This window comes from Rattus norvegicus, chromosome 14 (assembly GCF_036323735.1).
Source record: "Rattus norvegicus strain BN/NHsdMcwi chromosome 14, GRCr8, whole genome shotgun sequence".
Lineage (NCBI taxonomy): Eukaryota > Metazoa > Chordata > Mammalia > Rodentia > Muridae > Rattus > Rattus norvegicus.
In genome coordinates this window covers 302491-374579 of record NC_086032.1, presented here as the reverse complement: position 1 = coordinate 374579, position 72089 = coordinate 302491, and the positions used below count along the sequence as shown (strand labels likewise).

General features: G+C 37.9%; 2 pseudogenes; both read left to right on the top strand.

The window, feature by feature from the left end:
- Vom2r-ps114 (vomeronasal 2 receptor, pseudogene 114) lies at positions 17133 to 24700 on the top strand (annotated as a pseudogene).
- Positions 47216 to 61542, top strand: Vom2r-ps113 (vomeronasal 2 receptor, pseudogene 113; annotated as a pseudogene).

The window sequence follows — 72089 nt, the reverse complement described above, 5'->3', positions numbered from 1 at the left end:
TCCTGTACCTTTCTACTCCTAGGTTCCTGTGTTTAGAGGGCTCTAGGTTGGTTCCCCTTGGGCCAGGATTGTGGGCAGAAGTGGTGGTCTCCCTTGAGCTCTCAGGATTGTCCACACTTCTGAGAGTCCAACTTTCTCCCCCATGGGGTTTGGGTAGAAAGAGCTGTGGGACTGTCAGCTCCAGAGCAGGCAGAAACTGAAAGGCAACTAAAAGTGTTTTATTGGAATTCTTTTTTCCCCTAGCAACAAAAAGAGAAATAAAGGGTCTTATGTAGTCAGAGCTCCCTCAAAATTACCTTCAACTCCTGATTTTTTTTTGCTTTTATCTCCCATGTGCTAGGATTATAATTGTATATCACCTTAACAGTTATTAATGTAGTCATAATTAGTTATGCCTTAAATTTATTGTTTAAAATCTGTTTACAGGCTTCTACCATCACTCCACTTCCCAACTTCATCCACCTTGATGAGTCTGAACCATGAAGGTAGTCTTTCCAACTCTCATCCAATTTTCCTTTGGGTGAGTACTCTGGGACAATCAAGGTATTCTGAGCAGACTGCTATCCCAGTAGGACCACAATTATCCCCCACCTCTTTACTCAACTTCACTAGATCTGTATTTCCTGAACCATACAGCTAAGTTTCCTTTCTCCTACCCATGCTTGATTCTTGCTGTGTCCTCTGGAGGAAGTCAAGCTACTCTGAGCAGTCTGTTACCCTAGGAAGATATCCATTCTTCTGACAACTTTATGACCACTTTCATTGGATCCATAGCTCCTGAACCATGTTCTCACCTGGGCAGTTTCTTTGCTCACATTCCCAGATATCTGACCCTGTGGTTAGCTGTCACAAATGCCTGTAACCTTTTAAAATCAAAATCCTATAGGCTTGTAATTTATCAGTTAGATTTATATCACTAAATCTCACCCCACAATATGTCTACACAATGAACTCAGAGCCAGTTCATATTGATGTAAACTCCCCAACTAGAAAAGAAAAATTGTCCTATAAGACTCCACCTTTTATAAAATATTCATAGCTACCTGTGGATATTTAAAGCCACGCAGAATATGCAACATTTTTCTCTTCCTCCATCTTCCTTCCTTCTCCTTGTCTTTCCTATCATTCCTGCCTTTAAAACTCTCAGCCAGCCTTCATTTTCCATTGCCTAATCAGAGACCCCAGATTTGTCTTGCACCTGCCCTCACCTGCTTATAGAAAACAATCTACATTTTCCCCTTTTTGTTCAAATAAAAGATTCTTTTCTCTCAGGTATAAATTGAAAACAACTATTACCATTCTGGAACTTATAAAGGATAGGATACATCTAACACCCAGTGCATCATTTTGTCAGTTATACAAAGCACTCTGCCATCTATCCTAACTTTAAAAGGCTTATAATTCCATATCTGTTATGTCCAGATTTAGCTTGTATACAATCTAAAAACTATTTTCTCTAATATATTCTCTCAATGTTAAATAGCCTTGGTTGGCTGTGAGACTATAACTAGTCTTTCAACCTTGTTAGAAATCCAAGAGTGACTAATATTATCTGAAAATATAGGAAAACTAACACAGCTTTGAGAACAGAGACAAACTGTAGAGATAACTACCTACCTATTAAGCCCAAGTATGTCAGAAAGTTGCAGTATCAGTCTTCAGCCTTCTGCCCCAGGATCATCTGACAGACCTTAGTGAAACATGAATTATTAAGGATAAGCTTATTCTGTCTCAGCAGAACTAAGCTGTCATACCCTGTAATTTGCATCCTCTCAAGAACAGTGGTGATCTATATAAGAAGTAACAATTTGTGCCCAGTTGGTACCTAGCCACAGAGTACAATCTCACCTGGAGGTAGAGACACTCAGTTTTTTCTTTGAATCCACAAATGGGGACCTGTTACAAGCAGGTATGTCTCAATAGCTAATTAATAAATAATGAATAAATAACATTAAATGCCACATTTTGTGGATTTCTGACATTTTTGAAAACCATCTATCTATATAAAGCAATCTGGATGGTTGTCTGTTAACTACTCTCAGCTATTTCTAAATAAAATATCTTGCAAGTTTCACAGCAATTTACTTAGGGCCAAGAATTTGCTATCTGGCCCTTGGCTCATATGCTTAGTCATTTCAGATCAGCTTATAATGGCATTTATAGAAGGATTGGATGCATGCCTGTACTTTAAACATTTTTGTAACAATAGAGGAGATTTATACCAAAGAAAACCCTGATTCTGCATTAAAACAAATTCTGTACCAATGTGAGATTATGGATACACAAACAATTCTAATTAAATTCACTCTGCCAAATTCTGAACATTTCTAAATTATCCAGAAAGATAACCTTAGAATAATTACCTCTAGCCCCCAAGACCAGGGAACTGGGATGATCACTCTTCATAACTTCTTCCTGTTGAATATGGACATTGAGATATCTTGAATGGGGGTGTAGGGAAAAAGGAGGGAGTTGGTTGGCTTTAAAAAGGCGACAACATCGATTGTTATAGTTTCTGTTGTTTGTGTCCTGACTGGATCTGGCTGAAAGTCCAATAGATCAGGAGTTAAACAGTTAAGTATAGCATGTTTGCTAATGTCTCCAAAGCTGTACATTCTGTAATCTACAAATTTCAAAACAAAATCTTAGTATCATCAAGATATCTTTTTCTTTTCCTTTTTTTTCTTTTTTTTTCAGAGCTGAGGACTGAACCCAGGGCCTTGCACTTGCTAGGCAAGCGCTCTACCACTGAGCTAAATCCCCAACCCCAAGATATCTTTGTCATTTGATTCTCCGGAATCTAGTTCTTCAGGAGGTCTCCTTTTGTCGTATCTGATCCATACATCCCTAAAAGGTGTCCAGAGTCCAATCACCTTTTCTAAAATCGCAAAGACAAAACCTTTCTCCCAAATCAGCATATCCTTCATTCAGCAACCAGGAAAGCTTGTATTTTGCCTTCCAGAGGAATAATAGAACCACCAGTGAACTCATAATCCTGCTCATTTTGATAATAAAAAAAGGCAAAACAAATAAAGTACTATTTTCTCTGCCTGGAGTCACATACTTATATTTTATTAATACAAATCATAACATTTATCTGTTGTGCTCTCTCTGCCTTGAGCCACAGACATTAATTAATTTATATGTTTATATCTATGTGTTGTGCTCTCTACCTGCAGCCACAGATGTCTATTAATATCTTTTATAATATCTATCTGTTGTGCTCTCTACTTGCCACCAGACTTCTATTATATTCATACCTATTATATCATATATCTGCTATGCTCTCTGCCTTGTGCCACAGACATCTGTCAATGCCTGTTCATAGCAGGCAATTATCACGGCTCTCTACTTAGGAGTCAGTAACTTTCCCTATCCTTGTTCTGAACAGTGATCAAAATTCACCACAGGATTCAGAAAAAATCTGTTTGTAAATCTATCCTGAAAGCAAATAAACCAGCCTTTGAATTAAATCATACCTTAATCAACATCTGCTAAGAAAGCAAGCTCTCTTTGACTCAGAGTAGCCTGCATTCATAGCATGGGCTCTCAGAGCTTGTGCCCCTTTTCTTTCTTTCAAGGTTCCCAGACCTGAGCCATCACATGACCCAACTCTGCTCAGATTCCACTTCACTCTCTATCTCATAGGCCAATAATCCCGAATTTCCAGTGGATATCTGCTTCACATACAGGAATGCCACGTTTAGCAGGAAATATTAAATAAAAATCCCACACGACCATCCACAAGGCACCAGTTGACAGAATGGTCTGTTTTCAGCCTAGCAGATGTGCTGACCTGTTTTTATGCCTGTAGTCTCTCTGCTTACATTCCCAACCATCTGTCCCCTGTGGTTAGCTGTTGCAAATCCCTATAATCCTGTAAAATCAAAATTCTAGAGGCTTGTAATTTATCAGTCAGATATATATCATTAAATCTCACCCCCAAAATGTCCACACAATGAAATTAGAGAGAGTTGATATAATATACTCCCCATCTCATAATACAAATTCTCCTGTAATTATCCATTTTTATAGGATATTCATAGATAACTGTGGCTATTTAAAGCCATGCAGAATGTGGATCATTTTTCTCTTCCTCTATCTTCCTTCCTTCCCCTTGTCTCTCCTATCTCTCCCATCTCTAGAACTCTCAGCCTCCTTCTTTTTTCCAATACCCAATCACAGGCTCTGCCCTTATGTTTCATACAGCAATCTACACATTCAGTGACCAAGTGCATTGTGCAGACTAAAGGTCCTTGAAAGAACATAATCAACAAAAGCCAGGGCATTATGAAACTTTTGAACATAGCAACACTTTTACAGCAGTCCAAGATATTCTAACACAACTGAAGCTCAAGAGAATGACCATAAACCCAATCTTATAAAGATGATAGAGGCAGTCTCTGGGAATACTTTGTCTGGCCTCAGTTGGAGAGGATACACTGAATCCTGTTGGGAATGGATGCCCCAGTAAAGGAGAGGATGGTGGGCACACTCTCTGAAGGAAAAGGGAGAGGGAATGGGAAGAAGAACTGTGGGACCAGGAAAAGTAATGAGGCAACATGTGGAATGTAAATGAATAAAATATAATAAAAGTTAAAAAGTGTACATTTACACAATGAACTATTACAGAGCCTTTATACATAAAATTATTAAATTTACAAATAAATAATTAAAACTAAACAAAAAGATGATAGAGTTATTTAAAGAAGAAAGAAAGAAATTCCTGAAAGAAACAAGGTAAATACAATTTAATTCATACACCTCTTTAAAGAAAAAAATATATGGTTCAGGAAATACAATTAAAAATGAAAATAAATAAAATTATGCAAGACCTGAAAGTGGAAATAAAACTAATAAATAAAATATAAACTGAGGGAGTCCTGGAGATGGAAAACCTAGGAAAGAGAGCAGGAATAAAAGAAGAAAACACCACCACAGAATACAGGCAGTGGAAAAGAGTCTTAGGTATGGAAGATACAATAAAATAAGTTGAAACATCAGTCAAAAATGTTAAATCTAAAAATTGCCTGAAACAAAACTTCCAGAAGATCTGGGATATCACCAAAAGTCCTAACCTTAGAATAATAGGGGTATAAGAAGGTAGAGTCCCAGCTCCAAGACAAGATAACATTTTTAACAAAATTTAAAAAAAGACCTTTCCCAACCAAAACTAAGAGATGTCTGGAAACATAGCAGAAACATAAAGAACACCAATTAGACTAGACCAGATCAGAAAATCCTCCAACCACATAATAAACAAAATAGAAGATCTACAAAACAAAGAGAGAATACTAAAAGCAAAAGGGGAAGAAAGGCAGGTAACACACAGTGGCAGACCTATCAGAATTATACCATACCTCCCCCCCCCAAAAAAAGCTAGAAATGCATGGACAGTTATTTTGCATTCTCTAATAAACAAAGATGTCAACCTAGACTACTATAGGCAAAAACTCTCAATGGATAGGGGGACACAAGATACTTTAAGACAAATAAAATTCAAACAATATCTATCCACACATCCAACCATACTGAAAATACTAGAATAAAAATTCTAACCCCACAAAGGTAAATGTATCCAAAAAACCAGAGGAAATAAGAAATTCTATACTCACAAAAAAGGGAAGCATGCACGCACACACACACACACACACACCACCATCACCACCACCACCACCACCACCACCACCACCAACAACAACAACAACAACAACAATACAAATAAAGGAAATAGCAATAACTGGTAATTAATATCTCTCAACATCAGTAGAGGTAATTCTCCATAAAAAGATACAGGCTAACCGATTGGTTGAAAAGGAAAGATCCATCAGTTTTCTGCATACCAGAAATCTACCAACAATAAAAATAGACACTACCTGAAAATAAAGGACTTGAAGAAAATTTTCCAAGCAAATGAACACAAAAAGTAAGCTGGATTAGCAATTTATTTTTACTGGATATTATATATTTTATTTACATTTCAAATGTTATATACATTTTCCTAGTTTCCCCTGCAGAACTCCCCCCGCCTCATCCCATTCTCCTTCTCTAACTCCTTCATTGGGGACCCCATGCTCAGTCCAATGATTGGCTGCAAGCATCCATCTCTGCATTCTTCAGAGTCTGGCACAGCCTCTCGGGAGACAGCAATATCAGGTATCAGGTGGCTGTGAACAAATATTTCTTGGAGTCTGACATAGCTTCTGGGTATATTGTCTGTATATGGGATGGATCCCCAGGTGGGGCAGTCTCTGTATGGTCTTTCCTTTTGTCTCTGTTCCACACTTTTTCTTTGTATTAACAGTATTAGCTAGCCACAATCCCCACAGTTCCTATAGACTAAGCCCCCAACCAAAGAGTTGACATGGAAGGACCCATGGCTCTATCTGTATATGAAGCAAAGGATGGCCTTGTTGGACATCAGTGGGAAGAGAGACCCTTGGTCATGTGAATGCTTGATGCCCCAGTGTAGGAGAATTTCAGGGCAGGGAGGCAGAAGTGCCTTCATTTTCATTAAATTCTATAAAGTCTTTAAATTCTTTATTTTTTCCTTGATCAAGTTGTCATTGAGTCGATATCATTGTTCAGCTTCCATGTATGTGTATGTGGCTTTCTTTCGTTTTTGTTGTTATTGAAGACCAGCCTTAGTTCATGGTGATCTTATAGGATGCATGGGATTATTTCAATCTTCTTGTATCTGTTGAGGCCTGATAAATCTCCTAGGCCTGTGTCTAAGAGTTGAGATTGACTCAAGCTAGGAGTCTTAGAACTCTATTCACTGTTGAGGGTGCTATTATCTCAAATTCTTCTAGGAGACCTAAATATTGAGATATATCCTCCACATTTTAGAGTTGGTTCTTCAGACAAACAGGACCCTAGCACAATTTCCCAAATAGTTCTTCACAATAGCTATAACAGTCTGAGAGGTAGTGATTTGAGTGTGGAGTTTCCAGGTTCCTGTGTCTTATTATAATGACTTATAGAGAGATAAAAGGAGGTTATTTTTAGAAGAAAGGAAAGGTTTCTTAAAATATACATATATGGGCAAACTTCTTGGTGTGGTAAACCTGGCCTGCAACACAGCCAAAGGAACTTGTGGTTTGAGAGGCAACATTGTAGGGGATCATACAGAGCACTCACTCCTCCCAATTTCTTGTAATGAAGCTTTTTCCAAGATGCTACCAGGATCAATGAATGCAAGTTGAGCTAAAGGTATTAAATTTTTCTACTGGCCACTTTTCACATGTGAATTTCTGGGATTCCCTGTTTCTGCTCCATTCCATTGACCACTGCAACAATGGGCCCTTTCTAGAACATTGCCTTCACCATTTTTCTTCTTTTTACATATTTTCTGCTTCCTCTTCAGCCACATTCTCTGGGCTTTAGAGGGTATGGTATTATTGTCTTCCTGAGGGCTAAGCCTCCAATAGCTGTTTAGTATCTTAAGAAAGTGTCAATTCTCTAGTCACTGTAATTCAGTGCAAAAAAAAAAAAAAAAAAGAGGTGTTTCTGACCAAAACTGAGTAGCATTTATCTCTGGGTTCTTATGCAGAAATTTTGGAAGTAGTTTAATGCTTTGTGTTTGGAGTTTTCAGTATATAACTTTAAGGCTCAACAGGCAGTTTTATCCACAGGTATATTGCCTTCTGCCTCATCTATGATGTGAATGGCACTATCCGTCTCAATCCAACGAAGTCATTACACATGTCAATGAACATTGATAACTGCTGGATTTGTGTTCTTCTTGCCAGGATCATAATAGGGAACTTATGAATCTGCCTGTATAAGGGAGAGAACATTACAGTCCCTTCCTCATGAAAATAAAGCTCTGAAATTCATTCACAAATCCCATTCTTGACATGTTATTATATATTGAAAAGTGATCAGGCAGGGACTCAAATCAAAAATTCAATGCCGGGGTTGGGGATTTGGCTTAGTGGTAGAGCGCTTGCCTAGCAAGCGCAAGGCCCTGGGTTCGGTCCCCAGCTCCGAAAAAAACAAAAACAAAAAACAAAAAACAAAAAAAAATTCAATGCCAAAGCGAGAATAACACCTATTTTTCCTGTTCCATGGAGGAAATGTCATAATTCTTTTAGATGAATATCCAAATCCTGTGCTCCTTTCTAGCCTGTGCCAACCTTTTATCCAAAATTTTCATGTGCCAAGATGAAACCACCCACAAAGTCTATGGAAAACCTGCTCACATATTTGTAAAGACATCAGACTGAAGGAGTGGGGTATAACCCTTAAAAGTTTTTACAGGTATTCGGGATCCTGGTGCATTTAACAGATGATATCTTTTATATCTTGGGGTTGTTAGCAACATTAATAAAAGAATTTTAAAAATGAACTCAAACAAAATATCAAGAAAAATATTAGCTATAAAAAGAAAAACTTGGAGAGGCAAGCTGTAATCTCAATAGATGTGTGGAGAAGGGGGAAACACATGAGTTAAGCAAGAATAACAGCCAGACACATGGCAGAAAAACAGCTACGTGACAGGAAAAGGCATTAGAGAAAAGTGTGAAGCACAAAATCTTGGGGGAAAGAGCATGATGGTGAAAAAGAAAAGAAAAAAGCTTTTCTGTATAATTCAGAATATTGGTTATATGTTCAAAAAAGCATAGCAGTACTCTCTTACAGACTGCACTAGAGAGTGGAAAATGGGGAAATGAAAACCCCAGTATATCATAGAAGAATAAATATTGTTTATCTCTTTAGCATAGATCATGGTAGGCCCCTGTTTTTAGGGTTGGTCCTACTATTTTGAGGTGATCCCTCAGCCAGAGGACTGCCTCTCAGAAGTAGAATGTTATACTTCCACATAGTCTATTGTCTTGACCAGGCATGTTTGCTTAATGAGACTTTGTTGCTACTCTAACATGGGGATATGTGCTGTGATATGGAAGAATTGGTGTACATATATATATATATATATATATATATATATATATATATATATGTGTGTGTGTGTGTGTTTAACTTTTATTAATTTTATTCTTTGACAATTTTATATACTAAATGTGTTCTTCTTACTCTCGTTCTCAGCTCATATTTTTCTGTCTCTCTCCCTTAACTGTCAACTCCCATCTTCTTTTTAAGTCTCTTATTACAATCAGGTCTTGTTTTTCCTTAGTAATCATGGTCTAAAGGTGTCCAATGGAGCCTAGTTGGCTACAGGTGGGTACACATAGACAATGAAAGCTAGCCCTCTGCAAGCCGCCAGTAACCAACAGATGAGCACAGTAGAACAAGATCTGTGAATACATCACTGATTAATTTTTGTCATATGACAGACCTGTTTGCAGCCTTACTACAATGAACAATAGCTTCTATGACATCCTTCAGGCAATGGTTGTTTCATTTTTATAACTACTTCCCAACATCTTCTTCTTAAATAATTGTTTGTCATGAACAACTAGTGCTTCCTTTTCTCAGCATTAACTGGGTGAGCTCTAAAGAAAGCCAAACTATTCATAGTCAGTGGCTTTTCCTTGTTAGTCATTACTGTCCATACAGTTCTCAGGCACTTTCAACCCTTCAACATTGACGCATATGTTGCTATCTACAAACTTAATTCTCAAGACCTATGCAATCAATATAAAATAAAAAATTTGCACTAATATAAATTTGCCACATGATGTGGGGCCTCATTCATAGATAACTTTGATTGCATGTTGCAAGAGCTATCCCTGTCACTATCACTTATATTGTCATTCTGTTTCATGATATCTTAAAATTATCCTATTGAGTTCCTCTAATTACATCATAATGTTAACTTCCCAATTTCAAATTCAGTCACATTATCTGGTTCTAGGTCTAAAAACTCAGAATGTTTTTTGGGATGACACATTTTAAACCATGAAAAATTCAATTGTTTAAATTATGGAAGGAGGGCCTGAGTGGATGAGATCATAATTTTATGAGCTCTGGAGCCAAGTGACAATGCCTGTTCCCTGACATTCTGTCTGGCTTGTATATTGACATTCTCTTGAAATGATCAAGTCACAGACACATATAGTCTTAGTGTTTTAATACTTACAATTTATATTTTAGGTAATAGAACAATTTATGCTGTGTTTCTGACATTTTTCTTTACAATAATATTATGTTTTGGCATCACTGCAAATGGCTCTCCTACAATTAGTAGATAAACACAGGCTTAAAAGCAGATCGGTCCAGAAGTGTTAATCCCTTAAGGTCTTATCATCTGTTTTCTTTCAGTTAATTATAACTTATGACACCTGAGTATGGAGATGATGACTCTTAGTAATATTTTCTTAACTTGTGTTTCTCAGATGTATAGCCCCGAGGCAAAAATAAAAAGTTCACATTTTTCACTTTGAGAGGAGTGACATAGGCTGAAAGAAATTGTGTGAGTTTAGAATGATCATCATATCACTGAAAAATAGTAGAAACTTGCATATACACTAAGGAATGGTGAGATTTCACTTATGCTAAACAGCTCAGGCTATCTCTACCCACATTCATGCTCTAAGAGACTTATTCTCTCCCAAGTGGATCTTTAATGATTCTGACTACCTTGCACAAAGATAGGGATGAAGTGGTTATTGTTTTTTTCACACATTTTCTTTGCTCTTAGAGTGCACTAGCTACAGTGAATTTCCATACACTTTCTTATATCATTTTAAGATTGACAGCTGCCAGAAAATGACACAGTAGTATTCTTCATATTTCATGTTATCCCACATTTTCTCTTCATGGGAAGTTAGTGATTTGTTTTGAAACTTAATATTGAATATAATCTCCATTAAATTGGGAATATATGATTCTATTGACATTTATCTTAGTTCATATTTCATTTCTGAAATTTATACCTCCTTACACCAGACATCTATTGTTCAGCCAGCTTGTTGTGGATTCCCAATTCCCACACACTGCATGAAGATGATTGGATGGTTGTGGCTGGTGAGGGAGCCTCACATCCAAGGCGTAGAGTTCAGTGATGATGGTTAGCATCCTATACTTTAGTGAACTATAATTCAATGTAAAAGACAAATGGAAAATACTCAGACAATAAAAACCCACTTTCTTGGAATAACATTTTATAACATCAGTTTATGTATGCCCTTTTCTCAGTGAGTGTTAGCACAGTATATTTTATTTGGGCAATTATCTCCTTTTATACTTAATCATTGAGTGTGATATACTGACAGTTGTTTTGAACTGCTGTTTTATAATTTTCCCATTTCTCTTAGCTACTTTTTGATTTATTGAGTGGATAATATTTGATATTTCAATATTTATACCCATCTGTCTCTACTTTTATGAGTCTTATCCTTACCTGAGTGCTCAAGATTGTAATTTTCTGTCTCCTTAGTCTAAGGGACAGATTCCTTGAGATACTTTCTGTAAAAGGGCTACAGTTTTAAGAATTAAATTAGAATGTGTTTAAATAATAATTTAAATATTTTAGCTTTGTGCTATCACAATAGACATGATACTCCCTGACACAAAATTCACCATTTCTTGTTTTTCTTGTGTGCTCTGGCAGATTCAATCCTAGTCACCTTTTGTGTGTAGGTTGACACTTCAGCTTTCAGAATTCACCCATTTTTCTACTCACTCAGCTTGGTAAATGAATGGGACCTGAATAGGTTGTTTACATTTGTCAAAATTCTTTGGGATTTTAAACACCCAATATTTGAGGAATCATTAGTTATAATTTCTTCATATAATTTATCCATCTGTTTAATGTATGTTTCAGCTATGGCCTTAACATCAAAAGTTCAAATGTTTGTGCTCATGGTCAGTTCTTAGAGTTTTTGAAAACCATTGTCATGACTGATAAGTCTATATTAATGATTAAAGAAATATAATAATCCCTTAAATTTAAATTCTACCTGATGAATTTCATTTGACATTTCATATAGAGTTTTTATGTTATTTCTGATATTCTGCTCTAAAAATATTATCATGGATTATTGAATATATGTATTTATAGTGGGTTTCCTTCAGGAACCTTACGTTTTCTTATGTAGTTCATCCATTGTTATTATTATTGTTATTATTATTATTATTGCTATATATTACTACTACTGCTGCTGCTGCTGCTACTACTGCTGCTGCTGCTGCTGCTGCTACTACTACTATTACTGAGGTCTTAAAGTTTCGGTTTTGTTTCACCATCTTGTATTCTAAGTGCTTCAATATCTTTGAGATTCACAAACATTTGGGGGAGTCTTGTTTACTTTGTGCAGTTTTTTTTGGCTTTTGTGATTATGCTACAATTTGAACATTGACTGTAGTTACTAAATATTATAATTTTATATGGTGCTTTGTCATTGAAAGCCTACTGTTTAGTCAACACAACTTGCCAGTTAATAGGGAGAGATCAAATGACATTGAGTACAGTACTTTATCAAAAGTATCATCTACTTAACTGTGAAAGCAAACATTATATCTCATATCTCCAATAGAGTTAGGAAAAGAAAGGTGTTCATGCACTCTAAGGAGAAACAAGGAGTTTAAAGTGTGTTCATATAAAATTACGTGCAACTAATTATTTTAAAGATCATGGTCAAATAATTTTAAAGCACAAAACCACAAAAAGAAAGTTTGTCACATGAAAGGGTATGAAATAATAAAAAAGAAAAATTTAAATTGTGAACAAGATGGAAATGCAAATGTTGCCACCAGAGAGAGAGAGAGAGAGAGAGAGAGAGAGAGAGAGAGAGAAAGAGAGAGAATCTCACATTTTTTTATCAGTTCATCATATTGTGGTTTACATTTGTAAATCATTTTTCCTGAGGTATATGTGGTCTGACCAGAAAGGTCAGTTGACTACATTTCATCCCACTTCTCATGGGGGCTCCTTCATAGTGTATGCCTCCAAACCCAATTCACATGTGTGGCTGTTCTAAAATCCTCCCAGAATTATTTTTGTTAAGCCAAAACACAGGAGGCTTGTATGAGCCTCTGGTCACTTAATAGCAAACTGATCTGTAGGCCTTGTCACTATCTGCAGTCCCTTAGTGGTTGCGGTGCCTGTTAGAAAATGATAGAGCTACAGCAATATTTCTTCCAAATACATCTCTAAGGCCCTTATAGTATGAGCCAAGTTTATTTTTTTAGAGATGAAGGTAGGGCCAAAGAGCAATATTGGGGTACTGTATTAGTAATTTATAGAGGAACACAATATATTAAAGACAAACTTACAAACTTATTTTACAGTGGAAAGCCTGGAAAGTCCAGCAATGACTGCCTTCACACTGGAGTCACTGAAATCTGGTGGTTGTACAATTGGCATCTCAGAGGTTGGAGGCCTTGGCAGTTCAAATGTGGTTGTGGAAACTTGTAGGATTCCTGGAGAACCAGTGTTCATCACTCTATCCTTGAAGTCCAAGGAATCTGATGACAATAGCAACAACAGAATGGCAGGACTTGAGCAAGACGTAAGAAGGCCAGTTGTACTTGACAATATGATGGGAAGAAGAGAAGCAAAGGAAAGCACACAAAGTGCCAAGTAATGTTGAGAATAAATAGGAGGAAAAGCCCTTGGTCCTGTGAAGGCTCATTTCCCCAGTGTAGGGTAATGCCAGGGCATTGAGATTGGAGTGGGTAGGTGGGAGTGGGAGAATCCTCATAGAAGCAGGGAGGGGGGGGCTATGGGCGAAGGGGAAAGCATATGCCATTTGAAATGTAAATATATAAAATATCTAAGAAAATAAAATTAAAAATAAAGAAGCCAAATGATTTCCCTAGGTTGTCCTTTATGTAGCTACCAGTAGAAGGAGACATGAACTATTAGTATTTATATTATAATAACTTCATCAATAATTTCCATTATAGAAGTTTACAATATCTTATTTCTTATTTCATTCCAGTTAAAAAATGATTAATTTTCACTGCTAACCCAGCTATACAGGAGTTTCCCCAAGTTGTAAACTCTAATTCTTCCTAACCTCTGCTCATTTCTCTTTGCAAATACTGAGACACCATTTTGACCTGAAAGCACCCCACTTTCTTCTCATATGTATTCCACAACTTCCACTATTTTCATTTGTGTTCAAGACTTTATTACTATTACAACTAGCTTCCTGGACCATCATTTGTTGGTTTGTTTCTTCTTACTTAGTTAAGGTTATTATTGCTATGATAAAATGCCATGAGCAAATGAAACTATGAGAGGAAATGATTTATTTCTCTTATAATTCTACACTATAATCCATCAATAAAGCAAAACAGGACAAGAACAGAGGACATGACCAGGAACCTGCAGGCAGAAGCTAATGCTAAGGTCATGGAGAGGTGCTGCTTACTAGCTTGCTTTTCATGTCTCAGCTTTTCATGTCTCAGCTTTGTAATTTGTTTTATTTATTTATTTATTATTTATTTTATGTGTGTATACACATGCATGCATATGTGTGTGATATTGTATATAGATATCCCATGTTCATTTAATTATATACTATTTATTATATGAGTGCATGTGCTTGTATATGTGTGCCTGTCCCATTCTCCTACCTGGACTGCCTGGTTGGGCCTCAGTGGGAGAGGAGATGCTCACTTCTATGGGACTAGATATCCCATGGAGGGTTGGTACACTGGGGACTTCTCTATCTCTGAGGAGAAGAAGTGAGTATAATGGGGGGAAGGGATTGGGAGGAGAGAAAGAAAAGCAGGCTGTGATTGAAATGTTCTGTGAATAAAAATAAGTTCTGGAAAAAAATAAAATAAAAAATAAATATTAGATAAATGCTGAACATGGACTATCAGTCTGCTTTCTTATAGAAGCCAGGACCAGCATCTCAGGGATGTCAACAACTACAATGGGCTGGGCCCTTCTCTATCAGAAATTAATTAATAAATGCCCTACAAGAATGTTTATGAGGCATTTCCTTAATTGAAGTTTCCTCCTCTCAGTTGACTTAGCTTATTTCATGGTCACATAAAACTAACCAGCACATCTAGCAAAGATGTGTGGCTTTGAAAACTTATAAAGCTAAAGTGAAAGCATTCCTATTTTCAGCTAAAAGATTTGATGCTCCACATTTGGTTCACCTCCAAGTAAACTGGAGGGTCTTTCCTATCACAGGGCCCATTCTGGCTAAAGGACCACACTAGCTCAACATTCATTTTCTAGTGTATACTTATTCTGTGGTCTCATATCTGCATTCTTATACTTTGCATTTAGAGGGCCAAACTATTCACCTGTGGATGTTTATTATATCCTTTAGTAAGGTTGTACTCTGTCCATCCCTCATTGCTTACCACCGGAGTACCTATGACTCAGTCCTTTGGTTTTGTGTGGGTTTGTTATTTACAAATTCATTTGTTCATTTAGTTGACATACTAGTGTGTAGTGTTATGTAATGAGTCTCATCATTACATTTCCATATGGGCCCACAACAGACTTGGATCATTCTCTTTCACTTTTGTTAACCTTTTCCTTCTTATGTTTTGCTTCTACATGTCTAACAGGCCAGCTTTGACTTTAATATTATTTCAACTTGCAAATTTATATTTTAATACTTTTGAATTTCATGTTGACTTTTACTCTCAAATTCTTACTCTGCCTAAAATAAAGAAAACCACAGGACTAAGGTCAGGCATCCCTATGGAACAGTCAGGGGAAGGATAAAAGAAGCTGAAAGGGTTGGAAGACCAACATTATCACATAAGCCAGACTCCTGGGTGCTCTCAGAGACCAAACCACCAATCAAAGTGCATGCAGGATGGGCCCTGGTACATACATAGCAGAGGACTGCCTTGTCTGGCCTCAGTAGGAGAGAATTTACCTAATCCTGTAGAGATTTGATACTCTATGGAAGCAGGATGCCTGGAGGAACACTCTCTCAAAGGCAAAGGGGAAGGGGAATGGGGTAAAGAACTCTTGGAGGGGGCACTGGGGGCAACATTTGGATGTAAATAAATAAAATTTTTATAATGTCTAGGAAAATTAATATATCCCTTGTAAAGGAGATGTCTTCTTTTTTCTTATTTATTTATTTATTTATTTATTCACTTTAATCTCAATCACATTCTCTGCTCTCCTCCCATTCCACCTCTCACACACTCCTTTTCTTAGTTCCCCCTCCCCTTCACCTCTAAAACAGACTAGGTCACCACTGGATACCAACCAATCCTGGCATCTCAAGTCACTGCATGACTAGGTACATCCTTTTCCACTGTAGTCAGTCAAACCAACACATTTAGGGGACTAGGATCCACAGGCAGGCAACAGAGTCAGAATAAGCCCATGCTCCAGTTGTTAGGGCACCTACTTAAAGACCAAGTTACACATCTACAATATATATGCAAGAGGCCTAGAATTCAGGCCTTGCATGCCCTTTAGCTGGTGATTCAGTCTCTGGGAGCTCCCAAGGGTCCAGGTTAGTTACTCTGTTAATCTTGCATAATCCCCTATCCTATCTAGGTTCCTCTAACTTCGCCAGAGGACTTCTCAAGCTCTGTGTAATGTCAGTCTCTCTGTCTATGCATTAGTTACAATCATCTGCTTGTTGGATCCTCTCAAAGGACAGTTAATCTACGTTCTTATCTACAAGCATAACAGTATACTGTATAATATCAGGGATTGATTATTGCCCACAGAATGGATCTGAAGTTGGGCAAGTCTTTATTTAGCCATTCTCTCAGGCTCTGCTCCATCTTTGTAACTACATTTCTTATAGAGAGGATTACTTTGGGATCAAGGGTTTGGTGTATGGGTTGGTGTCCTTATCTCTCCAATAGGAATGACCAGTTCATGTTCCATATCCTCAAGTCCTATAAGTCTCAGCTAGAGTCACCCTGATAGACTCGCTAGATAATCCCCTATCTTAGGTCTCTGACACTTGCTAAAGATTTCCGCCTTCCATAGATTTTCATTCCCTCTCCAGATCTGGTCCAGCCTTCTCTCCCCAGCTCTTCATACACTGGATCCCTCATTGGTATAGTAGACAACAAATTGTATAGCCTCAACGGCACTGAAAGTTTGGAGAGAATACTTTAGTGCCTGAATTTGATAAGTAACACAGGATTGTAGAGGGATTTAAAAAACCAATTTATAACACCAACTCACATTTTATTTATCTCAGATTTCCATGTCAATATGCAATATGATATATACTACAAAATTCAGGAAATTTTACCAGGAATGAACATCAGACTGCTGTTTTGATTGTATCTGGTGCACAGAGAATAAGGCTTTAAAGAAGACAAATGATTGTGTGCAGAAAAAGTTGCTGAAATTGGAGAATTTCTCTTTTCCTAACTAGAACTTTCAAAGGGCCTGAAAGGAAACTGAAGACATAAAATACAGGTTTTTGTTTTAAACTGAGTAACATGTTCATTTTCTTGTTTTCCTTTTTTTTAACATTATACCAGCAGTTATAAAGAACTCAGGAGAGACACTGACTGAATAACTTCTCTAGAGCTTCTTAGGTTGCATTCTTACTCTATACAAAACATCCTTGGGTGAATTATGTAAATTTAATATTCTCTACATTTGTCAACTAAAATGTATGTCTTCTCTATCATTGTATCTGTTAAAGACTGCATAGGAAGTTATAATTGAAATCATCTGAGAAATTTCTATTTGTCTGTTACACAGTGAAGACAATGAAACACTGAGAGTCCTATCCACATGATGTGACTGTAAACAAAGAATCTAGGATTTAGATGGTTTAGATGATGAGTCTCTGAGGCTTACTTCAATCTTTGACCAGAAAGTTTTTTCTTAAACAGTTACTGTTAATCTTAGATGAGGCTTATTCCCTGGAGAAAATTATTCATCCCAAGTTTGATTGCTGTATATGTCTGTGCAGGTTTCAATGTCTGCTTTTACTTGACATTTAATTGTTCATTAAGTCCATTTGCATCAAATTGACACTTTCTGTTAGAGGCATGGTGCAAAAATGAGTTAGAATATAGGAAGTTCCTATTACTCTTCAGACAGATGGACGTAATATCAGAAGACTCAAATAGAGGAAAGAAAACATCCTACTCTGGTTGTATTCCCTCACCAGCACAGTTATGATCCTATGACAGCCATGGAGACCTTCTGACTTTGAAACAGTTCTAAAGAAGGAAAAAAATGATACACATTTCTCTATGAGCGATAAAATTTATGATAGTAATTTTCTTTTAAAAAAAAGAGCATAAAGTAGATTTAAAACCGCACATAAATATAATAATCAAACTTTAGCATATTTTGCATTCATTTTTAGTGTTTTATTTTTATACAATTTTTTCCTCCATCTTTATTAACTTGAGTATTTCTTATTTACATTTCAATTGTTATTCCCTTTCCCAGTTTCCAAGCCAACATCCCCATAACTCCTCCCCTTCCCCTTCTATATGGTTGATCCCTTCCACGTTCTCCCCCCATTACCGCCCTCCCCGCAACAATCAAGTTCACTGTGGGTTCAGTCTTGGCAGGACCAAAAGCTTCTACTTCCAGTGGTGCTCTTACTAGACTATTCAGTTGGAACCTATGCAGTTGGAGCCCAGGGTCAGTCCATGTATAGTCTTTGGGTAGTGGCTTAGTCACTGGAAGCTATGGTTGGTTGGCATTGCTGTTCATATGGGGTCTCAAGCCCTTTCAAGCTTTTTCAGTCCTTTACCTGATTCCTTCAATGGGGGTCCCATTCTCAGTTCAGTGGTTTAATAATGGCATTCGCCTATGTATTTGCTATATTCTGGTGGTGTCTCTCAGGAGAGATCTACATCCAGTTCCTGTCAACCTGCACTTCTTCGCTTCATCCAACTTATCTAGTTTGGTGACTGTATATGTATGGGCCACATGTGGGGTAGGCTCTGAATGGGTATCCCTTCAGCCTCTGTTCTAAACTTTGCCTCCCTATCCCCTCCTAAGGGTATTCTTGTTCTCCTTTAAAGAAGGAGTGAATCATTCACATTTTGGTCATCCTTCTTGAGTTCCATGTCTTCTGTGGATCTAAGGTAATTCAAGCATTTCGGTTAATATCAACTTATCAATGAGCGCATACCATGTGTGTTTTTCTGTAATTGAGTTACCTCACTCAGGATGATATTTTCCAGTTCCATCCATTTGCCTATGAATTTCATAAAGTCATTGTTTCTGATAGTATTCCATTGTGTAGATATACCACATTTTCTGTATCCATTAATCTGTTGAAGGGCATCTGGGTTTTTTCCAGCTTCAGGCTATAATAAATAAGGCTGCTATGAACATAGTGGATTGTGTGTCTTTCTTATACCTTGGGGAATCTTTTGGGTATATGCACAAGAGAGGTATAGCTGGGTCCTCAGGTAGTTCAATGTCCAATTTTCTGAGGAACAACCAGGTTTTCAGAATGGTTGTACCAGTCTTCAATCCCACCAGCAATGGAGTAGTGTTCTTCTTTCTCCACATCCTCCCCAGCATCTGTTGTCACCTGAGATTTTGATCTTAGCCATTCTGACTGGTGTGAAGTGGAATCTCAGGGTTGTTTTGATTTGCATTTCCCTTATGACTAAAGATGTTGAACATTTCTTTAGGTGTTTCTCAGCCATTCGGCATTCCTCAGCTGTGAATTCTTTGTTTAGCTCTGAAACCAATTTTAATAGGGTTATTTGTCTCCCTGCAGTCTAACTTTTTGAGTTCTTTGTATATTTTGGATATAAGCCCTCTATCTGTTGTAGGATTGGTAAAGATTTTGTCCCAATCTGTTGGTGGCCCTTTTGTCCTAACCCCAGTGTACTTTGCCTTACTGAAGCTTTGCAGTTTTATGAGATCCCATTTGTCGATTCTTGATCTTAGAGCATAAGCCATTGGTGTTTTGTTCAGGAAATTTTCTCCAGTGCCCATGTGTTCGAGATGCTTCCCCCCTTTTTCTTCTATTAGTTTGAGTGTATCTGGTTTGATGTGGAGGTATTTGATCCACTTGAACTTAAGCTTTGTACAGGGTGATAAGGATGGATCGATCTGCATTCTTCTACATGTTGCCCTCCAGTTGAACCAGCACCATTTGCTGAAAATGCTATCTTTTTTCCATTTGATGGTTTTGGCTCCTTTGCCAAAAATCAAGTGATCATAGGAGTGTGGGTTCATTTATGGGTCTTCAATTCTATTTCACTGGTCTATCTGTCTGTCTCTGTACCAATACCATGCAGTTTTTATCACTATTGCTCTGTAATACTGCTTGAGTTCAGGAATAGTGATTCCCCCTGAAGTCCTTTTATTGTTGAGGATAGTTTTAGGTATCCTGGGTTTTTTTTCCAGATGAATTTGCAAATTTTTCTGACTAACTCTATGAAGAATTGGGTAGGAATTTTGATGGGGATTGCATTTAATCTGTACATTGCTTTTGGCAAAATGCCCATTTTTACTATATTAATCCTGCCAATCCATGAGCATGGGACATCTTTCTATCTTAGGAGATCTTCTACAATTTCTTTCTTCAGAGGCCTGAAGTTCTTATCATACAGATCTTTCACATGCTTGGTTAAAGTCACACCGAGGTATTTTATATTATTTGGGACTATTATGAAGGGTGTTGTTTCCCTAATTTCTTTCTCGGCTTGTTTCTCTTTTGTGTAGAGGAAGGCTACTGATTTATTTGAGTTAATTTTATACCCAGCAACTTTGCTGAAGGTGTTTATCAGGTTTAGTAGTTTTCTGGTGGAACTTTTAGAATCAATTAAGTATACAATCATATCTTCTGCAAATAGTGATATTTTGACTTCTTCGTTTCCAATCTGTATCCCTTTGATATCCTTTTGTTGTCTGATTGCTTTGGCTAGGACTTCAAGAACTTTACTGAATAAGTAGGGAGATAGTGAGCAGCCTTGTCTAGTCCCTGATATTAGTGGGATTGCTTCAAGTTTCTCTCTGTTTAGTTTAATATTAGCTACTGGTTTGCTGTATATGGCATTTATTATGTTTAGGTATGAGCCTTGAATTCCTGTTCTTTCCAGGACTTTTATCATGAAGAGGTGTTGAATTTTGTCAAATGGTTTCTCCGCATCTAATGAAATCATCATGTGGTTTTTATCTTTCAGTTTGTTTGTATAGTGGATTACATTGATGGTTTATGTCTATTATATTAAACCATCCCTGCATCCCTGGAATGAAGCCTCCTTGATCATCATGGATGATTGTTTTGATGTGCTCTTGGATTCGGTTTGCAAGAATTTTATTGAGTATTTTTGTGTCAATATTCAAAAGGGAAAATGATCTGAAGATTCTTTGTTGGATCTTTGTGTGTTTAGGTATAAGAGTGATTGTGGCTTCATAGAAGGAATTCATTAGCACTCCATCTGTTTCAGTTTTGTGGAATAGTTTGAATAGTATTGGTATGAGGTCTTCTATGAAGGTCTGATAGAATTCAGCACTGAACCCATCTGGATCTGGGATCTTTTTGGTTGGGAGACTTTTAATGACTGCTTCTATTTATTTAGGAGTCATGGGGTTGTTTGAATGGTCTATTTGTTCATGATTTAACTTCAGTATCTGGTATCTATCTAGGAAATTGTCCATTTCCTGCAGATTTTCAAGTTTTGTTGAATACAGGCTTTTGTAGTAGGATCTGAGGATTTTTTGAATTTCCTCTGCCTCTGTTGATATGTCTCCCTTTTCATTTCTGATTTTATTAATTTGGACACACTCTCTGTGTCCTCTGGTTAGTCTGGCTAAGGGTTTATCTATCTTGTTGATTTTATCAAAGAACCAGCTTTTGGTTCTGTTGATTCTTTTTAGTATTTTTTGTTTCTATTTCATTGATTTCAGCTCCAAGTTTGATTATTTCCTGCCTTCTACTCCTCCTGGATATGTTTGATTCCTTTTGCTCTAGAGCTTTTAGGTGTGCTGTCAAGCTGCTGATACATGCTCTCTCCTATTTCTTTCTGCAGGCAATCAGAGCTATGAGTTTTCCTCTTAGCACAGCTTTCATTGTGTCCCATAAGTTTGGGTTTATTGTACCTTCATTTTCATTTTAATTCTAAGAAGTATTTAAATTCTTTCTTTATTTCTTTCTTCACCAGATCATCATTGAGTAGAACATTATTCAACTTCCATGTATATGTGCACATTCTTTCCTTATTGTTATTGTAGACAAGCTTTAGCCCGTCATGGTCTGATATGATGCACGGGATTATTTCTATCATTTTGTATCTGTTGAGGACTGTTTTATGACTGATTATAAGGTCAGTTTTGGAGAAAGTACCATGAGGTGGTGAGAAGAAGGCATATCCTTTTTTTAGAATATAATGTTCTATAAATATCTCTTAAATCCATTTGTTCATATGTTCTCTTAGTCTGTCTATGTCTCTGTTCTTTTTTCTGTTTCCATGATCTGCCCATTTATGAGAGTGGGTTTTTGAAATCTCCTACTATTATTGTGTGAGATGCAATGTATATTTTGAGCTTTAGTAAGGTTTCTTTTATGTATGTAGGTGCCCTTGTATTTGGAGCATAGATATTTAGGATTGAGAGTTCATCTTGGTAGATTTTTCCTTTGATGAATATGAAGTGTCCTTCCTTATCTTTTTTGATGACTTTTGGTTGAAAATTGATTTTATTCAATTTTGGAATAGCTATTCCAGCTTGCTCCTTCAGACCATTTGCGTGGAAAGTTGTTTCCAGCCTTTTACTCTGAGGTACTGTCTGTCTTTGTCTCTGAGGTGTGTTTTCTGTAGGCAGCAAAATGTTGGGTCCTCATTGCATATGCAGTTCCTTAATCTGTGTCTTTTATTGGGGGAATTGAGTCTATTGCTTTGAGAGATATTAAGGAATAGTGATTGTTGCTTCCTGTTATATTCATGTTTGGATGTGAGATTATGTTTGTGCTTGTCTTCTCTTTGTTTTGTTGCCAAGACAATTAGTTTCTTGCTTTTTCTATGGTATATCTTGCCTCCTTATGTTGGGCTTTACCCTTTATTATTCTTTGTAGGGCTGGATTTGTAAAAATATATTGTGTAAATTTGGTTTTGTCATGGAATATCTTGATTTCTCCATCTGCTAATTCAGAGTTTTGCTGGATACAGTAACCTGGGCTGGCATTTGTGTTCTCTTAGGGTCTGTACGACATCTGTGCAGGATCTTCTGGCTTTCATAGTGTCTGGTGAGAAATCTGGTGTAATTCTGATAGGTCTGCTTTTATATGTTACTTGACCTTTTTTCACTTACTGCTTTTAATATTGTTTCTTTTTCTTGTGCATTTGATGTTTTCGCTATTATGTGGCAAGAGGAGTTTATTTTCTGGTCCAATCTGTTTGGAGTTTTTTGGCTTCTTGTATGTTTATGGGCATCTCTTTCTTTAGATTAGGGAAGTTTCCTTCTATCATTTTGTTGAAGATATTTGCTGGTCCTTTGAGTTGGGAGTCTTCACTCCCTTCTATACCTATTATCCTTAGGTTTGATCTTCTCGTTGTGTCCTGGACTTCCTGTATGTTTTGGTCCAGTAGCTTTTTCTTTTTTACATTGTCTTTCACAGTTTTGTCGATGATTTCTATGGAATCTTCTGCTCCTGAAATTCTCTATTCTTTCTCTTATATTCTGCTGGTGATGCTTGTATCTACAGTTCCTTGTCTCTTCCTTTGGTTTTCTATATTCAGGGTTGTTTCCCTGTGTTCTTTCTTTATTATATGTATATAATACATATGGAATCCAAATGTGTTCTGAGTAATCAACCATCCCACTGGCACTATAGGGAAATGGAGGCCTGCTAGGACTTGATGAGACTTTCATAAAGACAGGGGAAGCAGTCAGGTGTTCCAAGTCTGTTCTGAGATTAGACTTATTTGCTAGGACTCTCTCATTTTGTGTCATGTAGTATATGCAGCATGCCTGTGGACGTGGGCACTTGTTACTATTAGGGCAGTGTGGAAGCCTTCCAGACCATCCTCTGGGCTCCCTCTAGGGACTACAACACCCCAAATACTCCCTACAGCCACAAAATAATTTTTTGCTGAATGGCAAAATATTCATTGAGGTATCCTGTAATTAAGACAAATACTAAATTGTTATATAATAGTAAAATTTCCCAAGAATTTCTTGATAATGTTCTCCAACAGATGTCTCCAGATATTCAGTATATCAAGAGGAAGTATATACACTGTCTGTAAAGGCATATCTCCTTTCTTACTTATGAAGACCTGCTTGGGGAAGGCTCTTGGCTGCATGTCCCTGCACTTCAATACCATCACAGCTCTTGTTACTGGAGCTTTTGGGAAGTGCAAGGACATTCCCACGATAAAGGTGAATAACCTCACTTTCAGATACATCCTGCTCATGTCTTTAACATTCTGATTCTTCTGTTCCTTGCTGTTCATCAGGTATCCTAATTTGGCCACATGTATCCTCCAGGAAACAATATTTGGCATCATGTTCAGAGTGGCTTTTTCCATTCTAATGGCCAAGGCAAGTACACTGTGTGGTTCTGTATTTCAATTTTGCTATCCTAAATAAAGAAGAGAGGGGTGCTGGTAAAAGGGATACCTAATTTTTTATTCATGCTTGTATCCTCGTTACATTTGTTCTGTTTGGAATCTGTATGATAACATTTACTTTTCTTGACACAGATAAGGACTATGAACGTGGGCGGATCATCATTTTCTTTTCTTATGACAAATTCTCAATTATTACATTCCACCTCCCTGGAATACTTATGCTTCTTGGCTTTAGTGGATTTCAATTGACTTTCTCAGCCAGAAATCTTCCCTAAATCTCAAGGAAGCCAAGTTTCAAAAATTCAGTATTCTTACTGTCTTCCTCAGCACCATGAGAATGTCATGGTAGCCATAGGAAGATTATATATGTTGGCCTCCAGTGCCAGGGTACCTTGAAATGTTATGATATTTTGATAAAATCACATTCAATTTCTCTTCAAAAGTCTAAAGAAAAATCTCTGTATTAAATCTTTATTAGTTTAAATTTTTAGATGATATGAAATAAGACTTTTTGCTTAGTGTAAAGAAAAGTATGTTAAAGACCATATAAAACCTTAAACCACTATACAGTATTAATATTTACAAAATGGACAATACTATCCAAGATAACACCAAGCACTAAGTCATGATGTAGGTTGAATCTATTTATAAGTATCTTTTTCTTCTTGTGATGATTGTTTACTGTAGAAGATACTATACATGTTTCCATTTTAAGCTGTGTTACTTGACTTTTATCAGATTTTCATGACCTAGACACATTGGGAAACAGAAATCCCAAATGAGGATTGACCTGTAGGCATTTGTAAAATGCTCCTAAATAATGATTAATTTCTTTGGACAGTGTCTCCCTTCAGTAGGAGGCTTAGATGACATAAGAAAAGAACTGTAGACATCATAGAGAGCTAGGCAGTAAGAAGCATTTGATGGACTTTTAAAGCTCTCACATCCAGGTTCTGTCTTTGCTTCTCCAAATGAACTATGTTCTGAGGTACATAAGTATTTAAACCATTTTCTTTCATGTTTATTTTGGCCATGATGTTTGTTACAGCGATAGGTCCTAAGATATCTGTAAAGTGTTGTGTTGCCTCAGCTGAGATTAGGAATATCATAAAATACTTAGGCTGTATAAGAAACTGATTTGACAGTGAAAACTTGAGGAAACATAATCAGAGTAAAAACCATTGTGATAGCATGCCACATTGTTGATGCATCTCATAGCTGAAATTTGGCTCAGCATTCCAGTATACTCTGAGGATATTAGAAATGTTAGGTGTCATACTAAGTAAGACACTGAATATGAAAAGGAAAACAGGGTTCAGATTATGACTACAGAATAAGGACTTTGAACTTTAAATATGGGTTGTATGTTTAAATAACCCATATCAATCAGAATTAAACAATAGTGAAAAAATTGTAGTGAAAATTATGTTTAATTTAAAACCTTGATTACAATAATGTCATTAATGTCTGTGAATATATAAATCACTCTAAAGGATATTATTATTTGTTTTATCAAAATGGGAGTTAAAAACTTAATTTGAGTTTAGTATTACACACACACACACACACACACACACACACACACACACACACACACTTACGTAGAATAATGTCATTTTACAGTAAGGAGTGTCCAGGATATGGTGTAGGCTATCTTTGGATAACATGGAAGGGTAGGCTGGGAAAAAAGTCTAGGAAGGAGGGAGGAGGAGGAGAATTGAAAAATCAAGATGGAATCTACAGAGGAGGATGGTTCAGATTTAGGTGAACTAGATCGATTTTATCTTATCTAGGTGGCTGGTTTATATCTTTTTCAATTGGCAGTGAATTTACTGTGTGGATAAATTGCAGATCAGGAATTTAACATGTAAATCTAATTGCTAAATTACAAGTTTCTGGGACTTAGATTCTACTGGACAAAAGAGGACAGTGTGTAAAAGAAATGGCTGAGAGGCAGTTGGAGCATGTGGATATGGTTCTGTTGTGTGAGTGAGAAAACACAGGGCCCACAGAATGAGATGTGTGTGTGTGTGTGTGTGTGTGTGTGTGTGTGTGTGTGTGTGTGTAAGAGAGAGAGAGAGAGAGAGAGAGAGAGAGAGAGAAGGAGAAAGAGAGAGTGTATGTGTCTCTATGTGTGTCTGTGTGTCTGAGTGTCTGTGCGTAAATATACACTGTGGACTCCATGTAATGTTCTAGCATGTCTCCAGGACTGATTATTTGGGAATAACAACCAATCTGTGTTCCTTTCCTTGGGCATGACCACCTCTTCCATATTCAGCTTTATTCAGTTCCATATAGTTATTATGTAGGCTAGAGACCTTTTAATCTTTTAAACATCCATGTGGCATGTTTGTTGGTATCATCATTCTTTAGCTCAAATTTTGGGGGTCACGTTGGTAATACATTCTGCTATTCATAGAACACATTTTTACAGTAAGCTCTGCATCCTCAGGATCTCAAGATTGTTCCATTCTTTTCTTCAATGTTCTCTAAGTCTTTGGTGAGGAAGGGTTTTGTAGGTGTATCCATTGCTTGCTTTAAAATATACATGTTGAAATAAAAGAATCAATAAAATATCAGTCCTAGTTGATCTTTATCCCCTCTCACCTTTTCTTTTGGGGTCATAAAGAGTACTTTCTGGCACAATGCAGATCATTCAGTAGAGGTAAAACTTCTGGTTTTGTATCAGCTTGACGTTTGCAGATTTAATGACTTAAGTAAGTGTTGTCCACAAGAAAAGTGGTTATGTCCAGAAGGATGTACAAAACAAAGACATCAATTAAATCTCAAAGATATTTATGAAAAAGGGCATGAAAATATTATGTCACAGGTGCTGGATGATTTTGAGAAAGCAATGTCATCTAGACACTAAAAGAATGATGATTATTTGAAGTCATAGAAACTTTGACAACATGCACAAGACTTGAACAGGTTCAAATCATAACAATCTTAGTACTTAGAAGGTGATGAGGATTCAATGTACCACCCCTACCCAAGATATTATTTGCAATTTATAATTATTGCAAAAGAGATAGTGTTTTCTACAATGTAGTGTCACTGATTGTAGCAACCACACTCCAGAGAAAGACCACGCCTTGTAATTTAGTTGGCCAACATGAAAACTTTTTCAATAGTTCTCTCTCTCTCTCCCTCTCTCTCTCTCTCCTGCTCTCTCTCTCTCTCTCTCTCTCTCTCTCTCTCTCTCTGTGTGTGGGTATTTTGAAGAACTTTTTTTGCTTATTATATTTTACATTGAGCATTGTTTTGTTATAATGTTTTTTGTTAGTTTCGGTTTTCATTTTATGTTTTGTTTAAAGAAAGATAAAAACATGACGTTTGTTGCACAGTTATCTTGGAGTATTGGGAGACATTTGCAGAATAGAAAATATGAGCAAAATATTTTATTTGAAAATGTTTAATGAAAATAAAATTCAACTTCCTTATATAAAATATTTAAGTGTATGGATGTTAACATAACGTTATTCAAAGAATTTGCATTACTTAGGTTAATAACAATCACCCAAGATCCACAGACACTCTAATGTGAATTTCAGTATGAAACCATAGTTCTAGTCATTGTTCAGAGGAAATCAAAATACTCTGAAAACTATGTTATGACCATTCATATTAGTTGCCACCCAGAAATTGAAGCCATGCCCAATTTCTGAATGCCCTAAAAACTTTAGCTATAGAATATGGAGGTACTGACCTAGAACTAACCTGGAAATATCCTCCCTGAGGAGTATCATTTAGCATAACTTAAAGAGTTATAATCTTCCAAGAGATAAAGGCAAATTGAAGTCCTAGCCAACTGTAAAACTGGTGAACCACCAAATGTTTATAATGACAACATTTATTTTTTCTTTTCTTTTCTTTTCTTCTTTTTTTTTTTCAGAGCTGGGGACCGAACCCAGGGCCTTGCGCTTGCCAGGCAAGCACTCTACCACTGAGCTAAATCCCCAACCCCGACAACATATATTCTACTATGGAATAGTGCAAGTATAACTTTGGGTAACCAACACCTGTGTAATTGTTCATAAAGCACTCAACAGAAACAAAATTAGATTTGACTGTGAACCTAAAAACTACCCTTAGCTGTTGAGTTCTTAGAACCTAAGGGAGGACCAAATAATGCTATTTCTCTAAAGCAGACTAAATTTAAAAAAAAAACATTTTATTTCTTTACATTTCAAATGTTATTCCTCTTACCAGTCACCCCTCCATGAGTACCTCACCCCACAACCCCTCGCTTTCCCCTCTAAAAGGGTGCTCCCCCACCCACCCACCCACCTAGTCTCACCTCACTTCTCTAGCATCCCAATTCCTAGGGCATCAAACCTCCATAGGACTGAATACATCCCCTCTCACTGAAGCCAGACAAGGCAGTGCTCTGCTGAATATGTACAAGGGACCAAATATAAGCCAAGGCATGCTCTTTGGTTGGTGGCTTAGTCCCAGGAAACTCTAAGGAGTCTGGTTAGTGGATACTATTGTTCTTCTGCCATCCTCTTCATCTCCTTCAATTCTTCTCAGTCAGGTGCTTGGGGAGCCTCTCTGAGACAGGCAGGCCAAGCTCCTGTCTGGAACCACATGTTGGCATCAGCAATAATGTCAGAGTATGGTACCTGCACATAGGATGGATCCAAAGGTGGGACATTCTCCAGAAGGCTTTTCCATCAGTGTCTGCTCCATTTTTTGTCCCTGCATTTCCTTTAGACAGGAACAATTCTAGGTCAAAATTGAGATGAGTGGATAGCCCACTACCTCAAGTGGGGACCATATCTATCTACTGGAAGTGGTCTCTTCAAATTCAATATTCCCACTGTTGGGCACTTCAGCTAATATCATCACCACTGGATCCTGGGAACCTCTCTCAGCCCTGGAATCTGAGACTTTGTAATGGTACTCCACCATCCTCCAATGAACAATGCTGCATATTTCTATTCATTCACCTGACCCTCTGGGCTTCTCTCCTGTTTCTCCACAAATTTGATCCTGCCCCCCTTATCTCCCCCCTCCTCCCTCTCCCACTCAGGTCCCTCCCTCTGTCTCCCATGATTATTTTCATCACCGTCCTAAGTGGGATTGAATCGCCCACACTTGGACCTTCATTCTTTGTAGGAGCTTCTCAGCCATTCAATATTGCTTCACTAAGAGTTATCTGCTTAGTTATGTAGCCCATTTTTTAATTTGAAGAAATAAAGAAACTAAAAACTTTCTAGAAATTAATAACAAAGGCACAGCATATACAAACTTGGGGAACACAGTGAAAGCAGTGCTAAGAGTAAATATTATAGCACTAAGTGGCTTCGTAAAGAAATTGGAGAGATCCTACACTAGTAATTAAACAACATATCTGAAAGCTCTAGAACAAAAAGAAGCAAACACTGCAAAGAAGAGTACACAATGGGAAACAAACTCAAGGCTGAAATCAACCATTTAGAAACAAAGAGAACTATATAAATAATGAACAAATAAACTGTTAAAACTAAGAGCTGTTGAACATCTCTTTAGGTGCTTCTCAGCCATTTGGCACTCCTCAGCTGTGAATTCTTTAGCTCTGAACCCCATCTTTTAATAGGGTTTGCAGTTTTATGAGATCCCATTTGTCGATTCTTTTTTTTTTCTTTTTTTATTAACTTGAGTATTTCTTATTTACATTTCGAATGTTATTCCCTTTCCCGGTTTCCGGGCAAACATCCCCCTAACCCCTCTCCCTCCCCCTCTATATGAGTGTTCCCCTCCCCATCCTCCCCCCATTACCGTCCTCCCCCCAACAATTACGTTCACTGGGGGTTCAGTCTTGGCAGGACCAAAGGCTTGCTCTTCCACTGGTGCTCTTACTAGGTTATTCATTGCTACCTATGAGATTGGAGCCCAGGGTCAGTCCATGTATAGTCTTGGGGTAGTGGCTTAGTCCCTGGAAGCTCTGATTGCTTGGCATTGTTGTTCATATGGGGTCTTGAGCCCCTTCAAGCACTTCCAGTCCTTTCTCTGATTCCTTCAATGGGTGTCCCGTTCTCAGTTCAGTGGATTGCTGCTGGCATTAGCCTATGTATTTGCTGTATTCTTGCTGTGTCTCTCAGGAGAGATCTACATCCGGTTCCTGTTGGCCTGCACCTCTTTGCTTCATCCATCTTGTCTAATTGGGTGGCTGTATATGTATGGGCCACATGTGAGACAGGTCCTGAAAGTGTGTTCCTTCTGCCTCTGTTTTAATCTTTGCCTCCCTATTCCCTGTCAAGGGTATTCTTGTTCCCCTACTAAAGAAGGAGTGAAGCATTCGCATTTTCGTCATCCGTCTTGAGTTTCATGTGTTCTGCGCATCTAGGGTAATTCAAGCATTTGGGCTAATAGCCACTTATCAATAAATGCATACCATGTGTGTTCTTCTGTGATTGGGTTACCTCACTCAGGATGATATTAGATCCATCCATTTGCCTATGAATTTCATAAAGTCATTGTTTTTGATAGCTGAGTAATATTCCATTGTGTAGATGTACCACATTTTCTATATCCATTCCTCTGTTGAAGGGCATCTGGGTTCTTTCCAGCTTCTGACTATTACAAATAAGGCTGCTATGAACATAGTGGAGCACGTGTCTTTTTTATATGTTGGGGCATCTTTTAGGTATATGCCTAAGAGAGGTATAGCTGGGTCCTCAGGTAGGTCAATGTCCAATTTTCTGGGGAACCTCCAGACTGATTTCCAGAATGGTTGTACCAGTCTGCAATCCCACCAACAATGGAGGAGTGTTCCTCTTTCTCCGCATCCTAGCCAGCATTTGCTGTCACCTGAGTTTTTGATCTTAGTCATTCTCACTGGTGTGAGGTGAAATCACAGGGTTGTTTTGATTTGCATTTCCCTTATCACTAAAGATGTTGAACATTTCTTTAGGTGTTTCTCAGCCATTTGGCATTCCTCAGCTGTGAATTCTTTGTTTAGCTCTGAACCCCATTTTTAATAGGGTTATTTGTCTCCCTACGGTCTAACTTCTTGAGTTCTTTGTATATTTTGGATATAAGGCTTCTATCTGTTGTAGGATTGGTAAAGATCTTTTCCCAATCTGTTGGTTGCCGTTTTGTCCTAACCACAGTGTCCTTTGCTTTACTGAAGCTTTGCAGTTTTATGAGATGCCATTTGTCCATTCTTGATCTTAGAGCATAAGCCCAATGGCTTATGGTGTTTTGTTCAGGAAATTTTTTCCAGTGTCCATGTGTTCGAGATGCTGCCCTAGTTTTTCTTTTTTCTTTTTTTTTTTTTCCGGAGCTGGGGAACGAACCCAGGGCCTTGCGTTTGCTAGGCAAGCACTCTACCACTGAGCTAAATCCCCAACCCCTAGTTTTTCTTCTATTAGTTTGAGTGTATCTGGTTTGATGTGGAGGTCCTTGATCCACTTGGACTTAAGCTTTGTACAGGGTGATAAGCATGGATCGAGCATTCTTCTACATGTTGACCTCCAGTTGAACCAGCACCATTTGCTGAAAATGCTATCTTTTTTCCATTTGATGGTTTTGGCTCCTTTGTCAAAAATCAAGTGCCCATAGATGTGTGGGTTCATTTATGGGTCTTCAATTCTGTTCCATTGGTCTATCTGTCTGTCTCTGTACCAATACCATGCAGTTTTTATCACTATTGCTCTGTAATACTGCTTGAGTTCAGGGATAGTGATTCCCCCTGAAGTCCTTTTATTGTTGAGGATAGTTTTAGCTATCCTGGGTTTTTTGTTATTCCAGATGAATTTGCAAATTGTTCTGTCTAACTCTTTGAAGAAATGGATTGGTATTTTGATGGGGATTGCATTGAATCTGTAGATCGCTTTTGGTAAAATGGCCATTTTTACTTGCACGGAGCCATATTGGATTTGGGCCTAGCCGCTTTTTGACTGCATGGTTCAAAGTGACTCTGGGCTGTTTGGCCACAGAGACTCACCCCGAAGATGACTGCAATAAATCTTAAGATTGTTGGATAAAGCCTCTCCCATGAATTTACGGCACAGGAGTATAACATTCAAGGGATGCCTCAGCTCGAGCAGATACCAGTTATCTCCTCAGTCAACACCCAGTGTCTCCACCACCTGACCTCATCGCCTGACTTCTTTGCCTCCAGCTATCACTGCCTATACCCTCATCTCCCCCCTCCTTCATATTTCACAAAGGTCACTCCCCCTACCTGAAAGCCTTAAAAGCTGCAATGTTCATCCCAATAAACGAGACCTTGACAACAGAACTTTTGCTTGGTCTCCTTCTTCTCTTCACCCCCATTTTGGCCCACAGGTAGAAAGCCTCTTCGGGACCCTGAATAACTGGGTCCCCGCTGGCGGGGACAAGTGGCGCCCGAACAGGGACCCCGAAGCAAGGCCGACTACAGGACGACGGAGATAAGAGAGCTGCAGCGGGAATCGAGGACTCTTCAGGCCGCATCGCTCGTGCGTCGCTGGAGAGGGAGGTAAGGACCGGTCGAATAATTGTCGTCTAATTGCCATGGGGAAGGTATGGATTTAGGAGGCTTGTTTCATAGGAGAGATCAAGCACTCACTCAGGGAGAGAGGATTAAGAGTTAAGAAAAAGGATTTAATCAAGTTTTTTTGTTTTATTGATGAAAGGTGTCCCTGGTTAATTTTAAGCAGTGTGGGGCTAGCTTAAGTAAAACTTGTAATAAAAAAGGGACAAGGTAATGGTAAAGTGTTTTTGCATATGTGTTCTTTTAGAGTTATATTTTAGTCTTTGGATCCTGACTAGAGATAGTTTACACCCTAGACATGAGAGAGAATGGGTTTGGGAAAAACAGTCCTCCCGAACTCTCCACGGATGCTTTGGAGAAAGAGAAAAACTTTTCAGGGCTCTCCTGGGAACAGAAGAAAGGCAGGAGACGTCCTGCCTCTCTGCTGGCTCCTATTGGAGAAATGCTTATTTCTAGTTCTGGGTTCCATAGGTAGGATATGTGGGTCCCTATCGTGGGACACCATCTAGTTTTTTCCCTCTATGTCTATTGTGTGTCCTTGGTGCACCAAGGTATCCATGTCTGTCTGTTTATGTCTGTGGTCTTTGTTTCTCGTTGTTTAAATGTTTTATGTTTCGTGTTCAAAAGAAAAAATGATAAAAACTTTATCTGCCAGTCGTTCACACCTTGACTTGGTTTTAACTCGTTTCAAGAAGGGAACAATGCATAAAAAACAGTTTCAATTGGCTTTTGGAGCCTACATCTGTAACTAGAAGCCTAAGTCTGCTGGACAAGCTCCCCAGGGGCTGGCTAAATGTTTATACTAGCTGATCCTAAAGACACCAGGAGCTTCACAGCTTAAAAGGTGTAACATTGGTAACAGAAAGTTGGCTTAAAACTGTTATTTGGATATGAGCCAACCTAGGGAAACAGGTCCAAATTGAGGTAATATTTTTATGGAATTCTTATTCTAAAAACCAGGCTTCTAAAAGATTTTAGGGCAATGTCTCTTTGTTGAGGTATTGGAGACCGCACCATCGTGCGTTCATATGTAGGAATTGGCAATCATAGCCAAAGTTGTGGTTTGCCCTAAAGTTACTGTATTTTGATGCTAATTCCACTGCCCCAAGAACAGCTGCCTAGTCACATACTCAGAATTCAGGTGACTTTCCAAAGTTGTGGCTGTGCTCTGGTGTTACAAAGAGATCTTAAAGATTGTGATTAAAGATTGTCAGTGTTACATTGACTAACTCAAACTTATTTATAATTAAGAAAAAAAATCAAACAGGTAGAGATTGTTACAGGATTTAAAAAGGATTGATGAGGTTTTAGAACTTGTGAGAACATTACAGCTTGTTTGCTTATCCAACTGCCATTTCAAGATAGATTTAGAGGATTATTTTTATACAATTTGTTTACGTCCTGGCGATTGTGAGTTTTCATTTCGTGAGCTTGCTTATAATTTTAGAGAGCCCATAAAGTGATATCATTAAAATTTTTACTAAAGAATGGCTAATAGCCTTATATTATGTAATTTTGTCACTTCTTCAATGTAAGAAGTTAGAACTTTAAATCTTTAAGTGTATATAGAAATTTTTACTACAAACTTTTGCTCTCTAAATGAGCTTTAATATTTGGGGAGTAGCTGTTAGACTACTCCAGAAAAGAGTATTTAAAACTAATTTTAAGCTACTAAGGATATGTTAGTTGGCTAAGTACCTCACCTTACCAGAGGACTTAGGTCTTTGTTTGTTATCCTCATTGGAGATAAAGCTTCAGTTGTGTTAATACAGAATTGTAGGCTAGAGTCATGGAAGTATTTTAAAAAGCCAAACAACAGTTAATTGGTTATTACAAAATACTGATATTTGGCCTATTACATATACAAATTTTTCAGGCAAAATTGATAATTTTACTCTTTACATGTTTTTGTATTTCCTGTATATTTGTGCATACAACCCATAGGAAATGCGCTTACTGTATTTATAGGTGGTTCATCTAATGAAAAGGCTACATGTATGATTGGATCACTTGTTTATTCTCTTGAGTTTCTGCTGCTTCAGCACAGATTATTAAATTCCTGGCTTTAGCCACTGTTTTTATAATGTTAAAAAAAAAAAACAAGCTTTCAATTCATATACTGATAGCCAATGTGCTGCTTGTGGTTTACAATTGATTTCAATTACTTAATGCTTTATTAGAGACAAGTTTTCTACATGAAATCAGTGAGTGATTTCAGTGTAAATTGTCTGACAACTCACTGTCCTTTTAGTGCTCTGGCTCAGACAACTAAACAAAACCATAGACCCAGCTCTTTGAAAATGATAATGGAGTTGATAACACTCCCTCACAAATAGAGGAAGACTCCATTTGCTTACTTTCAACTCCCAGCCTCACCCTGCCGGCTCAGGGATTTCTAGTGCGACTAAATCTGGACAATATTTATAGGATTTGGCATCTCTAATTAATGCTTATGTTTAGGTAAATAAAGCTGGTGAGGGGCTGGAGAGATGGCTCAGTGGTTAAGAGCACTAAGTACTGTTCCTTTATAGGCCATTTAAGAACTCAAACTGGATTGCCTAGACCCCTTAACAAGGGAGGACAATGATACCAGGCAGATTATAGGCCTTATATAGAAACAGTTAGTCAAAAAATCTCATTCTTTATATATCCAAAACAGTAATGCTGGAGACAATAATTTGGTATAAAAGTAAATTTATAAATACAAGTGCTCAGTGTCCTCAATTTAATCCTCAAGGACTTATCTTAATAAATAATATTTTAACAATATTTTAATAAATAAAAAAGGGGAGTTATCCCTGTATGCTAAAATATGCTCCTTTTATTTCAATTTTAAAATTTGGATGCCAAGAAACACTCTGAGTTTATGGCACCCTACAGCTAGGCATACTTCTGCCAAGGTGAAATAGAAAGATCCACATATTGGCATGATCCTGTTCAGATATTTTATATGGGGAAGAGGGAATCTTTGTGTTTTTTCTACAGAATGCTACAGGAGTGTGCCAGCTGCCTGAGAGTCTGGTGAGCCATGCTGATCCTGGGAGCATGAAGATTCAGCTCTCCTGGTTCGGGTCCCTGGAGTCATTCCTGTGTCCTTGGAGGAATATGGAGGATTCCCACTCATCTTTTGTCATCACAGAAATTCTGGCATTGCTGCAGTCATTGTGTCCCGTCCCACCGCGGCCTGCGCTCCGACCCTCTGTGCACTGCTGACCGATCCTGAACTGTCCTGGGAAAGACCTTGGCATTTTCGCTGCTATTGTAGCAGCCATTACTGCTGCAGCCATTGTGTCTGCAGTGTCTGGAGCTACCCTCCCCCAATCTATTGTTAGGCAAGCACAGTGGGTGAACTTTCTGGAGTAGTTGCTAACAATTGGGAATTCTAAATTTTATTACAGGAGAGGCTTGACTAGGTCCTTGGTGGTATGGCCATAGCAGCTGAGGAGAACCAGATGAGGTGCCCACTACTTATTGGAAGAGGCTCAATTTCCACAATTTCTTATATTAATGCCATCTGGCTCCTGCTCCTTCGCCCCTGGGCTCAAGTAAGAGGAATGAGAAGATGATCCAATGTAGCTTTCCTCAGTGACGGGCAACTTCCTCTGACCCTTGACCAATCTAGACATGGAGCCTTGAGGGCGACAAGGTGGTCCTATGACAGAGAGGCTGGGGTTTGAGAGGTCGATCCTAAGACAGAGGTGGCTACACCCCGTTTAAACGTGCGGGCCGGTCAAATGCTCCTCTGCCCAGTTTCTCCCCCAATAAAAACACACGTATAGCCCAGAACGGTGTGTTACAGCATAAGTTCATTCCTAGCCATTGGGGTGCAGTCCTAACTGCAAGAGTGGCTTGCCATGGCCGAGCTGGGCACTCTGTGAGGCATGTCTGATCTCTCTCAGACCACTACTTCCACCTAATGGTTTTTTTTTAATAAAAGAAAAATGGGGGAGATGCACGGAGCCATATTGGATTTGGGCCTAGCCGCTTTTTGACTGCATGGTTCAAAGTGACTCTGGGCTGTTTGGCCACAGAGACTCACCCCGAAGATGACTGCAATAAATCTTAAGATTGTTGGATAAAGCCTCTCCCATGAATTTACGGCACAGGAGTATAACATTCAAGGGATGCCTCAGCTCGAGCAGATACCAGTTATCTCCTCAGTCAACACCCAGTGTCTCCACCACCTGACCTCATCGCCTGACTTCTTTGCCTCCAGCTATCACTGCCTATACCCTCATCTCCCCCCTCCTTCATATTTCACAAAGGTCACTCCCCCTACCTGAAAGCCTTAAAAGCTGCAATGTTCATCCCAATAAACGAGACCTTGATAACAGAACTTTTGCTTGGTCTCCTTCTTCTCTTCACCCCCATTTTGGCCCACAGGTAGAAAGCCTCTTCGGGACCCTGAATAACTGGGTCCCCGCTGGCGGGGACATTTACTATATTAATCCTGCCAATCCATGAGCATGGGACATCTTTCCATCTTCTGAGGTCTTCTTCAATTTCTTTCTTCAGAGTCTTGAAGTTCTTATTGTACAGATCTTTTACTTGCTTGGTTAAAGTCACACTGAGGTACTTTATATTATATGGGTTTATTATGAAGGGTGTCGTTTCCCTAATTTCTTTCTCGGCTTGTTTCTCTTTTAAAACAAGACTAATTCTTAATGCCTATCCTTTCATCCATAAATTAGAATAGTCCTGCTTACTCATGATACAGATTATTTTAATAGACTTGTACCATTGCAGAAAATCTGAACTTGTTAACAAGTAAGGATAACTGACTTGTTAACAAGTGTCCAACTCTTAGTATTCTGTCTAAGCTCCACCCCCACAGATACATGACAAGAACCAGGTATGCCTGACAGTATAAAAGGGGCTGTTTGCCCCTCCTCACTCTCTTGCTCTTGCTTCCTCTTGCTCTCTCTTGCCCCTCTGTCCCTTCTCTCCCCATTCCCCTCCCCCCTTCTCTCCATGTGCTCATGGCTGGTCTCTACTCTACTGCTCTACTTCTCTCCTTCTCTATTCTTCTATATCTCTACTTTTCTGTCTCTTTCTCTGCCCTAATGCCCTCTTAACTCCCCTCCCCATGCCCTGAATAAACTCTATTCTTTACTATACCATCATATGGCTGGTCCCTCAGGGGAAAGGGATCCCTCAGTATGGGCCTACTGAGGCATCCCCACTTTCCCAGACCTCCATAGAACATAATCCCCCCTCTATCTTTTACTAGCACAATATTGGTGCCAAAACCAGGGATATATCCTCTCTTTATCTTTTTATAAACACATCATATGGTGCCTTGATGTGGATTTAGGGACTCTGCAGGTTTATATTCCCCTGCTACTATCCAATGCTCACCAGCCTAAACTTTGGAGAACTGGTAAGCCCTTTTTCCCCACTGGTCACAGTAAAAGTCCACATGGTCCTAGGCAAGCATTCTTGAGCTTGGAGAGCTACTCCTGTGCTGCCTCTGGGGATGGAGATTTTCATTGACCCTCGTTCTGGGACCTTAACTGCGATTTCACTCTCTCCTTTTGAGACAGTTTTTTTTCTCACTGATGAAAATTCTAGACTGGGCCTGGGTAAACTGCTGTTTGGCTCAGGAGAACCAGCTATGAGTGTAGCTCCAGTACTGGTAGGGGCAATTAATAATCTCTGTTCTCATCCATGGGTCTATCGGTTTTTGCTGCCTGTTCCTATTTCCTGGGACTAATTTTGTTCTAATTTACAGTAAACAGAAAGTAAAATATCTCTATGTGGCCACTAAACTGGCACTTTCTTCCTGGGGGTCTATAGTACAGGCTATCCCTACCACCACCTCCTTTGCTCAGGGTTTCTGGCCCTTTGGGCTCTACAGTGCTGGTTTAGAGGAGCTGGGAAAGTGGGCCTGGCCCCACCCCTTCCAAAGGACTCTGCCTGCTGAGACTTTCACTTTCCCTGCATGCCCACCCTCCTCTACCACAGGTGCAAGTTCTCTCTTTGTCTGGGACTTTGCCCCTGTGCTCGGCCTGCCACAGCCTTTGGGGACAGGGGGATTTTCATTTTCACTCTGTCTTTTCCAGTGCACTAACATCACCGGCACACTCCTTACAAGGATACATCATGCTACTTAGGGCTCTCTTCTCCACTGTGGGTCCTCACCATGCACCACAGAACCACCCTTGCACTGGTGGCTTAGCTGTGTGCACCCTTGCCTGTCTCTTGCTCTGCAGATTGGCCATTCCCAAAGCTTGCTGTGTTCAACATCACAGGCTTAAATCTTCCCGGTCAGTCTCACACATGGCATGGTTTTCTTATTCCTTTCCTCTATTTATAAAACTTTTCAAGGTTATTTAAGATTTTCATTCATAACCTGTCTTGACATATGATCCTTATTAATAATCTACCTTCCTTCCCAAGGAATTCCTGCAAGTTTGGGAGCAGGCAAGAAGAAATGCAGACAAGATCCATCAAACAGATGGAATATGTCCAATTGGATCTGAGGCAGTACCTGACCACATAATTCCACAAGTGGTAGTTAGGCAGATTCATAACCTGCCTCCTGGCTAGTCTCCACAGGGCAGCTTTAAAACCAGTGAATTTTGAAAAACAGTAAGAGGTCATCCAGGAAAAACAGTGAAACCCATCCCAATTTTTAGAATGCCTTACAAAGACTTTATTAGAATACACTAATTTTGACCCTGAAAACCCAGAAGGTAAGCAACTTCTAATGACCTATTTCTTTTCCCAGAGCTACCCTGACATAAAAGACTTAAACTTCGAAAGCTAGAGATGGGGCCCCTAACTCCACAGGCAAAAGTTTTGGTGCTGGCCTTTAAAGTGTACCATGGAAAGGATGAGAAAGCTCACAGACAAAAATACCATACACTGGTAAAGGCTGCCAAACCAGCTCCAGATGCTGCCCCAAACTCCTCTTCTAAGGCTAAAGGACCACCAGGCTTCAGCTACAAATGAATAAAGTCACTGGCTGGGGGCTTGCTCTAACTTCCTCAAGCCAAAGGGGCCATGTCCAAGGTACCATCAGGAGGGCTGTTGACTGCCTTCGTGTTGTGTTGGACAGGAAGACATTACTCTCTGATAATCCTCTGGCTGATTTCCTAAGCTTGACTATGACTGAATGAAGGTACCTAAGTTCCCTGGACCCAACCACTGCCATCATCAGCAGGTACACCCGTGTAACCATCATGGTATGTGAGTGAACCATCTACTTCCTCTCGGACACTGGGGCCACCTACTTGGTCCTAACGAAGTCTTGGAGACCCACTTCTCTCTCCCATTCCCCTATTGTCAGCGTAGGGAGGCAACCTTACCTTCTTCACCAAACCCAGCCACTTAGCTGCACTTTTAAGGGTGTACTTCTCACCCATTCCCTTTTGGTAGTACCAACATGCCCAGTCCCCTTATTGGGAAGGGATCTGCTAGCTAAGTTGGGAGCCTCTATTTCCTTTGCTCCACCCATTTATTTAAACCCAAGCTCGCCAGCAGCTCCTCTGTTCCTTCTAGTCAGCCAACCTACTAACACAGACATGTTGCTTCCTTTACCAACTTTTCAGGTAGATCCCAGAGTCTGGGAGGTCCAGAACCCCTCTGTTGCTAAACAAATAGTCTTTCCAAATAGGGTATGTAAACTGCTTTCTCTATCCCTCTTTTTTGTGTGGCAAACTGTTTTAAGACATCCAGAACATAGTCTGTAGGAATGCTAGACTCCTTAGACTGCAATAGAACCACAACCCTTTATACCTCATCTCTGTCACAATGCCCTCTAGTCTGAAACATATCAGTTCTTTATGGCATTCAGGTATATAATCACCTACCTGCCAGTTGGTCAGGAGTTTGTATGTTGGTACTCTTTTTCCCTGAACTAGGAGTAATTTAGGGAAATGAGACCCTGCCCATCCCAGTTGGCAAGGAGGACCAACTGACTCCCCAAGTAGGGCCTGGCCAGCCTAGACTTTCTTATATTGGCAAGTATTCCCCGATTCTCAATCCCCTCCCCCCTCCTGGGCTCTGGCAGCTGACTAAAGAAACTCCCAAGCCTGGCTAGAGACACTTTCTGTTGCATCCAGGATTTATTGTACATGGCCTCTAGAGGGTCTGAGTGATGGCATAAACATCTAGCTTGGCAGAAATTTTGGGTGTTGGGATTATTCTTGGGATGCAGGTACAAATAATTCAATACCTTCCCCCATGGGTAAATCATTGTCTTCAAACTCAACTTCTTTTAACTCTGAGGCACACATCAGATAATAGTACAACCCTCAATCCAGCTAAGGAACTTTCTCAGATAGAAAGCAGACTGGGTTCCTATACCTCTAACTCCTCTACCTTTACTAAAGAGTTTCAGTACATTACTCAGTCTTATAGCTTGACTTTCCATGAGTGGTTAAATGCTTCATAGTTCCTCTTCTTGCTAAACTCACCACTATATGCTCCTGCTTCCTCCTGGTCTCTCTTGGCCTTTTGTCTTGCATGAACACGCTGAGGTATCCCCTTTCCAGACCTCCACAGAGCATAATCTCCCTCTCTACATCTTTTATAAACATAACACCTGAAGGGAGCCGTATTGGATTTGGGCCTGGCCGCTTTGTGACTATAACAGTTAAGATGACTACCATAAAGTCTTGAGATTGTTGGACTAAAGCCTCTCCCATGAATTTACAGCACAAGAAGATAACAATCAGGGAATGCTTTCAGCCTGAACAAGACCCTTCTGGGTCTCTTGCAGGGTTTGACCCCTGCTGAGCCCTGCTGATGCATCCTAACAAAGGAGCAGTCTGGCCTGGTACCACACACCTGGGTGGTGGTCAATTCTTTCCTGCCTTTTGTCTTCTCGGTCTTTGTCTTTAAGATTTAGACTGGTCTTCCTGGATATTTCCCTAGTTTATTCAGGTCATGTAGTCGGTCTTTTGTTACCAAAGTCTCGAGCCAGGGTTTCCCATTGTGCTTCCCAGATATTTTCTACCTGGTGTACTTGGGGTATATAGTTTGGTGAATAAAGTTACAGGGGGCCCTTCCTCTTCTGGCTTGACACGAATAACCTGTGTGTGTGTTTCTTTAATCCCACAGGCTTTCGCCTGATTCTCGGTACCATGTTGGTGCAGGTGCCGACAAACACCAACTCCATATGATATATTCACTCCATGTCCTCTCCACTCATGGCTCAGGGTACATCATGTAAAGGGGCTGCAACATGGTGACACCTGGAGGAATATGGTACCTGCTGAGAGACAATGTCTTCTCTCTAATAGTGGAACATCTACGATAACTTAACAAATAGGTCACCTAAGTACGACATATAAAATGACATCACAGTTGGCATGCCAAGAGAGGGACAAATTTCCACGTATCACACACCTAGGTAGAGAACTATATACAATCAATGGATAATGGGAGATGGAGATTCAGATTTCTATTGTATCTGACACCCTCATCTATCCATGGTATCAGGAATATATATGTCATACATATATGAGGCTAGTCATTTATACAGATAAACATTAATCAATCAATCAAAAATCAACCATTTATAAAAGGAATATGACCTATGCAATTATTCTGAACTGCAGAATTTGATTTGTTCTGTTCTCCATGATAGTCTAATCAGTACTACATAGCTTGGGCTCCATTAACAGATGTATTTAGGAGATATTTAATTATAATCTCTAATGGCATATAGTTGGATTATTAGGCCCCATCACAAAAATTAGGATGAATTCAGGCTGTGTGTTTTATTTTTTTCTGTATGTCTTTAAGAAATTTATTTGCTCCCTCTTTAAAGAGCTCTGTCTCTTTGGTAGTATGTTCATGTATTTCTTTAATATATTTATTCATTTCCTATTTAAAGGCCTCTATCATCTTTACAAGATTGGATTAAGGTAAGTTTTCCATACTTGAGGATATCTAAGGCTTGTTGTATTTGAGCAAGTTTTTATTAAGGTGTCATATGTCCTTGCCTTCTGTCGATTGTGTTCTTTTCAGGGTCTCTAGCCATCTGGATGGTTTTGGTTTATGGATGTTCTTCCTGTAGTACATATTGGGCAGGGGTACACATCGTTGGTCCAGGTGTGGCAGGTATCTGATGGCTAGCCATTAGGCTGTCTGTTTCCAGACCTCCAGTTCTGTGTGTTTCAGGAGCCCTAGATCTCTGAAGGTGGGTAGACAGGTTGCAACTTGGCTTGATCCAGAGGGCTCAGAGAGCAGGGGAGATGGACTAGACATCGAAATCTTACCAGTATGTGTCTGGAGTCTGATGAAGGAGCAGAAGAGTTTTGTGATTTCTTTATCATTTCTGTTTCCATTTTTTATCTTGGTCTGTTTTATTTCATTCCATCACCTTTTAAACTATATTTTCCTGTATTACTTCATGTGATTTATTTCTCTCCTCTCTAAGAGCTTCTACCTGTTTAACTGTGGCTTTCTTAAAGGCCTCTGCCATCTTCATGAAATGCCATTTTAGGTCAGAATCATGCTCTGCAGCTGTGTCTGGATATCCAGTGTAGGAGATCTGAGTTCTGATAAGGCCAAATTATATTGAGTTCTGCAGCTTATGTTCTTGAACTTGTTTTTACCAAATATTATTCTCTGGTGTTAACTGGCCTGTGTGTCTCATATTATAGCAGGCATCTTTGGAGACAGGTAGAGCTGTTTGACTTGAGGTTGAGCGGGCTTCCTGGGAGTCAAGCATTGCTGTCTCTGGCTAGAGCAGGCCTCCAGTGTCCCTGCTTAGTGCAAGCATTCTGGGTCCCTATGTTCCTGTGTCCCTGATTAAGGCAGACCTTCTGAGAGCCAGATTGGCTTTGAGACTCGGGGCATGCATATTGATCTGTCAAAGTTTCAGGTGGAGGTGCAGACTGGCAGGACAATGGGGCTTAGAAAGAGCAGGTTTGATCCCACATGTCTTGGTCTCTGTGGGTGACACAAATGGTGTGGGTATTCAGAATAGGGGTCTTGTAGATGTTCCTAGTTAGAAGACCACCTATTAGACACATAGGTTGTCTGGAGTGGGAGGCATACCCTTCTTTCATAAGTTCAGACAGTATAGGTCATTGATGTGCAAATCTACATAGAATATTGAAATTGTTTCTTTGGTATTCCATATTAATATGATTCAGAATTTGGGACAATGAAGCTTGAAAGGGTATATAGGACTCTTTATTGAAAGCTGAGTTTTATGGTTTGAAGATTTTAAATGAACAACTTGAAAGAATCAGCAGCAGCAAAACTGCGTGTGTATGTACTTTTAGTAGTACTGAAGTATGTCATGTCAGTTATGATGCAATGTGTGAAAATCCTATTTGTAATCAAGTAATAAGATTTTGTTTCAATAAATTAAGTGGAATGTTTATTTCCTACATAAATCAGGGTACTTATAATTGACTGTGATGTGCTTCCACTGAAATGAAGATACTGAAATTATATTTGTTGGTACATGGATGTACAATAAACATCCCAGTGCCTTGCAAATATTTGGTTAATCAATGAGATCTTTGCTATTGCATATCGGTCATGAAAGGGAAAGCCTTTCCATTCATGTAGAGTGCTGTCTTCAGATATAACTGCTTCAATTTTTGAATAAATGTTACTTCTGTGCTGTTAAAAAGTAAGTGTCAAGTTATTAAAAACTGCATGTGATTAATGGGAAACAAACAGCACAAGAAAGTTTTTCTAATGAATGACATGAAACATTTAATGAAAACATAACACCAATGTTTCTAATACTATTCTATTCTATGAAATGAAATAGAGGCTATCAAATGTTCCACATAGCATAACATGGAATCAGATAGCTAATTCCAAGAAGAAATAAAGGGACAACAAACAAGAAGGAAACTACCGAATATTCTCTGTTAAACATGGAAGCAAAATTTTATTTTATATACCCATCAAGTATTATAGAGTGTATCTTAAGATTTCCATCCAGCAGAATAACTTAAAAGAAAGAAGGGCTTCCTCTTCCACTGGTGCCCTTACTAGGCTATTCATTGCTACCTATGAGGTTGGAGCCCAGGGTCAGTCCATGTATAGTCTTGGGGTAGTGGCTTAGTCCCTGGAAGCTCTGGTTGCTTGGCATTGTTGTTCATATGGGGTCTCAAGCCCCTTCAAGCTCTTTCAGTCCTTTCTCTGATTCCTTCAATGGGTGTCCCGTTCTCAGTTCAGTGGTTTGCTGCTGGCATTCACCTATGTATTTGCTGTATTCTGGCCGTGTCTCTCAGGAGAGATCTACATCCAGTTCCTGTCAGCCTGCACTTCTTTGCTTCATCCATCTTATCTAGTTTGGTGGCTGTATATGTATGGGCCACATGTGGGGCAGGATCTGAATGGGTGTTCCTTCTGCCTCTGTTCTAAACTTTGCCTCCCTATTCCCTCCCAAGGGTATTCTTGTTCCCTTTTTAAAGAAGGAGTGAAGTATTCACATTTTGGCCATCCTTCTTGAGTTTCATGTGTTCTGTGAATCTAGGGTAATTCAAACATTTGGGCTAATATCCACTTATCAATGAGTGCATACCATGTGTGTTTTTCTGTGATTGGTTTACCTCACTCAGGATGATATTTTCCAGTTCCATCCATTTGCCTATGAATTTCATAAAGTCATTGTTTTTGATAGTTGAGTAGTTCATAAAAAGATTTTATTAAAACCTGTGAAGTACCAATCACCCTGAATGGGGCATTAAAGATTGCACTTCATTTCTAGTGGGAATAGAATTCAGTATGGCCCTTATGAGAATAATTATAAGGTAGTTCAAAAAAATTACAAATAACATTCAATGATCCATCTGTGTCACTCATTGTAATCTAACCAAGTTATATAAGTTAGAATATAAATGTTATGGTAAAAATAAAAAAAAATTAAAAAAACAAAACAAAACAATGGAACCACTTCTTAAGAACCCTTGGGATTGTGCTCTTGATAGTTCTAGCTCCATCAGGCCATTGGAACTAGCTCTAATTTCTCTCAGTGGCTCTATGCTGTTCCCAAATATTCTCTGACACAGGTGGGTCACTGCCATGTCAGTTGCATTTAGCTACTGCCTATCTCATGGTTCCTTTATTGTGGACTCTGCTTGAGTTCCCAGCATCAACCTCCTCATCCCAACAACCCTTTAAAAATCAAGACACAACAAATTGTAACCCAACAATCAGATTTATATGTTAACTTCTCAATCCACAATAAACGTATAACCAATTGATAAGGATATGAAGTATCCACGTAGATAAGATAAATTTGCCTAGAGAAATCCATCCCAAATACCTTGGAAATTCAAGACACCCAGGTCTGGGAAATTCTTTTCTGTCTCCATCTTGATTTTCCTCCCTTCTTCTTCTCTTCTGCCCTACAAAAACTTTGTCCCTGCCTTATTTTTTACTGTCCAATCATAGCTTTGACATAACTGGTACCAACCCTCACCTGCATATAAACATCAACCTATAAATCAGGCATATATCTGTCTACTTGCAATGTAATCCAAGACAGCCCAGTTTCAAAACCAATACCAACTAGACATAAATTAAAAAATAAGGTATATACTACCATTAAAAATAAAATTCTCTCTCATGAATAGCACATATATTATTTCATTCCTTTAAATAAAACATAGAGAAAATTGTTCTCAATCATCTTAATGATGTGTGAGCAAACATTAACCACAAAAATGTTTAATCAAATGGCATTGACTGCCAGGAACTGATTATCAGGCAAGAAATCAGCATTGTAACTCTCTAAATGTCTGAACAGGAACTGATATTGGACAAGATGGGTATTGAACTTGTATAAATTCAGGCATTATTGCATTTAGCATAATGACACATACTCCAGATGACAGGAATCATAGGAAATTTGAGGAGATTTTGTAAACATGACTATCATACAATAGTATATGAACAGTATATGTGAGACTGCCCTTCCCTACACTAGAGAATGGAAGACATAATGTCCCATGATTCAACTTAAAGTCTGAATGATATGGAGCATTTATAACTTCTCCATGCTAGTCTTACTATGGAAGTTCTGTTGGAATCATTGGGTTCATACATATGACTGTTGACACATGGTCTCGTACAAGCTGTCAAAAAAAAAAAAAGATTGTCCCTTGTAAGATTTATACCATGGATATGAATGAAGTCATGGCAGCTGTGAATGGAGAACATGATCTTCACAACAGGTTTTTGGAACTGTGTTGATCAAAAGGTTTCAGACCTCAGATGTAGAGTTTGAGGCCATAATTTTCCCATTGTATCCAGGGAGCAGAACATAGGATGAATGGAAAGGAACTGTTGAATATAATTAGGCCTTAAAATATACACATAGGGGTAAATGTGTGTGTTATATTTGTCTGCATAAGAAACAGGCTTCACAACTGCTCCATGCTGGATCCTAGCAGACATGAAGAAGCTGTGTGCTTTCACTGCTGCTTTTTTGTTCCTGAAGTTTTCACTCATATTGTGCAATTTGACTGAACTCAATTGCTTCTGGAGGATAAAGAATAGTGAAGATAATTACAGAGATTTGCGAAATGACTGTGGTTTTGTCCTTTTGGTATTCGAGGAACCAATTGAAGAAAATTTTTATAATCACGTTATTAATTTTAGGTAAGTCATTAACTTTATTTCCTTCTGTATTTCCTACTTTAATGTCATGAATTAGAAATATTTGGCTGTGTACAGAGACTGAGATTCTGACCTGTTTTTCCTCCTGTAACTTTAAGAACCACTGAAAATTAACTATAACATCAGTCACTATTTTAATACTTTCAAACGTGTTAAAATTTACCTTAGGTTTACTACATTGGGCTCTAGTTTACAAAGCTGGAAAATGAGAGGGACTGGAGTCTATCTGTTGATGCTTTGTGGATATCATGTGTTGAAATATGTGTCTTCATTTGCTTTGAATCCACAATTCCAATCTTTGGCAAAATCTCAATATGAAGAAAGTGCATCACTGATTATCTTCCATTGTCTGTCAATGATTCCTGTATGAACATGCATAATAAATAGGTTATCTAATTTTGGTCTCTAACATTTGGACATACATCCATACATTGAAATATATGTGTGAAGGGAAAGGAGGTCTACTATACATGAGTACATGTATATTATTATGAATATCCTTGTGAAAATAAATTTACTTTGCTTTTTAAAATGGTCCTTAAATAAGAAATCCTGTCATTTTGGAATTGACACTGAATACAGAAAAAGCCTGCCAGACTCCTTATTCTGCTTTCAGAATTTTTTTTTCATCCACTCATACAAATACCAGTCACATATTAGACTTATTGTCACTATCAGATGATGTTCAATATTTTTCTTATTTTTAATAATGTAACAGAAAACCTAGGAGAATAAATATGGATAAGAAGCTGTTCTCAATGTGGCTACATAGTTCTTAGATTCCAAGTGTGAGATGTTATTATTGCCTGCAGATTATGAGAGACGGGGTGTTGAAAACACTCAACTTTTAGCTAATCAATGTGCCTGGGACTTCATTCTTTCATGAACTGAAGTTTCCTGTGCTTTTCTGTCTCTGACACTCATCCATCTCTTATTCAATTTTCATGTCTTTGGGATTTAAAGAATACATTTTCTAATTGTTAGACACAATATACTGTGTACACTTTGATAGTGATGGTGGCTTCACACTATTATACTTCTGTGTTACATCAGTAGAAATTTCATTTCTGATGCATTCTGTATTATCCCACATCTCACTGGGAAAATAGTGGAAATTCTCATTAGTGACACTTTTATAAGCTATAATAAGGTTCAAAATTACAACTATATCACTTGTATCAATACACTTCTCAGGTTTAGATAGAAAAACTTAGCTCCAAACACTCAATTGAAAAGTGCAAATTTCAGCAAAAGAGCATGTTTGGTGTTTTTACTCCTGATGAGAGGTAATTGCTAATAGGAACATATCAACTGCTAACTGTCCTTGGAAAGAATATCTTAGTGCTCAGATGTCACAGAAAGGATCTTAAAGAATAATAAACAGATGTGTAAGATAAATCTGTTACCATTATTACTTCATTAAAATAGTAACAACACAATAAAGAGTGACATTAAGTTGATGTGTAAAAGAGCCTAAAGAATAATATTTATGTTATGTGGTATATTGTATCATTTCATTAATTTTGAAATGAGTAAATACTTTAAGTGAAATACATTTTTAAATAATTATTGTTTAATGAATGTTAACAATAGAAAATATTAAATGCATGTTCTACAAACATGGATTATTGATATTTTAGCACTGTGCATGAAATTAGCATTTTCTTAAGGTTTAAATTCAAAGAGTTTTTCTAATTTGAAATATGAAAAATATTCTTACTGATATAATAATTTCTCTCCTAGAAACACTAGTACTCATTTTTAAGTAAACTGATTGTTAGACAATGTACACAGATTTATCATTCGTTTTGCATATTCTCACTCTATGTTAGGTGGTATCATATAAGGGCTTTTGAATATATTTCTAAATGATTCACTTTTTAATATTTTGTGCTCCTTTACTCTGCTTGATTCTAAAAAGATATTTTGTATTTTGAAACAGTATAGTACCCAATATTAGATATAGGATCCTGAGTAATAGACTGTATTAAATAAACACTAATGATATTTTTAGGGTGCAAAAGAATATGATTATAAAATTTGAACAAAAGTTTTGATGTATAATTTGATTCTCAAAATATTCAATATTATTAAGATGTCTAAAGGATAAAGTGCATTTAAATAAAAAAATTATTGAGAATATGTTATATATTTTAAGTGTGGTTCAAATCATGTTTTTATTTTATATCTGTGTAATTCCAGTCCAAGATAATTTTATAACAGTCTTACTCAGTAGGACTATAACATAGTATGAAGGATGCATTCAGAGATAAAAGAAGCTTCTTATTGAATTTCACAATTACAAAATTTATCATATCACAGTGCCCTGTGTCTATGATTTCTTAAATTGTATTCAACTCTTAAGATCTTTAATTTATGAGGCTTATTTCAAGATATTTAGTCAGAAATTCAAAATTTCTTGTGGTACAAATTTAACTGCGATTGAAATTTTGTGTTTCAAACATATCCCTTAATCATCATTATGCTTGGTTTTAGAATACCAGCAAGAAAATATGAGTTTTTTCTGGTAATGTTTTTTGCTACTGATGAGATCAACAAGAATCCTTATCTTTTATCAAACATGACTTTGATATTTTCCATCATTGTTGGCATGTGTGAAAATACATTGGGAGTTTTGGATATAGCATATTCACAACAAAACAATAGTTTTGATCTTATTAATTATAGCTGTGGAATACAGCCATATTGTGACATAGACCTTACAGGACCATCATGGACCACATCCTTAAAACTGTCAATTTATTCTAGTACACCAAAGGTAAGAATGAGAGACACTGTATGAGTTAACAACTTTTAAATACCATTTATATGTGCCTACAAGAAAACTTAGATCAAATGCATTTCTGAATATGCTGCTACACACAACACACACACACACACACACACACACTAAAATATTAAATAATCATATTGTTTAAATGCACTGGGGAAACAGGCAAAACTGTTTTCAAGAAAATTCAGGCTCTCAGGAATAGTCTAAAATATAATATGAAAAATATATGATATTTATAGCATAATCGATCTATAATCTGAGTTATGAACGGTGAGTAACATTACTTGTATATAAGTCCAAACTTCCTAACAATCATATTCCTCACGTGGATGTTCCATCCTCTCTCCTACGCTCTTTAGATTTTCTTTGGACCATTTAATCCGAACCTGAGTGACCATGACCAGTTTCCCTATGTCTATCAAGTAGCAACCAAGGATACATATTTGTTCCAAGGCATGGTCTCATTGATGCTTCATTTTAGATGGACTTGGATCGGACTGGTCATCTCAGATGATGATCAAGGCATTCAATTTCTCTCAGATTTGAAAGAGAAAATCCACAAACATGAGATCTGTTTAGCTTTTGTGAATATGATCCCAGAAAACATGCAGATATATAGGACAAGGGCTAAGATATATGACCAACAACTTATGACATCTTCAGCAAAGGTTGTTATAATTTATGGTGAAATGAACTCTACTTTAGAGGTCAGCTTTAGAAGATGGGCATATTTAGGTGCTCAAAGAATCTGGATCACAACCTCACAATGGGATGTCATCACAAAAAAAAAGATTTCAGCCTTGATTTCTTCCATGGGACTGTCACTTTTGCACACCTCCACAGTGACATTGCTGAATTTAGAAATTTTATGCAAACAATAAACACTTCCAAGTATCCAGTAGACATTTCGCAGTCGATGCTGGGGTGGAATCATTTTAACTGTTCAATCTTGAAGAACAATAGCAAAATGGATTATTTTACTTTCAACAACTCATTGGAATGGTTAGCACAGCACACATTTGACATGGTCCTGAGTGAAGAAGGTTACAATTTGTATAATGCTGTGTATGCTGTGGCCCACACCTACCATGAACTCATTTCTCAACAAGTAGAGTCTCAGAAAATTACAAAACCCAAAGGAGTATTCACTGACTGTCGGCAGGTAAAGTTTCTTACTTTTTTTATGCTTAGATATACCAATGTGTTCTTTCAGGCCTCAGAGAAGCTTGCATATATTTGTTAGAGATTTTTTTTTTACAGTGCAAAAATTTCTAAACTTCAAAACTCCCTAATGAATCTTTTACATGGGTACATATCATGCAAAGTGATAAATTTTAATATGAGACAATAATTTTTATGAATATCAGTTGATTTTGTGAAAATATGTTTCAACATTTTACCAAATGAATTCAATATTTAAAATAATACCTAAGAGTTTTATTATAAAAACCTTAAGTGATGACTAGAGTACAATATTTTTCTCAAGAATAATTTCTCAAGTATCAGTACATGTTCCATGATTAATAGTTGCTCATTTAAATTAATAATTATTTATAAAGATACAAATGATTAAGAGTGCATATTTTATTAAGTTTAAGTTTATTTCATATATGTATACAGTAAGTACATGAAAGACCCAGTACAATTCTTTCTTTCAACAACTTCTAGACTTTTAGACTTCACCTTAATTCTTACATATGTAGCTTTAGTTTGTTAATATTACTTTTTTTGTAATTAGTTACCATTTTTATACAATACTTCCTTTGTTGAAAGCCGTAGACACACAGGAAATAATTTATCTCTTCTAACAATGCTATAAAATAGATACTATAACCCATTGGAAAAATCAGAAAACTCAATCAGTTTAGTGGGATGATCAATATTATACAGTTAGTAAGAAATGGGTCAAGAGTTTGAAACAAGAAATTTGTGGTCAGTTTAATAGTTATGACACTGAGAACATATATTTCTAAGTATCTTTGTTAATATTACTTTTGACAAATGTGTACACACTCACTCACACACCAAACAGCACATACCATGTTACTTGTTGTCTGGTAATCATTTTTGCTAGCACGTTTTACCACAGTACATTAATATGAAGTACATTTCTTTGTAACTATCCATGAGGTATAATATATTTTACTACATGGGATTACTTTAATAAACCTGTCTTTTCTGAAAGACATTAAAAAATTATGGTACATTTTCAATTTAGCATTGCCTACATTGATAAGCACATGTAATCATCTAATGATGCATCTCATTTAGGTGGCTTCCTTGCTGAAAACCAGGGTATTTACTAACCCTGTTGGAGAACTGGTGAACATGAATCAAAGGGAAAATCAGTGTGCAGAGTATGACATTTCCATCATTTGGAATTTTCCACAAGGCCTTGGATTAAAAGTAAAAATAGGGAAGTATTTTCCTTGTTTACTACAAAGTCAACAACTTCATATATCTGAAGAACTGGAGTGGGCCACAGGAAAAACATTGGTAGGTATAACTGTAATTTTTATTTCTTCCAGATATCTAAATTTAAAAATATGAGGCACTGAAATAATAGCCACGTGGTTAATTCAAATTGCTAATCTTACAAATGACCATCCTCACTTACAAGCACCAAAATTTGATAACACTGAACTACATGTAAATCGGGTCATAGGCATAAAAGGCCTCTGAATTCCATGTTCAACTGTATCCACACACGTATGCAACCCACATTACAGGAATATAGTACATTTATAATACACCGACAATGGAGGAGTGTTCCTCTTTCTCCACATCCTCACCAGGGTCTGCTGTCACCTGAGTTTTTGGTCTTAGCCATTCTGACTGGTGTGAGGTGGAATCTCAGGGTTGTTTTGATTTGCATTTCCTTGATGACTAAGGATGTTGAACATTTCTTTAGGTGCTTCTCAGGCATTAGATATTCCTCAGCTGTGAATTCTTTGTTTAGCTCGGTACCCCAATTTTAGTAGGGTTATTTGGCTCTGTGGAGTCTAACTCCATGAGTTCTTTGTATATTTTGGATATAAGGCCTCTATCAGTTGTAGGATTAGTAAAGATCTTTTCCCAATCTGTTGGTTGCCATTTTGTCCTAACAACAGTGTCCTTTGCCTTACAGAAGCTTTACAGTTTTATGAGATCTCATTTGTTAATTCTTGATCTTAGAGTATAAGCCATTGGTGTTCTGTTCAGAAAATTGTCTCCAGTGCCCATGTGTTTGAGATGCTTCCCCACTTTTTCTTCTATTTTGAGTGTATCTGATTTAATGTGGAGGTCCTTGGTCCACTTGGACTTAAGCTTTGTACAGGGTGATAAGCATGGATTGAACTGCAGTCTTCTACATTCTGACCTCCAGTTGAACCAGCAATATTTGCTGAAAATACTATTTTTTTCCATTTGATGGTTTTTGGCTCCAATGTCAAAATTCAAGAGACCATAGATGTGTGGGTTCATTTCTGGATCTTCAATTCTATTCCACTGGTCTATCTGCCTGTCTCTGTACCATTACCATACAGGTTTTGTCACTATTGCTCTGTAATACTGCTTGAGGTCAGGGTTGGTGATTCCCCCAGAAGTCTTTTTATTGTTCAGGATAGTTTTAGCTATCCTGGGTTTTTGTTATTCCAGATGAATTTGCAAATTGTTCTGTCTAACTCTATGAAGAATTGAATTGGAATTTTCATGGGGATTGCACTGAATCTGTAGATTTCTTTTGGTAAAATGGCCATTTTTACTATATTAATCCCGCCAATCCATGAGCATGAGAGATCTTTCCATCCTCTGAGATCTTCTTCAATTTCTTTCTTCAGAGACTTGAAGCTCTTACCATATGGATCTTTAACTTGTTTGGTTAAAATCACACCAAGGTATTTTATATTATTTTATATTATATTGAAGGGTGTCATTTCCCTAATTTCTTTCTCAGCCTGTTTAATCTTTTGTGTAGAGGAAGGCTACTGGTTTGTTTGAGTTAATTTTAAACCCCACCACTTTGCTGTAATTGCTTATCAGGCTTAGTAGTTCTTTGGTGGAACTTTTGGGGTCACTTAAGTATACTATCATATCATCTGCAAATAGTGATATTTTGACTTCTTCCTTTCTAATTTGTATCCTTTTGACCTCTTTTGTGGTCTGATTGCTCTGGCTAGGACTTTGAGAACTATATTGAATATGTAGGGAGAGAGTGGGTAGCCTTGTCTAGTCCCTGATTTTAGTGGGATTGCTTCAAGTTTCTCTCCATTTAGTTTGATGTTAGCTACTGGTTTGTTGTATATGGCTTTTAGTATGTTTAGCTATGGGCCCTGAGTTACTGTTCTTTCCAGGACTTTTATCATGAAGGGGTGTTGAATTTTGTCAAATTATTTCTGAGCATCTACTGAAATGATCGTGTCGTTTTTATATTTGAGTTTTTTTATATAGTGAATTACATTGATGGTTTTCCATATATTGAAACTTCCCTGCATACCTGGGATAAAGCCTACTTGATCATGATAGATGATCATTTTGATGTGTTCTTGGATTCAGTTTAGAAGAATTTTATTGAGTATTTTTACATCATATGCATATTGGAAATTGGTCTGAGGTTCTCTTTCTTTGTTGGATCTTTGTGTGGTTTAGTCATAAGAGCAGTTGTTGCTTCATAGAAGGGATTTGGTAGTGATCTGTCTGTTTCAATTTTGTGAAAAAGTTTGGATATTATTGGTATGAGGTCTTCTATGAAGATCTGATATAATTCTGCACTAAACCAATCTGGTCCTGGGATTTTTTTGTTTGGGAAACGGTTAATGGCTGCTTCTATTTCTTTAGGAGTTATAGGGTTGTTTAAATGGTTTATGTCTTCCTGATTTAATTTTGGTGCCTGTTATTTTTCTAGGAAATTGTACATTTCCTCCAGATTTTCAAGTTTTGTTGAATATAGGCTTTTTTAGTAGGATCTGATGATTTTTTTAATCTCTTCAGATTCTGTTGTTATGTCTTCCTTTTCATTTTTGATTTTGTTAATTTGGACACTCTTTCTCTGCCCTCTGGTTAGTCTGGCTAAGGGTTTATCTATCTTGTTCATTTTCTTTAAGAAACAGCTTTTCATTCTGTTGATTCTTTGCATAGTCCTTTTTGTTTCTACTTGGTTGATTTCAGCCCTGACTTTGACTATTTCCTGCCTTCTACTCCTCTTGTGGATACTTGCTTCTCTTTGTTCTAGAGCTTTCAGGTGTGCTGTCAAGCTGCTGATGTATGCTGTCTCCTGTTCCTTTCTGCAGGTGCTCAGAGCTATGAGTTTTCTTCTTAGCACGGCTTTCGTTGTTGTACCTTGTTTTAATTAAATTGTAATGTCTTTAATTTCTTTCTTTATTTCTCCCTTTACCAAGTCATCATTGAGTAGAGCGTTTTTCAACTTCCATGTATATGTTGGCATTCTTTCCTTATTGTTGTTATTGAAGACCAGCCTTAGTCCATTGTGGTCTGATAGGATGCATGGGATTATTTCTATCTTTTTGTATCTGTCGTGGCCTGTTTTGTGACCGATTATATGGCCAGCTTTGGAGAAGGTACCATGAGGTCAGAAGAAGAAGATATAACCTTTTGTTTTAGGATGGAATGTTCTATAAATATCTGTTAAGTCCATTTGGTTCAGAACTTCTGTTAGTCTCTCTATGTCTCTGTTTAATTTTTCTTTCCATGATCTGTTCCATTGATGAGAGTGGGGTATTGAAATCTCCTATGATTATTGTGTGAGTGCAATGTGTGCTTTGAGCTTTAGTAAGGTTTATTTTATGTATGTAGGTGCCTTTGAATTTGGAACATTGATATTGAGAGTTCATCATGTTGGATTTTTCCTTTGATGAATATGAAGTGTCCTTCCTTATCTTTTTGTTAACTTTTGGTTGAAAGTCGATTTTATTTTAATTAGAATGGCTACTCCAACTTGCTTCTTCAGACCACTTGATTGGAAATGGTTTTCCAGTCTTTCACTCTGAGGTAGTGTCTGTCTTTGTCTCTGAGGTGTGTTTTCTGTAGGCAGCAAAATTCTGGATCCTCTTTACGTATCCAGCCTGTTAATCTGTGTCTTTTTATTAGAATTGAGTCCATTGATGTTGAGAGATATTAAGGAATAGCAATTGTTGCTCTGTGTTGTTTTCATATTTGGAGGTGGGGATTTTTGTTTGTGTGCTTCTCTTCTTTTGGTTTTCTTGCAAGGAGATTACATTCTTGCTTTTTCTCAGGTGTAGCTTACTTCCTTGTGTTGGGTTTTGCCATTCGTTATCCTTTGTATGGCTGGATTTGTGGAAAGATATTGTGTAAATTTGGTTTTGTAATGGAATATCTTGGTTTCTCCCTCAATGTTGATGGATAGTTTTGCTGAATATAGTATCCTGGACTGGCATTTGTGATCTCTTAGGGTCTGTATGACATCTGTCCAGGATCTTCTGGCTTTTATAGTCTCTGATGAGAAACTGGTGTAATTCTTATAGGTCTGCCTTTATATGTTACTTGACTTTTTCCCCTTACTGCTTTTAATATTCTTTCTCTGTTTTGTGCATTTGGTGTTTTGAATATTATGTGATGGGAGGAATTTCTTTTCTGGTCCAATTTGTTTGGAGTTCTTTAGACTTCTTGTATGTTTATGGGCATCTCTTTCTTTAGGTTAGGGAAGTTTTCTTCTATGATTTTGTTGAAGATATTTACTGGCCCCGTAAGTTGGGAGTCTTCAGTCTCTTCTATACCTATTTTCCTTAGGTTTGACCTTCTCATTGTGTCCTGAATTTCCTATATGTTTTGGTTTAGGAACTTTTTCCATGTTATATTATATTTGACAGTTGTTTCCATGTTTTCTATGGTATCTTCTGCTCCTGAGATTCTCTGTTATTCTGTTGGTGATTCTCACATCTATGACTCCTGATCTCTTCCCTAGGTTTTCTATGTACAGGGTTGTCTCCCTTTGTGTGCTTTCTTTATTGTTTCTATTTCCATTTTTACCTCCTGGATGGTTTTGTTCATTTCCTTCTCCTGTTTGCTTGTTTTTTTTCCAGTGATTCTTTAATGGATTTTTGTGTTTCCTCTTTAAGGGCTTCTTGTTTACATATGTTGTCCTGTATTTCCTTAAGGGAGTTATTTATGACCTTCTTAATGTCCTCCATCATCATGACGAAAAGTGATTTTAAATCTAGACCATGCTTTTCCGGTGTGTTTCAATATCCAGTGTTTGCTTTGGTGGGAGAACTGGGCTCTGATGATGCCAAGTATTATTGGTTTTTGTTTGTTTGTTTGTTTGTTTTTGTTTTTTTTTTTTTTTTTTTTGCTTGGGTTCCCGTTCTTGCCTCTCACCATCAGGTGTCTCTGATGTTAGCTTGTCTTGCTGTTTCTAATGGTAGCTTGACCTTCCTGTGGGTGTGTGTGTCAGCATTCCTGTTGACCTGTTTTCCTGTTTTCTTTCAGTCAGTTATGGGAATAGAGTATTCTGCTCTTAGGCGTGTAGTCACTCCTGGCAGCTTTCATTCATTTCTTGGTGAGGGCAGCAACCAGAAGGGTCCTGCCCCTACTACTCCTAGATCCCCATACACAGGGGACACAGGTGGTTCTAGGTGCTTTCCTCTTGAGTCAGGAATGTGGGCAGAGTTCTCAGGAGTCTCTGTGCCTCTGAGGGTATAGCTCTACCCCCCCCACACACACACACGGGATTTGGGTGTAGGGAGCTGTTTGACCAGTTCAGTTCAGATCTGGGCGCAGATCTGGACTGCAGGGCTCCTGCAACTGACTGTTCCTATATTCCTGTGTCCAGAGGCACTATGCAATTTCCTCTTGTGCTGGGGATATGGGCAAAGGTGGACAGAAGTGGCCATCTGTCCTGCCCCGCAGTCTCAGGATTGCTCGCACTTCTGGTTGTTCAGCTCTCTTTCCCACAGAATTTGGGAACAGGGAGCTGTGGGCCAGGATCAGAGAAGTTTGGGCCACAGCCAGAAACTGGAAGTGACGGTCTCAGAGGACTTCTGCCTTCGTGTGTCCTGAGTCCACCAGGCAGGTCACTTGGAGCAGAAAAATTGACCTTACCTCTACTCTCAGACATGTAGTCACTCCTGGCACCTGGCTTTCAACTCTCAGTGAGGGGGGCAACCAGAAGGGCCCTGCCCCTACTGCTCCTAGGTCCCTGTATGAAAGGGGGCACAGATGGCACTAGGCATTTTCCTCTTGAGTTGGGAATGTGGGTAGAGATCTCAGGAGTCTCTGCACTTCTGATGCTATAACTAAAGTTATGTAACTAAGTATAAACCATGAAATTTTCTGATTTGGTGTGAATGTACTTATAGCCTAATTAAGTCTTTCATGTATTTATACATTAACAGAGTATTTTTTCCAGATTTAAGGTTTTCTTTTCTTTTAATTTATACATTTTTATTATTTTTATATATTTACATTTTAAATGTTATCCCCTTCCTAGTTTCCACTACTCTGCAGAGAATTGCCTTATCTGTCATCAGTGGGAGGGAAGGCCCTTGATCTTGTGAAGACAGCAAGCCATAGCATAGCAGAATGCTAAAGCAGTGAGGCCAGAATGGGCAGTTTGGTGGGGGAGCTCCTTCATATAAACAGCAGAATGGGGGATGAGATGGGGATTCAAGGTTTTCTTTTAAACTTATGAAACTTCATTAATTTTATGAGAATCATATATAACATGCTTTGTTCTTATTCATCGAACAATTCTTTCATGATGTATCCTACTGTCTTGCTCCACACTACTCAGGGTTCGTATTATTATTTATAAATCTTGAGAGAGAAACTGATGATACCTGAACTTTCCATTTGGATTAATCAGTTTATAAAGGAAAAATTTTAAATTGTGACCAGCAAAATGTTACATATATAATATATTACATAACATAGTAAATATTGTATGGCACTCAGTGAATTACATAGTAATAAAAAAGAATAAATTATCAGAGGAATATTTATAGCCATACTTGTTAACATCCCATATATCAATCTATGGGTCATTGTATATATCATGTATACATGAACTACATATACACATATATATTATATATTTATATGACATATATTATATATACTAATATATAATTTATATAAAATGTGTATATCATATGTGTGTGTGTGTGTATGTGTGTGTGTGTATGTTCCCTCAGGTTCCCTCCTCCATGTGTAGTGTGACATGTACTGCAGGATTCAGGAAAATTCATCAGAAACAAGCAACAGACTGCTGCTTTGATTGTGTCCAGTGCCCAGAAAACGAAGTTTCCAATGATACAGGTACATGCACGCATGCAGAAAAAAAATTGCTAAATTCCTATACCTTCTCTTTACAATCTAGAAATGTGATATGGCCTAGATGGAAACTAAAGCCCACAAATCTCCATGTTTCAGAATTTAATTAATCAATATCAACTTCTTTCTGACCCAGTAAATAACCTGCAATATATACTACAATCAACTCCTTTCTCTTACTTTTATAGTGTGCAGAAAATGTTTGGGATAACATACATGTGTAACAATTTTTAAACAATAATTTTAGGCATAATCTATGCAAATGTTTATTCTTCTTTGATTCTATGTACAAAAAAATCTTGACTACATGATGAGTCCACAGTCTTTCCCTATATAACCCAGCTTAGTCCCTGACTAAGACCAGATGATCAGGGTAACAGTTGTTCTTTAATGAAATATATTTTACCAGCTTACATGGCTTAAAGGATTAAGCATTTCCTGTCAAAGAATCAGAAGAAAGTGCAACAAGAGATGGGATAGTGCTTATCATTAATCACAGCCTAGCTAAGAAAAGAAGAATGAATATCAACATCCATAACCTTCATGCCATTATCTTCAATATCCATAACCATGGAATGTGTAGTTGGGAAATAAGATATTGTAACACAACAAGAGGGACCCGCATAGGTCTATGAGGCATAAAGCTACAAGAATGAAAATATTCCCTTATGCAAACCATATTTCTATGAGGAATTATATGTTCTAGTGCATATGTGTAAGCAAATAAAGTACATAATGTCTTTCATCAACTGGCATCAATTAATATGTCAGCATACAACCCTTGTCTCTGAGTACTGAGTTTATGGTTTGAGGAATAAAACAATCTGAGATTATGCATATTAGTATTCATCATATTTTTATTCCTTCTTTGTTTCATAAAATTTTTCCATTCTCTATGATGAAGCTTCATTCCATCACAAACCATAGGTTAATAGACAGCAAAATAAAGTTAGTGGTCCCTAGAGCAATAAGGAAAGGAATATATTCTCCACACCAATTTACTTATTGATATATCCTCTGAATAATACAAATACACAATTATTACCTTGATAATTATAATATCTTGTAAGGGTTTATTGTTGTTTGCCAGCAGATATGGAAGAGTGTATGAGGTGTCGTGATGATACATACGCCAACGTAGAGCAAACTCAGTGCCTCCAAAGAGCTGTGTCATTTCTGGGTTATGAAGATCCATTAGGAATGACTTTAGGCTGCATGGCCCTGTCCTTCTCGGCCATCACAGTTCTAGTACTAGTCACTTTTGTGAAGTACAAAGATACTCCCATTGTGAAAGCCAATAACCGCATTCTCAGCTATATCCTGCTCATCTCTCTAGTCTTCTGTTTTCTCTGCCCATTGCTCTTTATTGGACATCCCAACCAGGCCACCTGTATCCTGCAGCAGATCACATTTGGAGTATTTTTTACAGTGGCTGTTTCTACTGTATTGGCCAAAACAATAACTGTGCTCACAGCTTTCAAGCTAACTACTCCAGGAAGAAAAATAAGAAAGATAATGATTAAAGGGGCAGCTAACTTGCTCATTCCCATTTGTACCGTAATCCAACTTGTTCTCTGCGGAATCTGGTTAGGAACATCTCCTCCCTTTATTGACAGAGATATGCAATCTGAACATGGGAAGACCATCATTATTTGCAACAAAGGCTCAGTCATTGCCTTCCACTTTGTCTTGGGATACTTGGGCTCCTTGGCTCTAGGGAGCTTCACTGTGGCTTTCTTGGCTAGGAATCTTCCTGACAGATTCAATGAAGCCAAGTTCCTAACATTCAGCATGCTGGTGTTCTACAGTGTCTGGATCACCTTCCTCCCTGTCTACCACAGCACCAGGGGGAAGGTTATGGTAGTTGTGGAGGTATTCTCCATCTTGGCTTCTAGTGCAGGGTTACTAGGGTGTATCTTTGTCCCAAAGTGTTACGTTCTTTTAATTCGACCAGATTTAAATTTTTGTCAGAAGTGAAAACATAAATTGCTTCATCAAATGTTTTATACTTTTAAAATATTAGATGATATTCAATATCTCTGTTTTGCTTTGTCTTAACAAATGTACTCCAAAATCATAAAACTATGTTAAATAATACCTAGAAAGTATTTGTACCACAGGGCAGCACTGCCTAAAGTAATACCAATTAGTAAGTTTTGGTGGCAAATGAGTTCTCACAAACCTAAAAATATTGAGAACAGGAAATATCCATTGAGGGTAGGCTACTATCACTTTGATTTGTAAGTATGTGTTTAAGGGATGTTCTTATTTAAGGATTAGGATAAGGTGACCCTGCTGCTTGTGCACAGTGCCACCTCTAAGCAAGTTTTCCTGGGAGTTATAAGGAAGAAGGTTGTGGATAGGATGGACACAAAACCAGTAATCAGCATTATTCCATGGACTCTCATTGAGTTCCTGCATCCATGTTCTTGTCTTGGCTTCATTCAATTAAATGTGACCAAGGAACATAGGGAAATAACACTTTTCTCATATATTACTTTTGACCATGGTGTTTTGTTATAGCAACAGAAACTAAGACATCAGCAAATTGGTAAACTGCCTTAGTTTGGATTTGAAATGTCATAGATTTCTGATGCAATAAAAGGCATTGATTTGAAAAGAGAAACAAGATTGAATCTCAGTAAAGTGTGGAGCATCATTTCCCAATGAATATTGTTGATGGCCATCACAGAGGCCTGAGATATAGAAATAGCTTCCTAATATACTATGAAGATACTCAGACTATTAAATAACATACTAAGAAGAGTACAGTATATGGAAAGGACTGTGGGGTTCAGGTTGTTCCTGCTCTATAAGGCTCTTGAACTTTATATGAAAATACACCATTTCATTATGAAATGTAAGTGTTTCATTCAGCAAGTAAAATCGGTAATGAAAATAATGTAATATACAATACCTTTATCACAGTTAGGTCAGTGAAGTATAAGAACATAAAAATCACTTTACATGAGATATCTCATTGTGCATTTTGTCAAAATAGGAGTAACTAAAAATTATTCAGTTTTATATTACATACACAAAGATACATATATAAAAACATACACATTACTATTTCTGAACATTAGTTTGTGAAGTACAGTGTCATTTTTTTTCAAAATAATGTTTTTTACTTTTTTTTAAACTGTTACTTGGTAGTTTATTTTTGAGAGTGTATTTTAATTGTTTTTTTCTTTATATGTCCTGATTCCAACATACCATTTGTACCTCTCCTTGCACACCTAAAGTGAACATGAGCTCTTACATCATTAAATATTACTGAATGTATATATATATATATATATATATATACATTTTGAAATATAAACTGTAGTGGCCATGTAAAATTGCATACATTTATGTTCTGATGGCTCATTATTTGGCACTACATAACCGTTTCTGTTCCCTTCCCTTGCAATGACAACATCTCCTATTCCCCTATTTACAGTTTCCTGTAAATTGTTGTATAGGCTACAAGCTTTGCAAGTTTACTTCCTTCCATACTGACATGCACAGTGTAATGATTTTTTTCTCAGATTGTATTTTTAAAGTCATATTCCCAGGACTGTTTGTTCCTATGCTGTTATTAGATAGTTTTTGTTCACAGTCAACTTTCTCATCCTTTGACTCTCAAGATCTTTCCCACCAACTTCTTCCCTAATCCCACTAATTTTGTGTTTGTTTGATTGTTTGTTTTGTTTTTCTTATGATTTTGTTTTTGTTTTGTTTTTTGTTTTTGTTTTTTGTTTTTGTTTTTTGTTTTGGATGAGGGAAAATTTTGTAAGAGGATACATTCATCTTTATTCCCTTTATTCTGGTAGCATGTAGTGTAATTTCTACCAATTCGAATTCTAGTCTTTAGAGGTAAAACTTCTAGGTGGAGACCACCACACCTCCTACACTCCATATATAAAACATGTAATCTCCATTTTCTGCACACTGTCACACTTCCCTGGCTGCGAAGTATGTTTATTAGTCTGATAAAACACTGTGTCAAATAACTTTTTCAGGAATTATACTTGATTACTGAGCACATCATCACCAAAGATCAACTTTTGATAAGCATTTATATGGTATGCAAGTATTTTCAAATCCTTTGCCCATTTTTTAAAGATCTATCCATATGTTCTTTCCCCAGATGTTTTTTCACCAAGCTCTTTTTTAAATTTAATTTAACTTTTTACCTTTTACTTTTTCTTTGTGAATTTCACATCATATCTCCACAGGTTAATTTGATAAAGCATATGCAAAATATTGTGCTGGCTAATTTTTATCACCTTGATACAAATTAGAGTTCCTTGTGAGAAGGGAATGTGAGCATGATTTTAGGGTGTTTCTTTGATTATGATCAATGAATGTATCAGGACCAAACTAAATGTAAGCAATGCTATCCTTGACATTTCAGCCCTGGCCAGTATAGAAAAGCAGACTGAGCAAACCAGTAAATTTTTGTCCTCCTTTAGTTTGTGCTTAGGTTTTCCCTATATCACACTATAAACAGGAATCCAAATGAACCCTAAAATTCCCCAAGTTGTTTTGATTAGTGTTTTAGCACAGCAACAGAAATCAAATAGTTAGTTGTTGCCAAATTTGATACAAATCAAGGACTGAGTCTTAAGTACAAAACAAAATGATTGAAGTGTTTTCTTAAGTAATTGCTTTATAATGAAAACAAAATGCCAGGCATGGTGGCACATAATAGTAATTGTCTCAATTCAAAGGATCGGGCAACAATGGATTATGAGAAACAAAGTCAAAATCAGGCTGTGTGATGCTAGATCTTATCTGGTATTTGTAAGCATCTGTACCTTTAATAAGAATAGAAATATCAAATGTTCTCTCTTTGGAGCTGAAGAGATACTTTGTTAATTAAAGGAATTTTGTTCCCAGGCTCACAAGTGCCTATGAATACATCTCTTTGGTTTTCATTGTCCTCCTTTGTCATTCTGCACTCATGGACATATGAGTCTCTCCAGCACACAGAGATGATTTAAAATAAATGGGAAAACAAAACAAAAGACAACAAAAATACTTTGAAATTTTTCTCAAATCTATTTTTTCTCCTAAGTGAAGGTATTTTATCCTATTTTAGGCTCAAATTCAAGAAATCATTCTAGTCCTGAACATATGGCATGTAACTACACACTTCACTTCACAGATGTATTTTCTAATGTGGACAAGCAATCCTTCATATAAAGCACATAACAAGTAAAACTGCAGCAGTCACAACCACATAAATGTTCTCTGGGAAACTGGGTGGAGTTGCTGCCAAATGCCTGTAATCTCATTAAGAAGAAGGCATGTGGGGGCTGGGGATTTAGCTCAGTGGTAGAGCGCTTACCTAGGAAGTGCAAGGCCATGGGTTTGGTCCCCAGCTCCGAAAAAAAAAAAAAAGAACCAAAAAAAAAAAAAAAAAGACGAAGGCATGTGGGAGGCCTATTAGTTAATCAAAGGCATCTTCTTCTACACACTGACCTTATGAGTAACATGAGTGATGAGAGAATATTTTACAAGTAATAACAATGTTTCTCTCAATTTTAAAAGTTTCATTTGCCTATGGTGAATGTTGGCTAGAAAGCTTGGTGGCTTGTAGAATCTTCTGGAAACAACACAATCACTTGTTCTCTCAGTCGAGAGCACTGGTATAAGAGACAAAAAAACACCACAAATCTTTCTAATAAACTCCATCTTCTAGGCTTCTTGTTTCTCACTTTCTTCTTGGTGTCATGTCTCAGAATTATTAATTCTCTTGTAAACTGTCAAGTTAGATTAAAGATTTTGGCAAGATGCTTTAAAACACCAATTTTCAACCAGAGAAACAAATTATGCTATTAAAAATAGATTGCATAGCTAAACAAATGCAATGTTCAATATCCTTAGTCATCACGGAAATGCAAATCAAAACAACCCTGAGATTCCACCTCACATCAGACAGAATGGCTAAGAGTAAAAACTCAAGTGACTGCAGATGGTGGCAAGGATGTGGAGATAAAGGAACTCTCCTCCATTTTGGTGGGATTGCAAGCTGCTACAAGCACTTGGAAACCACTCTGGTGGTTCTTTAGAAAATTGGGCATAGTAATACCTGAAAGCCCATTTATACTAATACTAAGCATGTACCCAAAAGGTGCTCCAACATATAACAAGGATACATGCTCCTCTGTGTTCTTAGTAGCCTTATTTATAATATCCAGAAGCTGGAAAAAACCCATATGCCCTTCAACAGAAGAATTAATACAGAAAATGTGATACATTTACACAATGAACAGAAACAAATTCACGTCTGTATGAATTTCATTTCTCACTTTAGATTTGAGAACAACAGTTCAATCTACTCATGAATCATGTGCTGAACAATGTTATGCCTAAAATATAAAATTTACTTTTGGTTTATTGATATAGCTCAATGATATTTGTATAGCTAGAGTACATATAGTTTATGTTTGCAAAATACATGCCTATATATCTTTGTGAGTACATTTGTGCAGTACTCAAAAGACAGCTTCAACTGACATTTTTATGCTTTAACATATTAGAAACAAGATGGGTATTTCTCACTACATATTACATACTGGCTGGTCACAAGACACTAGGTATTGTTCTGATTCCTCACAAAGCCACAGGCACAATGTGATTTCAAAGGTACATGGCAGTATTCTTTTTTGAGGGTTTTTAAGAACTAGAAAACATTAACGCTTGTAAACATACATATTTATTTGAACATAGAAAATATTTCTTATTATCTGAACTTAAGGATCAAATTTAACTTTTCAAAAATATGGAATATTCATGTTTTCAGGTGGACTTGAATATAGGACCAAGAAAGGGTGTGCTTATACATATGCATAAGTACTATGATATGGAGCATTACCTGAGAGAGAAAGAAGTTTTGGTTTTGATTCTATGACCCAAAACTTTTCTGAAAAATATAGTCTTTGCAGTCATTGTAAAGTAATCCATTGCAATCTAACTTATTTCCAGGAAAAACTACTCATCAAATAATTTAATTGGTTAAATTTAAAAACCAAGTGACTTTGCATCAGCACTTCCTTTCTATGACCCTATAATCTTTCACTGAGCAAAAATGGAGAAGATCAATCTTCAGAATTTCTACCCAAGAGAGCATTCACCTGTGTCATTTGAAACCTCATTCTCACAGCAAGGGGAATAGTCAAAGCAGCAGGCTCTTACTCTCTCCTTATGCAATATTTTTATATAGAGAGGAATGCAAGCCAACATGCATATAGTGTTAGGAATCTGTAGATAATGAAGTCAGTATTGGCAACTAATAGGGAATTACTATTTACCTGTAACTTTAATAGTTATAGTGCTTATCATGTACATGGAGTGAGGCATTTCTCTAGAGCTACAATGAGAATAAGGTAATAATTCAAAAATACATTGTCCACTTTGGAACATATGTCTATTTCAGAAAAACAGAATTAAAATCTCATCTCATGAAGATGATAGGGGCCTTTAAGGAGGGTATAAATACCTTCCTTAAAGACCAGGAACTCAAAGGCAAACAAGTAGAAGCCCTTAGTGGGCTTGAAGAAAGACAAGAAAATATAATCAAACAAATGATAGAATTTAACAAAATTGTTCAAGATCAAAAAAATGGAAAGAGTAACAATTAAGAAATCATAAATAGAAGCAATCCTGGTGATGGAAATCTAGAAAAGAAACCAGAAACTACAGATAGAAGAAATGGAGCAAATTTCTGGGATAGAAGATCTTGACACATTGGTCAATAAAAATACAAAGTGTAAAAAGATCCTAACCGAAACTCACTGATCCCAGCCCACAGCTCCCTGCTCCCAAACCCCATGGAGTGAGAGCTGATCGCCCAGAACTGTAGGCAGTACTGAGACTGCAGGGCAGGAGAGACCTCCAGTACTGCACACCTTTGCCCACATACCTAGCCCAAGAGGAAACTATATAGGGCCTCTGGGAACAGGAAGATAGAGGCACTCAAGCTGCAGGAGCCCTGTGGCCCAGACTGCACACAGATCTAAAGGGACCCAGTCAAACAGCTTGCTGCAACCAATTCCCATGGGAGGGAGAGCTAGACATTCAGATGGGCAGACACGTCCAGGAAACCAGAGAAGACTACTCTCTGCCCACATTTCGAATCTAGAAGAAAACCCCTAGTGCCATCTGGGCCCTCTGTGCACAGGGACACCGGAGAAGGAGGGCAGGCCCTTCTGGTTACTGCCCTCATGGAGAGCTGAAACCCAGCCCCAAGGAGCGATTTCATGCCTGAGACCAGAAGTAAGACCAACTTTGTGCTCCAAGAAACCTGTCTGGTGGACTCAGGACACATGCCCACAGGAACAGCAGAAAGTCAGTAGACAGGGACAACTACATGCCTAAAACCAGAACACTCTGTTCCCATAACTGGCTGAAAGAAAACAGGAAAATAGGTCTACAGCACTCCTGATACACAGGCCTATAGGACAGTCAGAAATAGCAGAACAAGGTAACACCAGAGACACCCTGATGGTGAGACGCTAGCGCATGAACGCAACCAACAGAAACCAGGACTACATGGCATGATCGGAGCCCAACTCTACCACTAAAACAAACATTGAATATCCAAACAGAAAAGCAAGTTCTGGATTAAAAATCACATTTGATCATGATGACGGTGGACTTTAAGAAAGACATAAAGAACTCCCTTAGAGAAATGTAGGAAGACACAAGTAAACAAATAGAAGCCCTTAGAGAGGAAACACAAAAGTCCCTGAAAGAATTACAGGAAAACACAAACAGGTGGAGGAATTGAAAATGGAAATAGAAACAATAGAGAAAACACAAAGGGAGACAACTCTGTATGTAGAAAACCAAAGGAGACAAGAGAACCATAGATACAAGCTTCACCAACAGAATACAAGAGATAGAAGAGAGAATATCGGGAGTAGAAGATTCCATAGAAATCGTCGACACAGCTGTCAAAGATAATGGAAAAAGCTACTGGCCCAAAACATACAGAAAATCCAGGACACAATGAGAAGGATAAACCTAAGGATAATAAGTATAGAAGAGAGTGAAGACTCCCAACTGCAAGGACCAGCAAATATCTTCAACAAAATCAGAGAAGAAAACTTCCCTAACCTAAAAAAAAGGGATGCCCATAAACATACAAGAAGCCTACAAAACTCCAAATAGATTGGACCAGAAAAGAAACTCCTCCTCACACATAATAGCCAAAACAACAAATGCACAAAACAAAAAAAGAATATTAAAAGCAGTAAAGGTCGGGAAGTCCCACACCCGAGGATCCCGGCCCGCAGCAGCTCTCTGCTCCCAGACCCGGTGAGAGAGAGACCCAACCGCCTGGTCAGGTGGGCACTCCTGAGGCTGCAGAGCGGAAGAGACCACCAACACTGCTCACCCCTGCCCACATCCCTGGCCCAAGAGGAAACTGTATAAGGCCTCTGGGCTCCCGTGGGGGAGGGCCCAGGAGCAGCAGAACACCTGCCAGAGACACCGCCGGACCCTGAAGGATACAGACCGGATAAACAGTTCTCTGCACCAAAATCCCGTGGGAGGGAGAGCTAAACCTTCAGAGAGGCAGACAAGCCTGGGAAACCAGAAGAGACTGCTCCCTGCACACACATCTCGGACGCCAGAGGAAAAAGCCAAAGACCATCTGGAACCCTGGTGCACTGAAGCTCCCGGAAGGGGCGGCACAGGTCTTCCTGGTTGCTGCCGCTGCAGAGAGGCCCTGGGCAGCACCCCACGAGCGAACCTGAGCCTCGGGACCACAGGTAAGACCAAATTTTCTGCTGCAAGAAAGCTGCCTGGTGAACTCAAGACACAGGCCCACAGGAACAGCTGAAGACCTGTAGAGAGGAAAAACTACACGCCCGAAAGCAGAACACTCTGTCCCCATAACTGACTGAAAGAGAGGAAAACAGGTCTACAGCACTCCTGACACACAGGCTTATAGGACAGTCTAGCCACTGTCAGAAATAGCAGAACAAAGTAACACTAGAGATAATCTGATGGCGAGAGGCAAGCGCAGGAACCCAAGCAACAGAAACCAAGACTACATGCCATCATCGGAGCCCAATTCTCCCACCAAAACAAACATGGAATATCCAAACACACCAGAAAAGCAAGATCTAGTTTCAAAATCATATTTGATCATGATGCTGGAGGACTTCAAGAAAGACATGAACACACTTAGGGAAGCACAGGAAAACATTAATAAACAAGTAAAAGCCTACAGAGAGGAATCGCAAAAATCCCTGAAAGAATTCCAGGAAAACACAATCAAATAGTAGAAGGAATTAAAAATGGAAATAGAAGCAATCAAGAAAGAACACATGGAAACAACCCTGGATATAGAAAACCAAAAGAAGAGACAAGGAGCTGTAGATACAAGCTTCACCAACAGAATACAAGAGATGGAAGAGAGAATCTCAGGAGCAGAAGATTCAATAGAAATCATTGACTCAACTGTCAAAGATAATGTAAAGCGGAAAAAGCTACTGGTCCAAAACATACATGAAATCCAGGACTCAATGAGAAGATCAAACCTAAGGATAATAGGTATAGAAGAGAGTGAAGACTCCCAGCTCAAAGGACCAGTAAATATCTTCAACAAAATCATAGAAGAAAACTTCCCTAACCTAAAAAAAGAGATACCCATAGACATACAAGAAGCCTACAGAACTCCAAACAGATTGGACCAGAAAAGAAACACCTCCCGTCACATAATTGTCAAAACACCAAACGCACAAAATAAAGAAAGAATATTAAAAGCAGTAAGGGAAAAAGGTCAAGTAACATATAAAGGGAGACCTATCAGAATCACACCAGACTTCTCGCCAGAAACTATGCAGGCCAGAAGATCCTGGACTGATGTTATACAGACCCTAAGAGAACACAAATGCCAGCCCAGGTTACTGTATCCAGCAAAACTCTCAATTAACATAGATGGAGAAACCAAGATATTCCATGACAAAACCAAATTTACACAATATCTTTCTACAAATCCAGCACTACAAAGGATAATAAATGGTAAAGCCCAACATAAGGAGGCAAGCTATACCCTAGAAGAAGCAAGAAACTAATCGTCTTGGCAAAAAAACAAAGAGAATGAAAGCACACAAACATAACCTCACATCCAAATATGAATATAACGGGAAGCAATAATCACTATTCCTTAATATCTCTCAATATCAATGGCCTCAACTCCCCAATAAAAAGACATAGATTAACAAACTGGATACGCAACGAGGACCCTGCATTCTGCTGCCTACAGGAAACACACCTCAGAGACAAAGACAGACACTACCTCAGAGTGAAAGGCTGGAAAACAACTTTCCAAGCAAATGGTCAGAAGAAGCAAGCTGGAGTAGCCATTCTAATATCAAATAAAATCAATTTCCAACTAAAAGTCATCAAAAAAGATAAGGAAGGACACTTCATATTCATCAAAGGAAAAATCAACCAAGATGAACTCTCAATCCTAAATATCTATGCCCCAAATACAAGGGCACCTACATACGTAAAAGAAACCTTACTAAAGCTCAAAACACACATTGCACCTCACACAATAATAGTGGGAGATTTCAACACCCCACTCTCATCAATGGACAGATCATGGAAACAGAAATTAAACAGTGATGTCGACAGACTAAGAGAAGTCATGAGCCAAATGGACTTAACGGATATTTATAGAACATTCTATCCTAAAGCAAAAGGATATACCTTCTTCTCAGCTCCTCATGGTACTTTCTCCAAAATTGACCATATAATTGGTCAAAAAACGGGCCTCAACAGGTACAGAAAGATAGAAATAATCCCATGCGTGCTATCGGACCACCACGGCCTAAAACTGGTCTTCAATAACAATAAGGGAAGAATGCCCACATATACGTGGAAATTGAACAATGCTCTACTCAATGATAACCTGGTCAAGGAAGAAATAAAGAAAGAAATTAAAAACTTTTTAGAATTTAATGAAAATGAAGATACAACATACTCAAACTTATGGGACACAATGAAAGCTGTGCTAAGAGGAAAACTCATAGCGCTGAGTGCCTGCAGAAAGAAACAGGAAAGAGCATATGTCAGCAGCTTGACAGCACACCTAAAAGCTCTAGAACAAAAAGAAGCAAATACACCCAGGAGGAGTAGAAGGCAGGAAATAATCAAACTCAGAGCTGAAATCAACCAAGTAGGAACAAAAAGGACCATAGAAAGAATCAACAGAACCAAAAGTTGGTTCTTTGAGAAAATCAACAAGATAGATAAACCCTTAGCCAGACTAACGAGAGGACACAGAGAGTGTGTCCAAATTAACAAAATCAGAAATGAAAAGGGAGACATAACTACAGATTCGGAGGAAATTCAAAAAATCATCAGATCTTACTATAAAAACCTATATTCAACAAAATTTGAAAATCTTCAGGAAATGGACAATTTCCTAGACAGATACCAGGTATCGAAGTTAAATCAGGAACAGATAAACCAGTTAAACAACCCCATAACTCCTAAGGAAATAGAAGCAGTCATTAAAGGTCTCCCAACCAAAAAGAGCCCAGGTCCAGACGGGTTTAG